This window comes from Phoenix dactylifera, chromosome 4 (assembly GCF_009389715.1).
Source record: "Phoenix dactylifera cultivar Barhee BC4 chromosome 4, palm_55x_up_171113_PBpolish2nd_filt_p, whole genome shotgun sequence".
Lineage (NCBI taxonomy): Eukaryota > Viridiplantae > Streptophyta > Magnoliopsida > Arecales > Arecaceae > Phoenix > Phoenix dactylifera.
This window is the reverse complement of record NC_052395.1, coordinates 2041557-2113645: the sequence shown is the minus strand read 5'-3', so window position 1 is coordinate 2113645 and position 72089 is coordinate 2041557. Positions and strand designations below refer to the sequence as shown.

The following is a 72089-nucleotide window of genomic DNA, read 5'->3' as shown; positions in this document are numbered from 1 at the left end:
TACTATTATACATGCATGAGCACCCAATGACCACATCCATTCCCGTCCCTTTTCCTGTGCCTACCACATAGTGCTGCCCTGTCCTAACTGGCCCATCCTTGAAAACCTGGATGCACATAATGTGCGCGGCCAGTCATCAGATCAAACTGATCCTGCTTGTAACAAGAATCAGGATCCAGATGGCATTTGGGACCAAAGGCTTCAGACATTCACCACTTGTTACATGCATCATCCGATGTCTATGATATCCAGCAGTGATCCAGGATCCTCAAGATCACCAAGAAAGTTAGGGTCATATTCGTGCGGAACAAGTTCAAAGCCTTCGGTTTCTCGCGGCAGTGCATCCATGGCAGGGAGCCAAGAATAGTCACTCCCAGAATCCAAAATGAGGTGAGGCAAGCTGTAGCTCTCGAGGGGAGGAGTTTGCCTAGATGATGGCAAGAGGGATTTGCCAATCAAACCTGAATCTTCATGTGGTTCTGTAGTCCTCTGAACTTTCGATTTTGGAGGCTTGGTTGAATCAGATGCAACTTTATGCTTGCCTAAAGACTGAGACTTTGAACCAGATTTGTATCTGATAATATCCGCTGGAGGAAAAGCTGGTAATGCCCATCCCAAACCTTCACCTTCGAAGCAAGCTCCTAAAGCCAGCCTACATTATATATCAAAAACAGAAACAAATGTCAGATTTTTCTCTCCAAAAATGCTTAGCTTCAAGATGTAGAAAGCTTTATCCCTGTATATGTAGAAAATCATGTCAAAAAATGCAAGGCAAAGGGTATCAATCTTGATGTCGGACTCGGTTACAATGCTGCCTTTCTAAACTTCAGTAAGAACCCTCCATTTACCTCAAATTCAGTGCTGTTGTCTAGAGATGGGAGTGTTCGATGAGATCATATCATCACTTATTTTTTCTGACATTTAAAAAGAAAAACAAAATTCTTGCAGCTCCCTCCCTCCTCTTTTACAGTGAAAATAACTAAAATTTGATGCATATGTGTCCCATTAAGGCACAAGGCAAAAAGAAACATCTTAAGCAAGCTCTCTGTGGTACATGTTTACCACTTCCTTCACCGCGAGTGTCAAGTGTTTTTGAGAAGCCTCACTTTCAGTTGTACAACGAAGCAAGACTCACATAAGCCTTTCCAGATAATGCAACAGACTTCATGAAAAAGACTACCCATATCAAGAAATTCTATGCAAAATCAGTTTAAGTGTTAAAAGTGGAAGCTGACCTAGATTTTTCGATAACTAGCAATTAAAATGCACAATACACTCAACAAATTCAAAAGGAGAAATCTATGGTAGCCCTGAGATCTTATTAAATGATTAAATGTTCAGGATAAGGTATTTACATTGTCAATGAAGTTGAGTATTTCATCAAATGTTTTCTGTTTTCGCAGATGTTTGTAATCCCATTACTTTCAAACTCAAGTGATTCAATAAAGAGCAGTACTTGATGGATGGCTCCTACTCTGTCAACTAATTATTAAGAACTATGCTATCAGACTTCTTGAACAATGTAGATTATAACATTCTGTGCAATAAATATGTCCGAATCAGGAACACTTGATGGTTTTTATAACCTATTCGATGAACAAAACATTTAGGACCATATTTTTCCTAACATTTATCACCTTTTGTGTGATAAATATGTTATATGCACCCAATTTGCATCCCTAAAACATTATTTGCAGAGAGCTGCAAGGAAGAGGAATGCTTTTATTCAAAATGTTTCTAGAGGATTCTTAGTTCATGGGAAGCGTCAGCCATTCTTCATATGCAGTAGGGATATACGAGGGCAGAACAACTAAATGTTCAAAAGCTATATAGATGTAACAGTATGTTCCTGCTTACCTGAAGCGGTTCTCAGCAGTTCTGCAAGAAGATTCTGCTAGCAAAAATCGTTCAGGAGGTACATTGTCTTCTTGTCGAGGTTCTGGGCCACGTATTGACACAGTAATTGATGATGGAAAAGCAGTGTCATGATTAACTTGGTCCATGGCGAAATTCAATGTTAGATCCAACTGATCAACTATAGAACAAGCCTCTGGCTGACCGGACAGAACTACCGGTTCTTCTTGATGTTCCCTATAAGAATCAGTAATGGCTGTCATCACTAGCTTGCTGCTCTGTCTCAAATTTGCCAGCTTCATCTTTTCAGTTGGTCTTCTCGAATTCTTCCCAGACGAGTCGATGGCAAGCCTGCTCGAAGATGGCATGTTTTGACAGCGCTCAATACGACATTTTGCTCTCCATACAGAAGAAAGTATTGCAATAAAATGTTTCTGAAGAAGCAATTCATTATCAGGCAGCTCACTTGTCACATTGACCAATGCATGAACTTGATCCTGCCACACAATGAACCCTAGTCACTTTTTCAGGTCGTGTACTTCAGAAGGCTTGAACATGATCACAAGGTCCCCACACGAATATTAACCAAAACATTACTTAAATTGTCAACAGAAATTAAAAGTAAGAGCAGCATGTTTTAAACAAATTTGGGACATTTAATCAGAAGCAACTAACAACATATCTGCCACTTATTCGAATGCACAAATATAGGGAACCTCTAATAAACTATACTAGTCCTAAAATAAGAACTAACATGGAGAATAAGAAATCGACCGCTTACCCTAATTTACAAATGGTGTTAACCATGGCGTGATGCCAAATATGTAACTAAAACCCAAATTTTAAGCTACATAAAAAATAATTAAAATACTTAATTCAGAATGGAATTACAAGAGAGGATATCAAGAATTTCCCTGCTAACTTTTCCTAACCTCTACCATATTTTTCGTACCTAATAAAGCATCCAGTTGCCTTTCAATTGCAAACTAGTATATAACTATCAGAATTTTGCCTCTTAAATCACCTTCTGATAGTAAATTAGTAAGACACATTGTGACAGTCCATCAAAGTGCATATATAGAAATGTTTAACTGAAATGAGATCAAAATTTTGATAAAAGTGTACTAATTCTGCAGGCAAAGGATATATCGTCACAAACTGAATCCCATAGATATGTCTTACCTGAACAAAGAACTTCAAAAGGAAATAAAATAAAATATATACTCAAATTGTGAGAGACAAAGTGCAACTCTAACTGGGCCTAGTTGTGGACGTTGGAAGTTTTCGTTAAAAAATGTAGGAAAGACCTCTTATTTACTATAAATATCATGAACAAGAGTGAAAACACAGGTTTTACAAATTGTATGCTACCATCATAAACTGATGAACAAACAGCATCCTTCACAGGAAAGGGATTCAATCAGTAGACATTAACATTCCTATTACATATACTAAAACTAATTTATTCATCAAGGAGTATAACAAAAAATTGCTTAGTCTTCCACTTTCCCTCTTATAACAATTCCTTAGGTTCACCTATATGTCAGAGAAATCCATTTTTTCCTCATTCAAATGAAAGTGAGCCTCAAAAATAATAGATCTGCAACATTCACATTCTCGACATCAGAAGACTACTAAACATAATTTCCACTGCAGGATAAGACTGATTTAATATCATTTACCAATTACCAATTGCCACCAACGATATCAAAAACATAATGCTTTGTAAACCGATCATATAGCAAATCTTGTTCATGATTACACTAGAAAAGACCTATAACTTGAGAAATCACCAAGGAGAGACTTTCTACTTAGCTTGCTCAACTGGGAGGTAAGTAGGTTAGATTCAAGCCTGACCAGTACTGATCAAATATGGACCTGATCTCTACCCAAAGTCGAGAGATATGGGTTGTATCTGGGTCAAAACTTGTTCTATTAAAGCATACATCTCACAAAAATCAATAGAACTCTGATAACACCAACAAACCCAATCAAACCGAACAAAAATTAATTCATAGATTAGTCTAGCCTTGTGCTCTTAAAACACATCAGGACCTAAAACGAAAAGTCCAACATAATCAGACTCATTAATTCAATGTGTTGGATTTGGGTCCAAATCAAAATTTGAAGTACCAACCTATAAAAGCCTCTATCTATACTACATGCTGGTAGGTTGTTGCGTAGCTACATATCCCCCTAATAACCATAACATCTTATGCTGCATATTGACTTGTATCAATGTGTATCAAAGTGATATTCATTGCTCCATGGTAATAAGCAGCAACTAAGGCTTGTATTTTTTATCTCAAATTTGAAATTTGGCCCAATGAGCAGCCATTGCTTAGAGCAATAGTAAAAGGCCGGGGACTGACAAGTGTAATGGCATAGGTTCGAGACCTAGGGCAGCCATCTTTTTGCGAAAAAATGACAAAGGTTAGTCTATCCCAGTTTGCCACTCCCAGACCTCCGGACTACCTGGACTATAATTGGGTAATGTTGACCATTGCTTTCTTCACAAATTTGATGTCTAGCTCAATTATACTGAAAAGTCTTGCATCTGTTTGGAAGAACAAAGACTCTTTCTAACTGAATTTAACTCAACATTTTCATGTTTGAGGATTTGAAGGCACACATTGCACATAGAATAATTAATTGCCGATCCATATGAAGACAAGGACTAGCATCATGGTAACCTTTAAGATCCTCACCTTACCACCAGTGAATAAGTTTTGATAATACTAGCATTATGCGTACAACACCTGGGAGATGTTAATGCATATAACAAATTACTCGAAGTAATGCAATACAAACATGATCACTCGATTCATCTTTTATTAGAAACTATGTTTATCAGTCTAAAATTATCCTGTTTTCCCAAAGAAATCAAAATTATATAATGTATCTTCACATGCCAATTGCAAATTCTGACATTAGCATATCCTTTTTTTTGTTGGTTTGCCAAGTCTTGGTCTAGATGAAAGCAAACTAAACGAAGGCGCATGTGGCTGCATCAATCAAAAAATTTTATTCCAAGACTTTCAAGAATACCAAATTATAACTCAATGACATCCAAAAGAGGATCATAAGACATAAGATGATCATACACTACAAGTAATCACGATGGAGATAATGCATCTCATAAATTTATCATCCTTCTATAGCATTATAAAAATGTGTAGGTTAAGGACTCCAGTAGGATTCTATTCTTCCATGTTATCAAGCATTTAAAGCATCTCCAAGGTCACTGTCAAGCAAAAGAATTCCATTTCTAGTAGAACCCAACAACTCTAACAGCGCCACTATACTTCACATTCATGTTTGGGGGCCCAAGAAAAGAGCGACTCCAGAGCAACAAATGAGACCTATCAAGGATACTAAAGAATAAAACTTGATATGACATTGAGATAAAAGATGGATCAAGTATTCAACCCAACTGAAAGGAGTAAGCTTTGGAATAAAGATACAGTTCAACATACAAATTATGGGTGTCAACGCATACATGATTTGCATAACTTAATAGCACTGCATATATAATATGAAACAAGGAATGAGATAGAGATGCATGTATGCCATTAAAATATCTGCAGCCCCATAGAGAAAACATCCCAGGATTGAAAAAAAGGAAAGATGGAAAAAGGATACCAAAAATTAATACTAAATCCATAATTCCACGTGGCCTTGAAACAAAAAGCAATGTCCTATTTGTCCCACAATTTACAACAGTTCCAAAAAATAGTTTACAATCTGATAAAATCACAAAACTACCACCTACTAGTTACTCCAAGGGTTTTACAAATATTAACTGATTTTAATGCCGTAAAAATATGAAAATAAGATGCTAATTACCTCGGTCACTTTTAGGAGAGCCTTTCCAGATCCGGAAGGGTTAATCTTTTCAGTGTTAGAAGTGTCCACTGCAGACATAACATATTTAAAGAATAATTCTCGAAACCTCTCACAACAATGGGCAGGATGGCGAAACCTCCCTCTGAAAAACCCACCACCAGGAATACCATAAAGTGTGTCACTCACAAGACTCCAATGCGCACCAAATTCATGTACAGTTGCACATAATATGGCATCCTCCTGGGATGACCAAGAATCTGGAGGGGGAAAGCAATCTTTTGACCAAACATGTCCCCTCTTTCTTAACCTTTCTGGCTTGACCACCATAACACGTTTTACTGGCATGTATGTGATTGAAATCCTGCCTCCTGTCTTAATTCTGTTTGCTGTTTTGAGATCAAGATCGTTAGCTCCCTCTCCAGATTTGATGTCTCTGGTTTCCACAAGTTTCTTAACTGCAGAGTTAGAATCTGCTGCAGAATTTTTCTCAGGAGCTTTCTTCATTTTTTTCAAGCATTTTCTTGAGCTCTTTTCTTCTGATGCAGCTATGGCCTTCTTACGCTTTTTTATAGGAGGTGAATGTGATGGTGACTCAGGACAGATGATCTCTGGAGAAAGAACCTTATAATCAGCAGGCATGGGATCTACTGGTGGTTCATGCACGATTTCTGATTCAGACGCTAGAGGTCCCTTCTTCAGCGACTTGAACTTTGTCTTCTTCAACTTCTTTTTCGACTTAGGCTTACGTTCAACTGCTGCCACATTCCTGTGCACGCTAAAAGGTTTGGTAAATCACAATTTAGATGTGGCACCAATTATCCTACAATGGGGCCACCAGAAAATACAAACAAACATCTAAAGCTCACATGATTATATTAAGCAAAAGAGTTACAAAATGTGTCCTAGTGTAAATTGCCAACTTGTTAAATTAATTACTTTTTGTATGGAGAACCAGCACGGAATTTGAAAATTGCAAATATAAGCTAGTAGCTAATCTGGAGTCATAAGAAGCATGACAATATTACACAGCAACCATATTCTTGCTTGATTTTTCCACAGAAAAAAACAAATAACTCAAGAAAGTGCAATTAAGCAACAATGTAAATTCAAAATCCAAAAACTGGAGTTCATAGAGTTACCTGATGGCATCGCAATTCTCATCATCTGCATCCCTTTTATCCTGAGCTTCACATTCTAGTTCTTCCATCAACTGCAAAATGATGCAAAGTGAAAAAACAGGCTCACTGCCAAAATTTGAGCAGCAACAGCAGTTAATTTGTACTGACAAACCTGGCGCTGAGTTAAAGCTTCAACATGTTGCCGGTATGCTGTAGTTGCAAAATCAGCATCCCATCCTGCGATTAGTGGAGCACTGATAAGTATCCCAATAGAGATAAATGAATCAAAATAAAGCAAGTAATCAGTAAAACTGGGACGGTAAAATATGGCCCCAAAATACTTGTTCCAACAAGAAATAATACGGAGACCTCACTTTGACATCAATAGAATGAAGTGATATATCAAATTGACTATAAATATAAAGTAGGTAATAGAATAGCAAAGGGTAAGTCTTAATACTAGATAGAATGATTAAAAGTAACAAGAGAACAACAGAGAAGAGCACACTGTCAGTTTTCGATAAAAGATTGAGGGCTCGATACCCTTAATTAAGGTTAGTGAAACTGGTACCGAGCAGCGTACCGGTTCTCTGGCGGAACAAGTCTATACGGGTCGTGTCGGGCCTGTATCGACAGAGGAGAGGGCACGGTACCGTGGAAGAGAGGAAGAGAGAGAAGGGAAAAAGAGGAAGGGAGGCCGGCGGAGGCCGGCGGAATTTTTTAAGCCGCAATCGGTTCCCCTATTTCGAGCCGGCGAAATTTTTTAAGTTGCGGCCGGACCCCTGTTTCATTAAAAACAGGGGAATCGGCCGCGGCCTCGCCTCCCGCGGCCTCTGCGGGCGTCCTGCCCTCTCCCTCCCCCACTCGCTCTCTCTTTCCTTCTTCTCCAGCTTCAGCAATGGATTTCATTTCCGTTGCCGGAACCGTACCGGTGAGCCACCGTATGGCTCAGAACGGCTGGAACCGCCTAGTTCGGGACAGTTCTGCCGTCCTTACCCTTAATCATGTAAAAATTACATAATCTTTTGCTCAAGGCAAAAAGAATTACCCAGAAAAAATGCTTCCTGGAACATTAATTTACATATATAAATGCATCCTAGACTGTGCTTACTTTCATATAAGAAGGGCTCCTGATCTTCATCAATCTCAGCTTCTAGATCCTCTTTGAATTTTTCAATACGATCGAGCTCCCATTCTTTCTCTTCAATGTTCACCTGATATTCTATTGCTGACTTGTCAATTATTGGATCCCAAAGATCCAGAAAACGCATAGCATATCTATCAATTGGTCGAAGTTGATTTTCGAAAGATGAACTTGCTTGTCCAGCAGCAGCAGCTGCAGCAGCCAACTGCTTAACATCAGCAAGCATGTCAATATCTTCATCTCCCCCAGCCAAAGTAAGAGCCTTTTCATCATTAACATTACTCGCACACAAAGTATTGTCATCATCCCTGTTTCCAACAGAAGTCCAGCAGCTCAGTTCTTCAGCAATTTTCTCATCATGCTTCATATCATCTTCATTAACAAGATCTTCATCATCTAGCCTTCCAATAACCTCTTCAGTGAATTCTTGATTATCTACAGCCTCTTCCTCCTCCACTTTTTTGAGGGCCATGTAATCTGCTTCATCTTCTGCAAGTTTGATAGCTGCTTCGACATCCGCATTTGACAAATGCACCCCCATTTCATCGGTGGAACATTCAACAGCACTGGAGTTCCCCTTATGCAGATTTTCAATATGAAGTGCTCCATGACCAGAAAATAGTTCCATAGGATCAAGCTTTTTAAAGAACTCTGTATTGTAACTGCCACTCTGAATGACTAAATCATCAAGAGCGCGCTTCTGATTTGCTTTCCTTAAGATGTTCTCCTCAATGGTGCTCTCACTAATAAGTCGATAAATGTGCACTTCTCGTGTTTGTCCAATCCTGTGGCATCTATCTTGAGCTTGTTGATCCATTGCAGGATTCCAATCACTATCATAAAAGATAACAGTGTCTGCACCAACTAGGTTAATCCCTACACCACCACTACGAGTGGATAAAATAAAAAGAAAATATTTTGGATTTGTATTAAACCGCTGCATCAGAGTCTGCCGCTCTTCTGGTTGTGTGGATCCATCTAAACGCATATATGTATAGCCATACAAATTAATGAATGCCTCCAAGATATCAAGCATCTTAGTCATCTGAGTGAATATCAAGGCCCTATGACCTTCTGATTTCAAGCGCCTCAGCAACATAGCAAGCTCTTGTAACTTCCCACAATCAAATTGTATAAGACGCCTATCAGGAAAATACACTTGCCGACGGACAATGGCAGGTCTAATGGGTGTAAGGAGTGGAGAAAAAAGCTGAATGCATTTTTCCTTATGAGTTGGTTCCAAAAAAACAGGGGATCGTCCTCTGCTAAACCAGCAAACAGGAGCAGGGGCTCGTGTTGCAGGGATAGCAAACATAAAAGATTCAACCACATCAAGCATCTTCTGAAAGCGTTCAACAGGTGACAGAACTATATCTGCCAGTCTAGATGAAAAGTTCATGTAGCATGAAGGCTTGTTCTTCTGCTCATGAATACCATGAACGGGATGTTTTATAGTGACAAGCGCCCTTAGATTAGTTCCATAGATAGGTTTCTTACGGCACTGCAAAGAATTCCACCATGCAATAGAGGCTTCCCTTTCTTTTAACTGTTTCGCTCTTTCCTCCCAAAGGGCCATCTGAATCTCTTCAAATATATTAGTTCCATGAACTCTTCTCTTTTTCTCATATCTACTATTACAGAATGACGCTCCATCCAAAGCCTGCAGTCCAGTGCCCTTGGTTAAAGTTGGAGAAGAAGCAATTGCTGCAACTTCATCAACCTCCCATGAGGTCGTATTATATTCATGCTGGGTGAATACAAAATTCAAGTCTCTCAGATCAACCTCAGAAAATGGACCAGAAGAAAGGATTGTGCAAACAGAAGAGCTTAGCTGCATGTCTATACCAGCCATGTCAAATGAACTTATGATTGGACGGCCTTCAAAAAGATCAGGATGATTGCAAACCTTACGGAGTTGCATTATAACACTAATCATGCCAAAAAAATTTGCACTTGCCAATGTCGCTTGCGTTTCCGAGCTGTCAATGAAATCCTCATACAAATTCCGTTGTCTTCTAGAAAGTCGACAATATATGACATGTTCATGCTTCTTTGGGAGTTGCTTTTCAACGTCCCTCTTTAAACGTCGCAGTATGAAAGGACGAAGCACATTGTGCAACCGATCCACAACTTCTTTATTAACCTTTTCTTGACCATCTACCATACCAGAAATTGGATTGCTGAACCAGTCTTTAAATTCCTGATGAGACTGAAAAATGTGAGGCATTAAAAAATGCATTAGAGACCAAAGTTCCATGAGGTCATTCTGTAGAGGTGTTCCAGTCAATAAAATCCGGCGCTTTGAATTAAAATTTAATAGAGTCTGCCACCTCTGAGATTTCCAGTTCTTTATCAAGTGAGCTTCATCCAGAATTAAATATTTCCATTTCTTCCTTTTGAATACCTTTGAATCCTGTATAACAAGCCTGTAGGTGGTGATGCATATATGGAAGGAGTTGGGCTTTAGCCAACCCTGTCTCTTATGCTTCCGTTCTTTTGCACTTCCGAAGTATGTCAGTATTTTGAAAGCAGGGCACCATTTAAGAAATTCAGTTTCCCAATTCAGCATAACACTAGTTGGCACCACTATGAGATGAGGTCCCCATATGCCCTTTTCACATGCTAGATGTGCAAGAAGAGCAATTGTCATGATTGTCTTCCCTAAACCCATTTCATCTGCTAAAATTCCATTGAGCCTCTTCTCATACATTGTGACCAGCCAATCTAGGCCAATATGTTGGTATTCACGAAGAGGGTGCTTAAGAAGGAATGGGAACTTTGTACGCACTTTTGTTGTTGAGAAAGTGTTACCAGTTGGTTGTGCTGATCTTGCAGCAGCAGCTGCATCAGCAATTATATTCTCGCTCTCTCTCCCATCCATTATCCGATCATGATTCACCTCAGCTTCTTTATTAGCAGAGTCTGTTTCCCTGGGTTCAGCAGGATTGTGCTCGTGAAACATACCATCATCCAAGGTGGGGTTTTGACTGCCATGTTGAACATCCTGATGCATTGCACAATCTACCTGATCGTCAGAACTTGAGAAGGCACATTCAGATTCCATGGTGCCATCATCAGTAAAGTCATCCTAAAAAATAGAAAGATGTTAACAATGGTAATACACAGGAAAAGAATATCAGATAAATTGCATAAAGTAGTCCTACCTTTTTGTACCTTGAAAGCAGCTCTTCAATAGGCAATTCACTCTCTTGTTGCAGTAACTTGATCTGTAGAAAACAAACTGAATTAAAGAACTCAAGACTAGAATATGTGAAAATATCATTGAGAAAGACCAAGGAGAATTGTGGAGAGTACATTACATAAATTCCTTTTAATGATGCAGTAGTCAATATGTTGATGAAATTGGACAATTAGAGTGGTTTAACAGTTAATACTCCATTAACAGTGGTTACAGTACTAAGAACACATAGGTACATACAGCATTGTGACTTGCAGACCCACGTGAACGCATGCCTGGATGAGATCATTACTATGATTAGACGAATAAAAGAACAACAAATTAGAAAGCACTGAGTTGTCATCCTAGGCAACTGTCATCCTAGGCAACTAGGTTAGGTTGACAGCCTAGGCTTTACAACATAATGCAGGTGCCTGGTACATTCAGAAACCATCTAGGTGGCCAACTGATCTATTCATGATGGAACAAATTGTCTATGCTCTAAAGCAAGACAAGTTGCTTACTAGGGAAACCTTAGAAAACAGAAACCCACCAACACATATATAATTTTGTATTTGACAGTAATTAAATAAGTACTACTTTGGCAAAAAAATCCATGTGCTGCATGGGCTAGTTAATATACCTTAACTCTGAATTGTCATCTTACTGGCAATAAGAACATAAAACCAGACCACAAAAAAGTAACCACAAGCAACAGGAATTGAAATGCCCTTTTACCTCATTCAGAGGGTCAGTTGCTTCTTTCTTTGCCAACTCCTCCTCTTCTGACAATGTTGTTTCATCATCCTACATAAATATAATCACATTATACTAATTTACATATCATATAATCCCCCCAACCAAAAGGAAAAAAGAAGAAAGAAATCAAAGGGCGAAAACAAAATAAACTACAGGATAGTGAAAAATCAACAATGCAATGCTATTGAACAAGCAACCATTAATCTCACAAAAAAACTATCTTGTCAGTATTAAGAGCACATATGTTATAGCTCAAAATAGTCGAACTATCATATTTTTGTTAACAATATAGAGCAGAACTCATAGAAAAAAAAAATGCATTGAGAAAGGAGTTCCTAGGGCATAACCAAACTGGATCAAAGTGACAGTAGGCGGCCCAAGTCAACAATCAACACAGTCATCATCTCATGCATATATTAGAACACAAGTTCTTCAGCATTCAACTGATTTGGATACTTTCTGAAAAATGGATCAAAGCATATCATATCCCATTGACAAAAGATTAAAGTTGATGTCCTGATCGCCTGAGGCATATGTATAGACCATGGTGAACAGCATTAATAATCAATTTAGATGTTCCACCATGCATTTTGGCAGCTAATTATGAGAGTACATCAATTTTAACCAAACAGAATTCTATAATAAACAACAAGATAACATGATAAATGGAATGAAAAAGAAGAAATCATACAATGAACAAACTTAGACAAAACAATAGACAATACCTTTTCTTCCTCAGCAATGACAATATAATCTCTGTCATCCTGAAATTAAAAGTAGTGGACTGTTTAGCAGCATATCATCAGCATAAATAGATATTAATTGCAATCACAATTTCCCTCTAGAAAGGAAGACCGATTCTAAAATAAGATTATGAAACTTTTGTATGCATAAAAGAAAAACTTTACATAGAATATAAAATGCAATATATTTGTACCAAATGTAGCGTCAAGAATGAGAACAAAAGCAACTTTCATTTTACAAGGATAACAATGAATTATTAAACAATTAGACTGATAGCAAACTAGAAATAAAATAACTAAAGTTAATAACATTTCCTATAGAAGAATATGGTAGAACATGAAAATAGACCGGCGAAGGCAATACTAGAAAAAATGACTCGAAACTCGTGCATAACAACCACATACCAGCTATGTATATGTACTACTATAACACCTAATTTGGCTAAACCACTAGGATCATGCTGGATCAGGATTGAACTGGTCCAGAATTGGTCCAAATTAATCAGTACCATTCAAGGTACGCCATACCGGCCTGAACCGGACAATATGGGGCATATCGTATCGGTTCAATACGATTATCCGGTACGGGTGGTGTACCGACATTCGGTATGCTAAAAAAAAACTATGTATCGTATCATACTAATACTATGCTAGTGTGGCACCGGTATAGGGTCCGGTACCGAGACGGTGAGCCTTGTTACCACTTGATACCGTTCGTGAAGCCTTTTGAAACCCCTTATTTTGTATTTTCCACTATTTGAAGGTGGGAACAACAAGGGAGCAGCAAAATGCTAACAGTCAAGACAAGTAAACTACTAGATACAAATTTATTTACATGAATACCATTTAAGTAAATGTCCTAATTAAAATATTTGTAAATAAGGAAAAACCCCCTATATGAGTTCAACAAAAAATACTCAAAAATTCAAGTCCCTTAAGAATAAAAAGTTGATTTCTCAACTTAGTCCAAATTTCATATTTTTGGGGATGGATTAAAATTTCATCTTTCAAATGCTAAAGTATTTCTGAGATCTTAAAGACAACTTTATTCTACCCAAGCATCGCTGAATATAGCCTGATAAGAAAGTCATATATCTTAATCTTCAAAACATGTTCCCTAGAAAAAGACACTAAACAACACTCAATGCATCAATAGCAATATTAACATTCGAGTCTTACACATGTATAAATATATACTCCTCTATGTGGTGGGTTATAAGACATCTATGAGCCCATCATTGATGGATTACATTTTTATATCAAAAACATGGTCATTATTGTTTTTTTTTCTAGGGTAAACAAACATGGTCATTATTGTCCAATGCAAGGTCTACACAACCTGAACCCAACCAGGTCAAATTGGTCCAAATCAGTCCGAACCCCAATTTCAAGTGGTACCATGATTTGGAGTGAGAAAGAAGTGCTAGGAGCTATCTTGGTGTCGGGTATGTATCTATCGGACCATACCGAACTGGTAACATGCCAGTATGGTCCCCAGTACTAATTCTACATACCTTCGTTCATTCATATGACAAATATATTCTTTATTAGTTCATTTGTCAAATTAATGCTAGTAGTAGTCTATTAATCTTGAAGGATACAATCTTCAGTCTCATTTATTAGTTCATTTATTTTCAATAACCTAATTACATTTTGATTGTTGATGTGCCCAATTTTTCAATAGTTTTAATTGCAATTTTTGTGAGGGTATATTTAGATTACGAATAAACCACAAGACAAAGGCCAAAAGCCAAAGAAAGCACTAAAACAACAAATCACAATTAAAACAAAAAGAATTGGCGGCCAAAATAGATCATACCAATGGCGTGTATTACCTGTACCAAAGCATGCTGGTAAATATCCATTTATTAATATTGTGTGCAATGTGGCATAAACCATGTTGATTGGCCATCAATAGCCCCTCATACCTTGACATGTCAATCCTTGTCTAAGGATGCTTATCACTCAATTGAACTAAGAATATATGTTGCATTGCCACATTACAGACCCCTCCTTTTGCATTTTCCTCATGAATAAATCTCACTCAGTCAATGGTTTTCCTTCTCTCACATACATTGTTGCAAAGGCAAAGTGTTTATCATAAACATTCACACCATCTGAGTCTGCAAATAAGAAGAGGCTTAATATCTTCATAGATTCTTCCTTGCATTTACATATCGAACCATACTAGTCCATAACAGGCTACATCGATATGGAATCGGTATGGTACATAGGCAAGATATGATATCATGCGACACATGGTATGGGACTACAAGTGTTCCAACCTATAATCATTACTATGTGTTGGTACATAGGCGCATCATACCGTCTCGTACCATACCGGCAAGGTACTAAAACAAAACCCTTTACCGGTGTAAGAAGACATAAGGCATCTATAACTTAAATGATGTGTTGCAAATTTTTCTTAGTCTATCATTTTCTTCATCAATTTCCCCTCTGAGGAGAGTTTACACATAGAGGCAAAACTTTATGCATGCAAGATTTTCATAGATATTGCGCACTTTACACATGGATAATCTAAATCCCAAAGATATTTTTAGAGTTTGACTGACATTATAAGCAACCAATGCATTATTGCACTGCATATGTGTTCTACATATTAAAGAAGGTTGTAGCACATCCTAATCTCCCATATAGCACCCAAATCTATATTAATACCAGGTATCATAGGGCACTTTGTTGCATTAAAAGACAGTAAATTTATCTCATAGCATTACAACTTACAATGCCTTAACTTTTGCCTGATACTAATGCATTCAGTTTGACAACATTGATGTTTTCCGCCTACATGGATCCATTGTGCCATCATATACTATGACCAACTAACACTCTTTGATATCTTCATTTTAGATCTAGATGATTGACTTATTCAAAATTCATTATCTCATTGATGGTTTCATATTTTCCAAGAGATTCTATAGTGATTATTTTGTCATATCACATCTATTTATTAGATTAGTGCAGAGATCAGTTATAAATAGTTAATTAATTTAAACTAGTGGATGAAGAGAAGTGCTTTCAGATGCACTTAGTATAGGCTATTGCTATAGTTTATCTAGCATATGAAACACAATCAGAACTGCAAATTTCCAAGAAAATTTTCCCTCTAACTTAACTAAGAATATGCACACTATATCACATCAACACATCTGTATGGAAGTATAATCTACATGACAAACAATTACTGAAATACATTTTGAAGAAGATAATTTTTAAATAAAGCACCTCTTCATGAACATAGCACATCAAGGCAGACAGAAACCAGAGAGATGCAGCAGTAGACATTAAATCCATGAAAATATCTTGGGTGGTATCTTTGGGAGAAAGATAACTAGAAATGTTTACAAAGCATAAGATCCTTGCAAGCAAATAACTACTCACCAGTTCATCACCAGAACCAGTAGGTGAACAATCCATATCTAACTGGTTGAGAGGCTCAGAGTAAAGTTTTGGTTGTGATTTCTTAACGGTTGATTGGCCTTCCAGGCAAGAAGAATCGCCATTGTGATCACCCTGCCAATAAATCGAAAGCACAGTCATAAAACTTTTTGCTAATAATCATGCAAGAAATGCTATCCAACTCACATGATGGTGCTGACTGGAGCCATGGCCTGGGTGGCTGTTTTCAATCATCTTGCTTATAAAATGAGGCCCTTCATTGTCTGCAAGAAGATGAGCAACATCTGATGAAATCCCAACAGCATGATTAGAGCCATTTACTTGGTTCCAAGAATCTGCAAAGTCACTAAAGAATCAGAATTAATCACTTTTGTGATAAGATGTTGGCATCAGTATTTCTTGAAGATTATTCAACTTACTGATATCTCACCCTTAATCTGATATCTCTTCATAAGTGGTTCGGCCAAATTTTCATCACTTTCTGGACTGACTTCCCTGCTAACTGAGAATGCTTATTTTGATCATGACTTAGGGAATGGTGGATAACTGAAATCGTATGCTTTTGTGATATGACAGTAAAAATAAACTACAAGAACTTGTGAGACTTACATTTGTTCATTGTGTACCGCTTGATAAGTTCCTCGAGTGGTATATCAGCTTCAGCTTGCAAGCCAGCCAGTTCTTCCTTCCGTTCTGCCTCTGTAATTTGAGCTTCATCCACATCGATGGTACATTCATCATCTTCCTGCAACATTACCACAACATATGTGGACTCCATCACATTCTTGTAAATTAAAAAAGAAACAAAAGAAAGAGAAACATAATATCAATCATCCAACTTCAGTGATATTAAGATACTGTTAGATGTTGAAACTCAGAGAGATAGAAAAGCCTCATGTGAATATGTAGAATGCTATGTTCACACCAAAATTTTCTTCTCCAAACAACTTGACCTGCCAAATGTTCAACATGGCAAGGATACCGGGAGTAGCTTAACCTGTACTTGATTGACTGAGCACCTGATCACCCCAAGCACATCCAAAATAGCACAGTTGTACATCATCTTAAATAAATGTCCATATCTCTCATACATGCATATGTACGTCCATACAGAGTTACAGACAGACAGGACATTTATACAAACACATCAAAATACATAAATATAGAAATATACATGTATACAGGCATGTCGACATACACATCAATTTTGAAGTATCCTGACTCCTGAGATACTATATTTATAGTAACAGGTCTAGTTTAAACAATCTCCATTGGACAATATGGAGAAATTCATAAAATCATACTAGTATTAGGAAAATAAAAATCAACAAATAGATATAATATAAATCAAGTGCATTGTATTAGCTATTGTTGATCACAATCTGACATATATCGACACTAAGGTCAATTAAAATTGAGCTCTAAGATAACCAGACCAATGCCAAATGATATTTTTTTCCTTTTCCTGTAAAACTTCTTGGAGTATAATGTTACAAACTTACAATGCCTCCTTATGTTCTCACTTGCAAATTCTACACAAATAATAAATTTGGCCCAGAAGTTAGTTTTCACAAAACTTTGATAGTGACCCCAGTTTCAGATCAACTCTGGCTAAAACATAATGATTTCAAATTTTCACAAAGAACCTAAAACCATGGTTTGGAAGCAATCTATTAAAAAATAATAAAAGGGGAACAACTGATGCAGAGACGTTCATTACAAGAGGATGATCCAGAGTTCCTGAAATCTAATAACAGAACACCATAACCAATTGCATCTGTTATAAATTTCCTTTTACCAGCAATTCCAATCGAGGTCTTCAAATTTTAGTCACAACACTTATCCACTTTTTTTAAAACAAACTGGAGACCAGTACTTCTAACTTCTAAGTCCTCTCTCGATCTTCATATGAAAGCACAGATGACTTCTTTATCCATGGATGCAATTCCAAAAAATTCTCCAACATGCCCATCCCTTAATAATGTTTTTGATGACTTCAGTACAGATCCACATAACAATTCCCATTTTGTAATAATATTTATTCACATAACACTTACCTCCTTATTTATCAACATTTTGACTTACATAACCAGAACAAGATAGGCAAACTATCTCCCAATTATCTGATATTCTCAGATTTATCAACTTTTATTTGCCAATCATTCTTGTTGACGTTAGTTTAACTTATCCGGCATTCTAGATATTAATGTTGTTCTTTTAAAAAGTCTACCATTTAGGTAAAACATTCAACAATTACAAGCCATTTTGAGAATACTTTCACTCCATCCATCTACCAATTTTCAATTTGAAATATCCTCCTGTATACACATATGAAAATCGCCATATAATAAATCGAAGACAACAGAGCAGCCATTATAGCATTTCTCTTTAATATTGATAATTAGCTCCTACTCTGTATTCTAAAATCAACATTCTTTTTGCAAGGAATATATCAATGACTGATAAAATAATATGTTTTAATTTAACTAAGTCTGTAAATTCATATCCTTTAGTGCTTTTCTTAGTACTTTCACCATTTGCCTTGCCCCACATTTTCTTCTCAGAACAAAACTTTACATCATCAGCAAACAACATACAACATGAAGGTCTCCAATATACAACTTCTTAATTATTTTACCAATAGTATACAGAAGAGGTGGCTTAAGGTTTCTCAATGAGCCATCACTTCATTCACAACTTTAACACTCCCAACAGGACTTTAGGGAGAACCACTGCACCTTTTGTACTTTATTGCTTCGTCCAATTTAACAATACCTATAAGTTGAATCCATCTTTTGTCTAAGTCCTCGTGTCAATTGCCTATCTAAGTAGGTTAGACAATGAAATGTACAATCATGTCATCTTTAATGGGCTGCAAGTTGGCAATTTTGACTAAGAAATCAACAAGTCTGATTTAGTTTGGTTGACAGCATACCCAAAATCTACAGACTTACAAACCAGATTCCAATCCCAAAATAGACTTCATTACCCACAAGATGGATTCAAATATGGCAAAATTTTAAATGCAACCGACTCAATCCCGTTTGAGATAACTCAAAACATATTAAGCATCAAAATTGGAGGCCATCTGTCTGAGTCTAGGTCTTCATGACATACTTGAAGCATTAAGTCGTTATAGGTAACTGAGTAAATGGGAAAAAGACCCAGATGATTTATCAAGACCATCCTGACAAAGTAAAAAATAAGTTCTTGCAGTTTCTCCCCCAACTGTAGAAAAACTAATGATTTCATAATCAAAAATTCAACATTCATAAACACAAAGAATGCTCGACTAGAGAAAAACAAGGATGAAAGAAAGAAAGATTTCATACCAACTCATCATCGGATTGGATTCCATACTCATCATCAGTTTCCACATTAAATAACTGTGTCTCTGTAAAGAAGTTACATGAGTTTCTAGTAATTGAATGACAATCAGCATATAATTGTAAGAATAGTCCATACCAGGATCAGTTGTAGTTTTTGTAAGGCTACTTTTATCCCCCTCTCTCTTTGAATCACATGGTTGTTCCACTCCAGAATCTACATGCACTGTTTTAGAAGAATATGGCATATCGACAAGGTTTTCTGCTAGCATTGTAGAATATCTGATGAAATGCAAAAAAAAAAAGGCCATGTGTACTGCATTAGTTCTAAAAAGTTACACCCCTAGAGAAGATTTTAAGTGAGAAAGGTTGTCTCAAGATTTATCCAATAAAGAAATCATGCAGCGAACAAAGAAAATTATAGATACCTTTCAGTTTGACCCAAAAGAAAATCAAGCTGTTTATCAAGAGCCTTTTTCTTTCTTTCCTCGAGCTCCAATTGATACTTATAAAGAACCTGCAATTACAAAAGTCCGGAAAGGACCTATATCAAAACTCAGGAGGGCAGCAAAATAAAGTTCTACTGGATCTGAAACATTCCACAAAGATCTAAACTTGCCAGCTTCTCGATTTTCAACCAAAATTTCTTTACATCCTTCGATATATTAAGGGCGACTTTTCTCAAGCGCTGCTCTTCTTCCTATACTCCAGTGACAATAATAAGCATCAGTACAAGTGAATCTTATTCAATTTGTATTTGGTATATTTCTAAAAGAATAAATTTCGAAATATTAAGATGCAGAGCATTGATGGCATGGTAGAACAAATAGCAGACCTTCACTTTTTTCTCCCCCCTAGTGGCATGATCCAGAACACTCTTACTAGCTCTTATCGCCACCTTTTTGGCCTGAGCCAACTTCCACTTTCTCTCTGATTCAAAATCCTGAAAACCAATAATAATAAATCAGGAAGAACAAGAACCCTGAGACCTGGATCAACCATGTACAATTAAAAAGAAGCACCCGCAGGTAAAAAGAACTACTAATTTGATGTAACAATCAAATGTCACCAAATGAAACAATAAGCTAACCTTTGACAGCCAAACCATCTCCTCCAAAACATGATCCCAATGAGTTTTTGGTCGAGGAGGCTCCCTTGGGGCTTCTAGAGCCTGCTATAAAATAAAAGAAACATAACCCCGAGAATCACAGCAAAGGATGCTGCTACTGAGTAATATTACAAGAGGTTAATGAAACAAAGACAACGCATAACATATATGGGTAAAGTGATGATGCAGCTAATACTGCTGTCAATCAAAAATCAACAAATCATCTATTCCTAAGAAAATCCAAGAAGCATGTATAAAAACTCAGCAAAAGCCTTTTCTTAAGGAATTTCCACTTCCAGTGCATGGCATAATAAAAGACAAAAGATAGATGCGAGACTTGCAAAAGGAGTCCAAATCTAGAGGCAAATAAAACAAGATCTAAGATAACAATTCAATGAAGAAAATTCACCAGGTAAGATAAGCGTATCATGTGTTGGCTTGAAGAGGAAGATAAAATGATTGGGTCAGGTTTAATTTTCCATGAAGGGGGAATGTGATATTTCACAATTTAGAGTTACCCTTGGATATAGTCGTGGTCTCTATGTATTGTTTTCAATGACATTTAACAATCAACCATTTTCCCCCTTTCTCTCTCTCTTTCTCTAATCCTATCATTATCCTATCCATTCTTGCCCATCCCAGAAATTAAAAGATGGCATCACTTACAAACTTTGGGGGTTATAATAGTTTGAGTTTAGCACTTAAAGGCAATTACCTATTTCTCTTCTTTTTAACTAATTCATGTGCATAGCCATCTAAGTCAAACTTCTGCAATTTAAGGGATATCATAATATTTTGTAGGTTATGCATTGGATTTTTGGTTATTCATAGGAAGAAATGAAACACTTCAACGTGCCCACATGGTTATCGATTTTTATGACCTCTATCTTTTAAGTTTTGGAGAAATAAGTTTTGTGGAGCAATTCTACTAAAGCATCTTAGATCTAATTTCTATTCATATTATACAATTGTCTTTGTTAGGTTTTTGCCGTATTATTATCTTACTTGTAATATTTTAAGTTTAGAAAATATAAAGGTTAGCCTACATAAAACTGAAAAGTTGTTATTTCCCAGAAGAAAAGCTCTGGCTTAACCCCTAATCTTAGCCTCTTAGGGCTGCTTCATATTCATAATTCAGAGTAGCTCCTTCATCCTTCACAGCTAAACAATCTAATGAGTAAGGAGCATAAAAACAGTTGAACGAAACCAAAGAGAGTTCTGATCAGATACTCCTAGAACAACTTCCTTAGGATAATCAATTGTGAGCCAGAAGCCATAAGAAACTTGTAGTCCAAATCCTCTGATTACTAATATGCATTCATGATCAATAGCCAAATCAACAAACAGAACAGCAAGAGGGAACATAGAGAAGTAACCCTGAGTTTCATCTGCAGCTTGTTTATTCATTGTCTAATATCCAGTCTATCAAGCCCTGATAAATTGAAGCTCCACAAGAATCACCAAAGCATGGGATCATCTTTCCTAATTGCATGTTAAGTTAGTTCATAACATAACTGAAATGCATCTTGGCCTTTTGTAACATCTCTTTTAATCAAATACATGTTTTACAAAAGGCAATCAGCATGAAAAGCTTACAAGAAAGGACTAAATGGTCATATACATTTCAAATCCAATGCTTCAGTAGACCACAGTAATTCTAGTTTCTAGAGAGATAGCAATTTACCTAAAGAGTTTCAATTTCCAAATACAGCAAATTTTGAAGAATATGAAAAGTAATAGCATCCATAAGTAAAAACCAAAGAACTGGAAGCAAAGATTGCAGAGAAAAAGGCTTCAAACACCAACCTTTTGACGCCTAGCTCTTGACTCATGGTCTAGCTTTGATCTAGGACCCTTCGAGGCCATGGTTTTGTTTTCTGCAGATACCTACGTCATGATCTAAAATATGTATAGTGTTAAAAGTGCAGTAACTGAGATGAGACATACAATCACAAATTGGTCCATCAAAAGTAAAATGTCCAATTTCATCATGCAAAATAATTCAAAGTCTAAGTGTAGATAAGATACCTTGATGTCTTCCGCAATCCGCAATAACATCACATGCCAATAACAATTGTATTTTTAGCCTGATCCATGATAGAAAAGCAGAACTTAACAATTTAAACTACAAATATCCATCTGAAAACACATTATAGAATAAACTAGCAGTCAGTTCTCCAAAACATGGTTATCAAGGCAGTAATGAAGCCTTTAGGAGCTCTTATACCCTCCAGTGGCCATAGGCACTCTGCACCATACTTGACCTAGGTTTGTAGATTAAGGAATTTACAGATAAGTTGTTTGAAGAACAATAATGATTGAAAAAATTTCATATTTACAGAGTAATTCTCACTTGAAAAAAAAATAGTAAAAAGTTTGCTCGTAATTGATAATTAATTTACACATTTTCCTTACCAGCATTGGTTACTTGTATCGTGGAAAATACAAAATTAGCATACTATGTGAACAAAAAATTAAAAATTAAAAACCTTAAAATAATTAAATATTATTTTGATGAATAAAATAAAAAAAATATAGAATACGAAGACACATTGTCAGAACAAACATAAAAAAAGTCAACTTGGCCGACCATATCCTACTTATGGAAAGAGATGCATATTAACAGCAAATGTTAGTCTACTATGACAAGTTAAAACAAGTACTCAACGCTACATCTGAAAGCTTTGGCAACAAGCATCTGAAAACACCAGTTGGAAAGATTCCAAGTATACATAATCTGACTTTTTTGTGGAATCACAAAAAATCCCTAATAGCTAGAGATGATAGATTACCAACAAAGATAACATGGTTTGTTGGTCCACTTGGTTCAAGCTCAGGTTCATAATTCATAGTATGAAAAATCCTAATAGATTGGGTTTGTTAGGTTAAGATCGGGAAAATGTTGAGTCAATTTATAGAAAGAATATCGCTAACATTGTTTTGATGGATGGAAGCATATAATTAAAAACAACTGCACGAAATTTTGGCTAGGAGAAAGACGTTAAAACATGACCAGATATAATATATCTGCATATAATTAAAAAAATATTCAACAAAAATTTGAATTTGGTCATCTCTTTATGCTCGACTTATTCCTGCAATGAACCAGTTCGCTTCAAACCAATTTGCAATTTCCTTGTCTTTTAACGGCTATGGTTCAAAATTTTTGGAAAAAGAGGGTCCAAGAATGCAATATGAGCACAGAAAAGAATGCAAATACTAAGATAAAAGTATGATAGATCAAGGAGAATGAAAAGTAACATAAGCACATCAAAAGAATAGATGTGTTGCATTGTTGGTCCCTAGTAAAAAGAAGGGCTAAACTTTCTATTAAAAGATTGAAATGGAGAGGAAGGACAAAGATGGCATGTACTATATTTAAGAGGGAAGTATGCAGGTTTGGATTTTCCATTATTTTGGTTGAGTATCCTTTGTAGCTCGACTTTTTCAGAGTCCCGATCTTAGTTGCCAGAACCGGAGCGAGTGTGAAAGCAAGAGCAGGTACAGGTGCTACAAAGAAAATACTTTCAAAACACTTTTAGTAACAAAGTGCCTAGGAATTGGATGCATGTTCAAGAAGCAAGTGTATTGCCCTAGATAGAAGATTGCGGCTACTAAGGCCCCAATGCCACAACTCTTCATATTTTGAATTTCCAAGGTTAAAAAAATTCCATGGACAGATCATATCTTAGTTATCAGAAATTGGTGTGGGTGCGGCAGCAGATTCAAGTACGGATATGGGGAAGCGGGTCTCCTTAAAAAAATGAACGGGAAATAGTTCTGACGCAGGTGTGCAGACAAGTTTCCAGAGAGAATCCGAAATGGATTTGCCACCCTGTGTGGAAGCTTCTTGCTAGTAAGGATTACAATAGTCCATCAGTCCTATAATTAAGAGTCCAACTAAGAAAGGAAAAGAATATGATTGCTATCATTAAAAATGTCCCAAAATAGTAAAACAAGAAAGATTTCTTTTTTTAAACGGAATGAAATGGAATATGGAAAAGAGAAAGAATTTCTGATTCACAAAAAACCACACTGGCAAAGGTGGGGAGAAAAGAGAATAATACTCATCCTTCTCTCCCGTGCGTACGACATGTAAATGGCACCTCAAAGATTAAGATAACAATTTAGAAATTCTACAACATAATATTTATATTTTGTTACTTTATACATAGTTGCATGCAACTTTTCAGAAATGTAGCCATGGGTGGTCAAGGGGCTGTGTGGTGCATTGCAGTATTTAGCCGCATATGTGGGTGCAAATGCAATTACTATTTTTTAACTATGTATAAAATGCATTGAATATAAAAAATACACTAGTAAGGGTAATAATACTTTTTTGGTAACTTATAACAATATTAATAACAATAACAACGAAAAATTGGTGCTTAGTAGCTAGTATTTAATAGCAAATAACTATATCATTATTAACATATTAACATCATTAATACCTGTACCAGATGCACCTAAAATGACATCAAACCTAACCATCAACTCAAACATGCTTCATCTGCATAGCCTCCCATATGTGGCCACAAAATTCGATACAAGTGATATACGGAGCCGCCTAGTGCAAAGCAGTCCACGCATTCTTTTGACCTATATACAGTATGACTGCATATCATAATTGCATATAAGCAATGTGATGCAGTCAAAGGACCACATCCACGAATGCAGGCACATGTGCAGCCACGCCCACCAAATTTTAGAACAAGAATAGCATAGATATGCCTTAGATGGACAAGCCAAAAACTAATTTAGAAGGTTAGAAGGTTCAAAGCTATAAATGCAATCGTCATTAAGATTTCTGGTTCATTAACTATATAGTATAAACACTATATTCTTTATGTTATTCCAGCTGATGCAAGAGATGGCTTGGATGGTCAAAGCCACAACCTGGCCTAGAAGGTCTGAAACCATTGTTGAACCCAAGGTTTGTTGTACTGGTCAGTATCGGTGTGCACCAACCATAACAATACTGAACTGGTACATGGTGTGGGGGACGTATCGATATTCGACATGCCAAACTGGGTATCGTACTGGGTGCACCGACACTCTAATAGAATGGTAACCTTCCTCTTCTCGGAATATGATAATTCAACATAAGCTTTGTCCTACACATCTAGGTCAACCTTAATCCCATGTGATACCATGTGCCAATGTAAACTAACAAAAACAAAAAAAAAAAAGGCAAAACTCAAATCCTAGGTGCAAAAAATACTGACATACTAAAATGCTGTCAGCTTTATTTTTTCTTTTTGATATTTAGAATGCAATTTAGACATAATTCATATTCAACATTGAAGTGTTTTTGGTAACACCTTAACTTGCATTTTCTTGGTTTCCCTTGTTCAAAGTTATAGAGCTAGATCACCAATAGTTCCTGCGATTTAATTCAAGTGTTGCTAGTTTCCTTTTCTCCTTTTTGATACTTAAAGCATAATGGTTGTCCCACATTGGATTTCTAAAACCTGAAAACATTTTATACTCGAATTAGGAGGTGATTCAGTCATATAATGACTTGCATTTCCTTTGTCCTTCTAAGTTAATAGGACAGAACCACCAGCAGGCTATCATGATTTAATTCAATGAACTCCCACATTACCACTTATATTACTTAGGATTCTAAATGGTCTGCATTCGAATTGGATCATGAATCATCTAAATCCAAACTTGTTAAGACAAAGAGAATCCAAACTATATTATGTGTGTATAGTGCAACGTTATGGTGCTAGGACCAACTGTAGCAGGAGTTCAAGTTCGAATATACTGTCAAGTTTCAGTGGTAACTTCCGAATTGACCTAGAGGTAAATAGAAATCACTATTATAACCCAAAAAAAGGGCCAAGAAAAGAGAAAACTTAGGCACAACTAATGCTAGGACCAACTGCAGCAGGAGTTCAAGTTCGAATCTACTGTCAAGTTTCAGTGGTAACTTCCGAATTGACCTAGAGGTAAATAGAAATCACTATTATAACCCAAAAAAAGGGCCAAGAAAAGAGAAAACTTAGGCACAACTAATGCAGATAAAAGAATTACAGCAAAATGCAACCTACATTCAAAATGACCAAAAGGCAATTGACCTAGCCATTCAACTATAAATGCCGACTTAACTGCAAACGACATCTGTCAGAATGTTCTCTGAGATAGGCACTAACCCCAAGAACATGCACAGAAATAGATAATAAATGACAAGAATAACATTTTTACCGCGAAAATTTCACCAAAACCCAATCCAAGAAGTTTATTAAAGATTCCGAACACAAAACGTCCACATTTCCAGCACTAGCACGGATCCAAGAACCAATGCCAAAACCATAACACCGATAAACCACCCAGAGAAACCCAGACTAGTAAAAAAAAAAAGAAAAAATTACTTCAAGATCAGTGCGAGAAAGGAACGCCCAGAGGAAAGATGGTCTGGTACCGATTCAGCTATCTCCCGCCGTAATGGACAGGAAGGGGTGGCCTGACTCGGCAGCAGGGCGAGCCACTCAACTCACAGCACTCCAACCGCCAGGCACCGACCTTGAGACCGCCGCCGATCACCGGATAAACGGAGAGGAAGGGAGGGAGAGGGAGAGAAGAGACGAAGAGGAAGCCACCGGACCGAAAGAAGGTGGCGATGGCAGCGAGGGGGACAGCGGGAGGGGAGAAGGGTTAGGGTTTCCCAAGAAGAGGGCTTGACGGGGTAGAGGAGCGATGGGGGCGAGAAAGAGAAGATCGAAAAGAGAGCCGATGGGTGAGGTGTGATATAAGGCTTCCAACAACTTTGTATCGTAGCTATCGTGTTCTACCTGATATCGTCCGTCCACGCGTTATCCAACGGCTGGAACTGCGGAAACAGGTCAAGAGTGTCGCTTACGGAATCTATAAAATAATAGAATGTCAGGATAGTGGGGACCCGTTAAGACATGAGCCCAGCAAATGAATCCGATATCCTTATCGGGTAAAGTTGCTACCGACCCGGCCCCACGGCCAGGCCGGACCCGAGACCAGTTCGACCACTGGCCTCCCAAATCCCAACCCCTCCCAATTTCGGAGCCGAGAGAGAGCTCAGAGAAGAGGTAAGACGAGAGAGGATGGAGATAGAGCGAGGAAGAGTGGAAGAGGGGAAGAGGAGGAGAAAGGAGAGGTAGAATGGGGAGAAAAGAGGAGAAGAGGAGAAAAGGGGGGAGGAGAGAAGAGGGAAGAAGGAGAGAGTGGTGAGGGAAGAAGAATTAGAGAGGACAGAGGAGTCGAACCTGTGGAAGGCTGCCAACGAACCTTCGCTGCACTCGCTGCCTTGAGGGGAGAAAGATCTGGGCTCTGGAGAGAGACAGGATGCGAAAAATGGAGTCGGGACTCGGGAAGAGCGAGGGCCTCGATTTTAACCTAGGGCTTGATAAGTACACTCTCCTTGTTATCCGCGTGCGCTGGTTTACGGGGAATTCGTGACTCGCGGCGGGAGTCATTTATCAAAGGCGGGGTCTGGTTATCCTGGTGGGGAAGCTTAGAGACGGGTCCGACCCGTTAAAGATTATATTCGGAGAATTTCTGAACCGACCCACCCATTTGACCATTTGATTTGGATCACTTAACGTGTTACCCGCTCTGAACGAATGATCGACGGATGTCGTTAGTTTCTCCGGTGAACGGGTTTGCGTAAATGTACGGCTTCTTACATAACATTGGGGATTTGAGTTTTGGAAAAATCATCTGATGAAAGGAACCTTTGTAATAAAATAGAACTAATTCTGGGTCATTGGTTTTGAAATTAAACAGCTTAATTTAACTTGACCATAAATTAGTGATCTCAGTTTCATTATTTCTGCTATGATATTTGAATAAAAATAGGTTCGTAGCAAGTAAACTAGAGACATTCAATTGCATTCAATTGAGTTGGACCATACGTTAAAATCGAGCAGCCGGCACCAAGAAAGCCTGAGTATTCCCCTCAACAGCAACTCATCAGTTGACCACGAGCAAGTTTACTAATCAACACTGGATTATTATATCTTGGTTTCCCTTGTTGTTGTGACAACTTTGGTCTAAGAAGAAATTACTTTCAGCCGAGGATAGGACCGTGGGTACTAATAGAGAACTTGTCATATCAATCTTAATGTAATAAATAATTGAGTAATTATAAAAGCCTTTTAAAACTTAAAATCAATTACACTTATATCCCATAGTTTAAAAGCTCCTATGCTTGCCCTTTGGAGATTTATTCTTATCCAATACTTTAATCCATAATTTAGTCAAACCATTAGTCTTAAATGAAACTCAATATCATGTTAGAAAAAAATTTCAAAAATAACCAAAATAATCTCAAGTGATATAACAGTAGGGGTGGCAAATAGGTCGGATCGAACCGAGTCATGAGTGACCCGACCCAATCTGATTTTTTGTTCGGGTTCTAATTTTGGACCCAGATTCAACCCAATGGAAGATTGAACCGGGGTTGGGTTGAGGCCACTGCTACAATTTTTAGCCTATTGGGTCATTCAGGTTTAGTCGGGTTCGTGTATAACCCAGTTTCGACCCAAAAAATTTAGATCCGGCTCGGGTCCGGACCTATTCAACTTTTCTTTTCTGTCTGGTCCCTACTCCCCCTCTGATGTTCGTCCTCATCCTCCCCCCGCCGCCCTCCTCGTCCTCAATCTCGCCACCCCGCCCTGCTTCCAACTACCCCTCTCCCCCCTCCTCTGCTTCCTCTTCGACGACCCCGACGCCAAGTCCCTTTGGCACTTATTGCTCGCCCTAGTTTAAAACCCCACATCATTGCATGTTAGAAGAAGAAAAAATCAAGTCGCAATAAAAGGTAAAATAGGAGATGAATCAATTAGGCCCTGTTTGGGGGAGCTGTTGGCAGTTAGAGCTATTGGAAGTAGAGCTGTTGGAGTAGAGCTGTCTGAAGTAGAGCTGTTATAAAAAAGCTGTTTGCTGTTTTGGTAACTACATTTGTAAAGTGCTGTGGTACTTTGTTTTGTGTTTGGTAAATAAGCTGAGAAAGTACTTTTATATGACAAAATTACCATAAAGGACATTGCATAGTATTATACAACAGAACATAATAAAACATAACATAAATTAATACATAAATATACGATATAGTATAATATTATTGTAATATAAAATAATATTATGTTAATATAGCATAATAGTAATATAATTATTAGAGTAAATTAATATTTGGTAATATAACATAATATTAAATTATTTAACATAACATTTTAATGTATTATGATATAATGTAATATATATTATATTTATAGTATAATACAATAATAAAAGTATAAAATATTATAATTATTATTATAAATTAATTTTTCATAATATAACAATAATATTAAATTATTTAAAATAACATATTAATGTATTATAATGTAATGTAATATAATATAATATTATAGTATAATACAATAATAAAGGTATAAAATATTATAATTATTAGTATAAATTAATTTTTCATAATATAACAAAATATTAAATTATTTAACATAACATATTAATGTATTATGATATAATATGATATGATATTATATTTATAGTATAATACAAAATAAAGGTATAAAATATTATAATTATTAGTATAAATTAATTTCATAATATAACATAATATTAAATTATTTAACATAACATATTAATGTATTATGATATAATATAATATGATATTATATTTATAGTATAATACAAAATAAAGGTATAAAATATTATAATTATTAGTATAAAATAATTTTCCATAATTTTTCATAAAATAAATTTTCCGCGGTCCAGGGGCTCTTCTGTGTGGTCCACGCTCGAGGAGGACCTCAGCGTGGGCCGCGAGGTTGATGATAAAAAAAAAAAAACAATAGATTGATTTTGAAAGGTATGGAAAAGGAATAAAATTTTTTTCTTCTAAAATGTGGTTCAAGAGATGCATACAAAAATTGAAAAGAAAAATACATTTTCTTACGAAAGGGAGTCTGACGGCTTGGGTTCTTGGCTCCAGCAGATTTTTAGGTTTATACAGGGATAAACTATGTAATTATGTTATTTTAATATGGACATTTTTGTCAAAAATACAGCTTTCCGAAAAAGCTGAAACAGCTTCCTCCTAAAAGCTCCAAATTGGAGCTTCCTCCCAAAAGCTGTTTTCAGCTTTCCGCAAAAGCTGAAACAGCTTTTTGAAAAATTTACCAAACACAGTTTTTCATCTAAAAGTACTTTTGGAGGGCCAGAAAGTGCTTTCTGGCCCTCCCAAAAGCTCCCCCAAACAGGGCCTTAATCAATCGATGGATAACTGTTACTCACTTGCTAGCGATGAAGTTGACGAACTTGCAGACACACTCTTGGATCATCTCCTTGGCATCCTTGGTAATCTTGTCGTTGGTGGGGAGCACCTTCTTCATGATCCGACCGATGTTGGCGATCCTGCTCGCGGATGTTGGAACGGGGGCTCTGGCCGCCACCACTCTCGTGGCTATCGCCCCTGTCGGGGGCTTGTCAGCTCCTCCCGCCATCTGCCCTACAGAACCCTAGATCCATTCCAACATCCATCGTAACCCTAGATCGTCGAGCGAGTGAGAGGAGTCGATGGTTAATAATAAGACAAAATAGAATCTGGATGTGAGAAGGGAGAGCTTTATCCATTTCGTATTTCGGGCGCAAGGAGGGAGGGAGAGGGAGGCTAGTATTTTTTTGGAGAGATTTTTTAATTAATTTTCCTCTGTTGGTTTCTCTAGGAGGCGAAGGTTGGAGATCAGACAATGGAAAAGAGAGGAGGGAAGAGACAATAGGGATGAATTTGGGTTTTTCAAATTCGGGTTGAGTCAGGTCAAGTCCATAGGGTAAGAAACTCAAAATTACCTCAAAAATCAAACGGGTCGGATCAGATCGGGTCAAAATTTAATAAACACAAACCGACCCAAAAAATAGAATAGATTCAAATTTAGAATTCGACCTAGCCCCATAGGTCATTTTAAATCCAATCGGATTGGATCTAAGTGGGTCGGGCTAGGTTGGGTCACAAGTCAACCCAACCCATTTGCAGCCTTATATAATATATATCTAAAGATATAAGAAATATATGCATCCTCCTCTCCGCCCAAGGATAATTTTGATTTTTCACACGAGATAAACCGTTTCGCAAATATTGTTAATTTTAACTAGATGCAAGTGTAGATTTTATAAATATTAGATGTAAAATATAATAAGCGTAAACTTTAAAAAAAAAATTGTAATTTAAGGTAAAACAATTTACCAATGCGGCCAACAAAACTGATTGGCACTTACATAATATAGCCCTCAACATGTTGATTCATGGAGTGCCATTCAAAGTACATGCGACTGATGTTAGTGGGTACTTGAAAGATGGATGAAGTTCCAATATGCTGGCTGCATGTTTTTTCCCCAATTTTTTGATGGCTGCATGGTGCAAAGATTGCATCTATAGCATTGGGCTAAATGAGCAACCATGCTTGACGATTGCGGTGTGTAAAGCAAAGTTGTTTCACTTTGTGATATATGATATGCCCTCTAAAATTGCCATTTGATAGATGTCAGACCAACCGAGTAGTAGTTAGGACCAAGCCATTACAATCAAATTAAATTGAATGCGGCTTTAATAAAATTAAGCAACTAGTTCATATACTTTATTACCATCAGCATATCGTGCTGGTTACGTCAACAAGTTGCACTCGCGTTTGGGTGGGTTTAATTTTAAATCATCATCATCAAGCAATATGCGTCGCAATTGCATCACTCTTAACCCAAAAAGCTTCTTCATCATCAATAAGACCGGGGCATCAATCAATTAAAAAGAAAATAGTCATCTGATTGCTTAGTGATCGATTGATATGGTATATGTGTTTTCCTTTTTTTTTTTCCGAGGGGTAGGGATGGGAGGTTAAGAATAAAATAGATGCTCAATGATCTCATCATTCATTACTAGCAACTATGTTATCAATTGATACTTTTAAAACAAGACGTAATATCTCTCATTGTACAATTGGCAAGTGTTAGTATTGGACTCCAAAATCTCCTTGTGATGTTTTACATTTTTATTATAATTAGAATAAATAATTTACGCAGGTCATTATCCCAACTTTCCTTTTTTCGACTAAAGCAGATGCAAGGCATGGGCCAAACACTTGTTTGAAAATAATACCAAATAATGCTACTAATGTCGGTTTAATTAATATTCGAACAAAAGCATGATGGTTTGATGATGCCAAGGTCCCCAAGCAGCAGTACACTGAATGAGGCTTAGTTTTGAAGCTAATTCCAAAAGTGGGAGGGAAGGTTATTTTGGAGATGGACGAACATGAACGATCGCTGAATTCGCTCTGATACCATATTAGGATTGAACCTGTTGCTGGAAATTGGACCCGGGGGCCGCCGCGAAGCCGGGGAAGGAGGGGCTTCCGCCGCAGGGGCGGCGATCGACGGCGTGCCGACTGGTGGCGTCCTCCTGGAGGGGCTGAGCTCCGCCGCCGGGAGGGTGGTCGACGATGCGCCGGCTGGTGGCATCCTCCTGGAGGGGCAGAGCTCCGCCGCCGGGAGGGTGGTCGACGGTGCGCCGGCTGGTGGCGTCCTCCTGGAGGGGCAGAGCTCCGCCACTGGAAGGGTGGTCGACGGTGCGCCGGCTGGTGGCGTCCTCCTGGAGGGGCAGAGCTCCGCCGCTGGAAGGGTGGTCGACGGTGCGCCGACTGGTGGCGTCCTCCACTGTGGGGTGCGAGTCCTGCAGGAAGACCGGTGGCCGGGCTCCCCGGCGCCGGCCCTCCGATGCTTAAGTCAGAGGGGGCCAATATGTGGAGAGAGCAGGGAAGCCCGTACGTGGAGAAGACAGCCAGAATATTTAGATTAGATCAAGAAGATGAAGAAGATGATGTCATCCATTGTATCTGTGCTGTCCAAGAGGGTTCAGTCCCAAGGGTCCTGAGAGTCCTCAGAGTCCAGTCCCAGTCCCAGTCCCCCCTCCCTTTTCCCCCCAGGTTTCCTTTTATAGGAGGATTTTTGTTACCTGGGAGGTGACAGGAGTTTGTCCTATTTTGTAATAATTGGGCACGATTTGGCCCATTAATGGCATGGTGGAAAATAAGGCCGAATCAGACCGGAACCAGGGAGTTGTCACGGTCGATCGACCTGTTGGGGTGGTTGAACCGCCGGCCGTGGTGGGCCTGGGGTCCGTGGATGGTAAGTGCATTTATTACCGAGTGAACCGGCGGTCAGGGAGAGCCATACGCTTTGATGGTTCAGTGATCCGGAGATCGCCTTGAGCCGTGTTCATTAAATGACTGAATGCATCGGAGACTTGAGGGGGTCTCATGCATAATGGCAGGTCGTGCCGAATACCTGCGGAGATCTTATGCCTTGATGGCTTGGAGATAGCGGCAGGTTGTAGTGGAGTTGTCAGGTCCTTAGAGGGTTAGGTGGAAATTGGATATTTGGCTAAGGCATGGGGCTCGGCCTTCTGGTCTCGGCCTTCTGGTCTCGGCTCTCTGGTCTCGGCTCTCTGGTCTCGGCCTTCTGGTCTCGGCCTCTGGGTCTCGGCCTCTCCTGGTCTCGGCTCTCGCTCGGCTCTGGTCTCGGCTCTCTGGTCTCGGCGCTCTGGTCTCGGCCTTCTGGTCTCGGCTCTCTGGTCTCGGCCTCTGGTCTATGAGCTCGAGGCGGAGAGCTCGATCACTAGGATGAGCTCGAGAGCGGAAGAGCCCGATCACTTAGGATGAGCTCGAGAGCGGAAGAGCTCCGATCACTTAGGATGAGCTCGAGAGCGGAAGAGCCCGATCACTTAGGATGAGCTCGAGAGGCGGAAGAGCCCGATCACTTAGGATGAGCTCGAGGGCGGAAGAGCCCGATCACTTAGGATGGAGCTCGAGGGCGGAAGAGCCCGATCACTTAGGATGAGCTCGAGGGCGGAAGAGCCCGATCACTTAGGATGAGCTCGAGGGCGGAAGAGCCCGATCACTTAGGATGAGCTCGAGGGCGGAAGAGCCCGATCACTTAGGATGAGCTCGAGGGCGGAAGAGCCCGATCACTTAGGATGAGCTCGAGAGCGGAAGGCCCGATCATTAGGAGAGCTCGGAGCGGAGGCCCGATCACTTAATGAGCTCGAGCGCTGATGGATTTGGGTGCTATAATTACATTTGTGGGGTGGTCCATTTTTCCACCAACACTACCCCCCGACTTCCGAGTCCGAGCTGCTTTTGGCTCGGGGAAGGAAGTAGTTCAGTCATCGATCGTCCTGGTGCTGTGAGCGTTCTTACACTAAGGCGACTGAAGACGCTTTTCTGCTCGGAGTCCGTTCTTTGGGACGTCGGCAGAGAAGAAATCCGAAAATAGATAGAATAATGTAAAGCATTACATAAATGGGTACCTTGTACCGTGTGGTCCTTGCGCCGAGGCGACTGAAGACGCTTCTCTTGTACCATGTGTCCTTGCGCCGAGGCGACTGAAGACACTTCTCTGCTCGGACTCCGTTCTTTGGGACGTCGGCAGAGAAAAAATCCGAAAATAATGTAAAGACATTAAATAAATGGGTACCTTGTACCGTGTGCGTCCTTGCGCCGAGGCGACTGAAGACGCTTCTCTGCTCGGACTCCGTTCTTTGGGGACGTCGCAGAGAAAAGTCCAAGTAAAGATAAATGAGAATGTAAAGACATTAAATGAATGGGTACCTTGTACCGTGTGCGTCTTGCGCCGAGGCGACTGAAGACGCTTCTCTGCTCGGACTCCGTTCTTTGGGGACGTCGGCAGAGAAAAGTCCAAGAATAAAATAATGTAAAGACATTAAATGAATGGGTACCTTGTACCGTGTGCGTCCTTGCGCCGAGGCGACTGAAGACGCTTCTCTGCTCGGACTCCGTTCTTTGGGGACGTCGGCAGAGAAATCCAAAAATAGAATAGCGGGCTGAGCTCGTTGGCTGATGACGATGGAGCACGAGCCGAGCTCGTCCGGTCAGAGAGGACCGCTACTCATCTCGATGTCTCGAGCATCCCTATAGCCGGGGCATCCCGACGTCTCGGGGCATCCTGACCGTGGTCAGGGTAGGAGCACGAGCCGAGCTCGTCCGGTCAGAGAGGACCGCTAACTCATAGCCGATGGAGCACGAGTCGAGCTCGTCCGGTCAGAGAGGACCGCTAACTCATAGCCGATGGAGCACGAGCCGAGCTCGTCCGGTCAGAGAGGACCGCTAACTCATAGCCGATGGAACGAGCGAGCTCGTGTCAGAAGGACCGCTAACTCATAGCCGATGGAGCACGAGCCGAGCTCGTCCGGTCAGAGAGGACCGCTAACTTATATCCCGACGTCTCGGGCGTCCCTATAGCCGGGGCATCCCGACGTCTCGGGGCATCCCGGCCGAGGCCGGGATAGGAGCACGAGCCGAGCTCGTCCGGTCAGAGAGGACCGCTACTCATAGCCGATGGAGCACGAGCCGAGCTCGTCGGTGGAAGCTGATGGAGAACGAGCCGAGCTCGTCTGGTCAGAGAGGACCGCAACTCATCTCGACGTCTCGAGCTTCCCTATAGCCGGGGCATCCCGACGTCTCGGGGCATCCTGACGGATCGGGGCATCCCGACGTCTCGGGGCATCCCGACGTCTCGGGGCATCCCGACCGTGGTCAGGGTAGGCGAACGAGCCGAGCTCGTCTGGTCAGAGAGGACCGCAACTCATAGTCGGGGAGCACGAGCCGAGCTCGACGGTGGAAGCCGATGGAGAACGAGCCGAGCTCGTCTGGACACTTAAGACCGTACCCCGACGTCTCGGGCCATCCCGACGAATCGGGGCATCCCGTTGTGGCAGGGCATCCCAATATATTGGGGCATCCTGACGTCTCAGGGCATCCCGACGGATCGGGGCATCCCGACGTCTCGGGGCATCCTGACCGTGGTCAGGGTAGGAGAACGAGCCGAGCTCGTCTGGTCAGAGAGGACCGCAACTCATAGTCGGGGAACACGAGCCGAGCTCGACGGTGGAAGCCGATGGAGAACGAGCCGAGCTCGTCTGGTCACTTAAGACCGTACCCCGACGTCTCGGGCCATCCCGACGAATCGGGGCATCCCGTTGTGGCAGGGCATCCCAATATATTGGGGCATCCTGACGTCTCAGGGCATCCCGACGGATCGGGGCATCTTGACCGTGGTCAGGGTAGGAGAACGAGCCGAGCTCGTCTGGTCAGAGAGGACCGCAACTCATAGTCGGGGAGCACGAGCCGAGCTCGACGGTGGAAGCCGATGGAGAACGAGCCGAGCTCGTCTGGTCACTTAAGACCGCACCCCGACGTCTCGGGCCATCTCCGACGAATCGGGGGCATCCCGTTGTGGCAGGGCATCCTGACCGTGGTCAGGATAGGAGAACGAGCCGAGCTCGTTGGCTAACCTGAAAATAGATAAAATATTGAATTTATTTGAAGCCAAAGTGGCGTCCTGTACCTTTTGAAGATATTTTGATAGCTCTCGAGCTTCGAAGTCCCTCAGGACTTGGTTCGGCACCGGCCCTTCTTTTGGCTTGATTTTTTAGGTGTTTTTGCGCTCGGGTTTCTGAGCTCGGTCTGCATGAGCTTGGCGGGGGCTTCAGTGATGGCGACGCTCTGAAGGGGAGCAATGTCGCGGGCGCCGTCCCAAGGACTTACGCCCGTAAGGAGGGAGTACATGCTGGTTTCTTGCTTGCTGCCGGGAAGACAGAAGACTTGGAAGGATAATGGGATTTAATGGGGCCTGTACCCTTTGTCACAGAGGCTTACATCCCATTTTAAAGCTCCATAACTCTCCTTCTCCAGACCTCAGCTTTTATTTCTCTTTTCCCCAACTCGTTGACGTGAGACTTGGACTACTACTTCTCATGGTTGCCCCCACATACGTCGTTGCAGCGGGAGCCATGCCTGATTCGAGATGGCTCGGGAGTCAGGAGAAAGTTTCTTCCTCTGCTTAACATGATTCCGTGGAGGCGGCACAGGAGGGGCCTCCCACTTGTTGCAGGCTTTGGGCTGCAAATAGCTAGCGCTTGGACTTGCTGCACAAGCGCATCGAAGTGCTCGAGTTGGACTTGTGGAACTTGATCTACCGGAGATCTTGATGGTGAATTTTGGACTGAGCGTTTGGGACTTGGAGCATGATACTCGAAGGGGAAATCCGCTTGTAGGGGGATCCGGTTGAACTGGAGCCGGAGGAGGCGGTGCCGTTGGGATGCCCCTGGGTTGCAAGCTTTGGACAGCGGTAGCCAAGGCTTGCACTTGTTGCACCAGGGCATCAAAACTGCTCCGGCCGAACTTGATGAACTGACTCAGCCGGAGGTGGTGAGTTCCAGACGGAATGCTCAAGACTGGGTGGAGGACGTCGAGAGGCATTGGAAGCCCCTTTGCTTCTTAGCTTCATGGCAGCGAACTCGGGCCCTTCCTCTAGCGCCAATTGTTGCTGGAAATTGGACCCGGGGGCCGCCGCGAAGCCGGGGAAGGAGGGGCTTCCGCCGCAGGGGCGGCGATCGACGGCGTGCCGACTGGTGGCGTCCTCCTGGAGGGGCTGAGCTCCGCCGCTGGGAGGGTGGTCGACGGTGCGCCGGCTGGTGGCGTCCTCCTGGAGGGGCAGAGCTCCGCCGCCGGGAGGGTGGTCGACGGTGCGCCGGCTGGTGGCGTCCTCCTGGAGGGGCAGAGCTCCGCCACTGGAAGGGTGGTCGACGGTGCGCCGGCTGGTGGCGTCCTCCTGGAGGGGCAGAGCTCCGCCGCTGGAAGGGTGGTCGACGGTGCGCCGACTGGTGGCGTCCTCCACTGTGGGGTGCGAGTCCTGCAGGAAGACCGGTGGCCGGGCTCCCCGGCGCCGGCCCTCCGATGCTTAAGTTAGAGGGGGCCAATATGTGGAGAGAGCAGGGAAGCCCGTACGTGGAGAAGACAGCCAGAATATTTAGATTAGATCAAGAAGATGAAGAAGATGATGTCATCCATTGTATCTGTGCTGTCCAAGAGGGTTCAGTCCCAAGGGTCCTGAGAGTCCTCAGAGTCCAGTCCCAGTCCCAGTCCCCCCTCCCTTTCCCCCCAGGTTTCCTTTTATAGGAGGATTTTTGTTACCTGGGAGGTGACAGGAGGTTTGTCCTGTTTTGTTAATAATTGGGCACGATTTGGCCCATTAATGGCGTGGTGGAAAATAAGGCCGAATCAGACCTGGAACCAGGGAGTTGTCACGGTCGATTCGGGACCTGTTGGGGTGGTTGAACCGCCGGCCGTGGTGGGCCTGGGGTCCGTGGATGGTAAGGTGCATTTATTACCGAGTGAACCGGCGGTCAGGGAGAGCCCATACGCTTTGATGGTTCAGTGATCCGGAGATCGCCTTGCAGCCGTGGTTCATTAAATGACTGAATGCATCGGAGACTTGAGGGGGTCTCATGCATTAATGGCAGGTCGTGCCGAATACCTGCGGAGATCTTATGCCTTGATGGCTTGGAGATAGCGGCAGGTTGTAGTGGAGTTGTCAGGTCCCTTAGAGGGTTAGGTGGAAATTGGATATTTGGCTAAGGCATGGGCTTGGCCTGCTGTGCTCGGCCTTCTGGTCTCGGCTCTCTGGTCTCGGCCTTCTGGTCTCGGCTCTCTGGTCTCGGCTCTCTGGTCTATGAGCTCGAGAGCGGAAGAGCCCGATCACTTAGGATGAGCTAAAAAATAACATGAACTAAAAAATAATTCAATGAGCGCGAGCTTTGCTCGCTGATGATGGCTTAGATTGGTCTCACCTTGTTCAGGGCCTTTAATTGGATTGGAGAATCCCACTTTTTTTGGGCCTTATTAGGATTGAAGGAGGTTGAGGACTTTAGAAGCGTTACCCCCATGTTAGAAGGTGTATTCGGAAAACTCCCTGCCGGATCCAGCCATGATTGGTTGGGGAAAGGCGCGGAAGCATGGCCTAAACTCTAAAGTAGTTCAAACCCAAGGCTCCATGTCTATTCGTAACTAATTATACCAATTAAGATTAACCATACTATACCATATCAGTTCAGTACCAATGAAAGATGTATTGATACTTGGTACCAACAGTAATAATTTGGCACCTGTACAGAGTTCGGTACTAAGATGACGTATCTTAATACGAATACAAGCATTAAAAAAGCCTCAAATCTATTATTCATATTCGAAAGTTATAAAAAAAGTCTAAAATCTACTATTGATGCGCAAACAGTTTTTTGGGTGGCTTACTGTGAAAAGAGCCAGATGTGCAAACAGTTTTCGCCACCAAAATTATTCTCTTCTCGGCTCCCAATCTCGTGCATTTTCATGGATAGGTGCAGCACAAAAATGGTTGGGTTGGGCCCATTCGCTGGACAAACACAGCAGAGTGGGGGAAGGGGGGAAATAGAGTGTGCACCTGGACAAACATTTTCCTTTTCTGATAGACTTCACCAGGACACCCGGATATACATAGCAGTGTATACCTCAATGAAACACCTGGACATAAATAGCTGTATATATCTACACGTAGTTATGGAGACAGTAACCCATGATCTTTGGTGAGAGATGCAGAGTGCCAAGTCGATGCAAGATTACTTTTTATCTGAGAACATCTCTTTGTACAAAGCATTCGCCAACTCAACTAACTCATGGTTCTTAAACAGCTAAAACATCTGCTCAGAGGCCTAGACGCAAAGATCCATAACATAATAGATCGGTACTCATACTAGGGAAGATGTTACACTGTTGATACAACATGATAGGTGGTGATAGAATTCCTACATGAAATCAATAATAGGCTGAACAAATAGTGAGGAAGAACACATCTTCCTTTCATGGTTGGGACAATAATTCTGAGCTTTTGCTCAGCCCCCTTCTAGTTCTGTATAACACAATACCAAGAACAATTCATTCCTGCATCTCTGAATGTCAGAGGATGAAACTCGCGCTTTACTCCTTTCTCAGTTGCAAAGCATTTAGGCTCCGATTTGACCAAAGATCTGAATGATCTCATCTAAAATGGTGGCAAAATATCTTAACATTATCATCACGACACAGCATTGTCATTGCCACTCAATTCATCATTTTGTTCAGATTTGAATCATTTCCAGTTTCCAGTATAATTAAGCTTCATCCTCAAGGGGAATGCATCAGCTGGAAAGCATGTGCAACGAGTTGCAGAAATGACTGGTAAACCTAGTGAATATCTTTTAGCCCTCTCTTCAACCTCAGAAAACACTTTCTGTTGCGAAAAAAGAATAAGAGAGGGAAACATTAAAGATACATGTAGAAGGCAAAGGGAAAAGAAGTCATGAAGCAATATAACATCAAGTAAAAACAAAATGGGTAAAGATTAAAGGGGCATTACCTCTTTGTTTCAAAGACATAATCCAGGCTCACTCTCAAGATCTGCAATGCTGTTAGTCATCACATCATAAAAAAAAACATTTAGAGGTCTACTTACAGGTTAATATGACCACTATATAATTTGTAAGGAATTACTTTGTGTTTTCGATCTTCATTTGCTACCAGAGTTGGTATACATAATATTTGTTCAGAATGATTACTTTTACTATTATTCCAATAGATTATTTGGGGCAGGGGTTCGATTCTCGATGGCGTTGGCCCTTGAAGGGCAGGGTGGGTATAGGGCATAAGGTGGGGATTAGCTTCCTAATCTCAGAGAGGAGAGGGAGACAGAGAGATTATTTGCGATGTTCATAAAGTGTGAGCAATATACAATATCCCACAATTCTCAAAAAGATATATGCTTCACTGGGATTTCATTTTATGCTCACCTAAGGGAAAATTTTGTCAGGAAGCGTTGACTTCACAAGGAGAACTTTTCACCTTCTCATCAATTTTTTACTACAGACATGGGAATGAATTATGTTTGAGATATGCAGGAACCCACTGCAATAGAAATTTCAAAAAGAATTAGATATTCCATCAACAAGGGCAATTACAATGCATCACTGCTTGCCCAGTTTTCTGAAACAATTAAAAGCATCACATTATTTCTTCTTCATCTGAATTTGAGGAAAAAATGATTCACATTAAAGAATTGATAATTATGGTATCACCTTTGCATTTCAAGGTATCCAATAACAGGTTCTCTTAAGTTGCAACTATCCAATAAAATGTAATCTCTGCTGCTCTTGATCCCTGACATAGAGAAGAAATACTGACACAACTTGAATGGAAATTCAGTCGAGACGATTTTGACAGATCAAAAATATAAATCAAGTTGAATGCAGTATATCTCTGTGTGCGCATGTCATGCATGCTTGCACCACTGAGTCCGACAACCAATAAAGAAGAAGCAATGCAAAAATATTAATCGACAAATTATGCTTATTATCTTCTACGCAGCTGTCTAATATTGGGCTTCAAGTTCTGCTGTTAAATTGTACAAGTCGTGTGTTAGATTGCTTGAAGAGTTCCAGCTGTCTGACTTGATCCGCACCCTCCAAAGATTGAGTGCCCCTCCAGTGAATAAGATCAATATAATTCTATAGAAGTGAATATGATTATTTTATACAAAACCAGAATGATGCTAATCAGCATACAGAAAAAATTTAAGCCAGTAAACAACATATCGTGATTCAGTTTGGCATTTGGTTAATTATTTGGGTCCCAGAGAGAAGCAAAATAATCCTTGCTGTTTTCCTTTTTCATCCAGACATTTTTCCATGCTCAAAGGATCTAGGAGATTGGACCCAAATTGCAAGAGTTTAAACCGTAGAATGTGCTAACTTTCCGGTAGAACTTGCTTCATGATCAATTTTCTTGGCTTATTATAGCCGGCCCCTTCATTTACACAAAATACCTTAGCTAGATATCAAGCAGGAACAAATAGAGGATCCAACTCCAGTTCAAAGTTGGTTATATGAAGTACAGAAAATCAGGATCATAATCAGATCCATTAAAACTTTTCTGTGCAGCTGTAGATGTTGTCTAAGCTTAATGAAGCATTTTATGTGCAGACACATCCATATAAATTCTGATCAAATGTACTTTTCATATTGTTTGTCTGGTTAAAGACGGCCTATAGACATACAAATGATTAGGACATATTTAATCTTTAAACCCTACCCTACGTATTTTATGAATCACTGGCTGCGACACATGTCAAGAGGCATGGGCAGTGCTGGAGGTGATTTAACGCGCTATGGCATGTGATGGAATAGTTGGGAAAAGCCGGTCTCATCAGAATGCTTATCTGAATAACAGGACATATGACCCTGACGTAGGGAAGGAAATGCCCATAATTGCCAAAAGAGGCCTGAGAGGACATGTTGCATTGAACTCTGATGCCAATCAAGTTAGAGAGCACCAAGATACTCACAGGAGCTGATCAATCAAGGGGCAATGTGTCAACCACCAAAATACCAATGCGATGCAGGGAACTATCCAGGTGTACAAAAACAAGGTTTCATTAAAGAAGGCATGGTTAGCTAAGCATGTTTCTCTGGCTCCCGAACCTCAAAGAGAGCACTTAATGATGGTATCGTTAGCATCTTCGATGGCAGAGGAAGCAACAAGCCAACTGCAGGGCCATTTGACATGTCGGCAATTGAGAATGTGCGATGGAAAGGCCTGAGACCATCATTGTGAAGATCTCTGCCATTTAATGTTAGGATATTTTAAGTATTATTTTGGTGTTTACAACTATATTTGGGATCATTTCTTTATGCATTTAAGCACATAGCCTATATAATATTACTTATCAATGATTTTATTTCTTTCTCTTAGGTTAAAAGACAGGTAGATGAATGATATAATCTTGATGGGTTGAGGCATCCAAAATATGACCCCTTTTGACAAACATATTAAAAAGATTAGTTAAAACAACGAGACATGAGACATTTCAAAGATATGACATTCTTATTATAGTAAATAACATTCTTTAACTGCGTGCAAATGATTTAAATGCCACTTAACTTCAAAAACATAAAGAATTCAATGTGTTTTGTGACTTCTACTGGGAAAATAGGAGAAGATTTGAATGTACAAAAAGGTTTTTAAAATTGGTAAACATAATGACCTTTCTACCATCTGAAATTCATGGGAGAAAATACTGCATATTTTATGTACATAATATGTTTCCTAGCAAAACTGGCAATATACTTTCACCTGTTACAATACCTAACGTCAGCCTAACACCGTCGGAAACCATGCAAATAAAGAGCTAGTATAGCACAAAAATACTCAAATATATTGTCTGAAACTTTTTTGACTCATCTTTTGTTCCATTTTTTTTTGAATTTTTAGACTTTTTCTCGATTTTTTGACCGAAACTCCGAAACTTGAAGCAAAACTTCCAAAATCATTGAAACATGCCAAAACCAAAACTCCACAAAGGCCGAAGCGAAAGCCAAAACCAAGGTTTTCGAACCATAACAAAAATAGATGTTAATGAGCATGCAAACCAACAAATCCCCTACTCAGAGATAAGCAAAATGTAGTTATCTTGCAAAATTTTTCCTATAAACACTTGGTAGCTTCCCACTCTGAGAATAAAGGGCCACACAAACTGTCAAGGCAAACATTACCAGAAATCATTGGGCCTTTTCCTTTAAAGAATGAGTGTTACTTAGATTTAGTGCATTACTAAAAAGCTTTAGTCTATGCAGCTAGGGAATAGAAAAGAACATCGTCTGAGTCTTTGGAACTCCATAAGCAAGCATTACATACTATTATCCTATAGCTCTTTTAAACCATAAAGCATGAGCTGCTGATGTGGTTTATTTAAAGTAATTCGTATGCAATGCAAGGTATTGCCCATGTTAATCATCATCATTCAAAAGAAAAAAAAGAAAAAAAAAGCAAGAAAGCTTCTGCAGAATCTATCTAGAATAATATGTGAGAAGCTAATTTATTTATGATAGTAAACTTAGCATCCCAATTCACTTCCAAAGCTACGCAAACAATATATATAAAGGGTATAAATGCAATAGGAAGGTTCCAAACATTTTTACCTTCTGTTAGTCTCACCTATCCTTGCTTGTGCTCAATATGTAAAAAATTAGCGAACGGTACCTTTTAAAAGAGTTTCCTTCTTTAAGCATAACATGTCCTGCCAAAGGAACAAATTAGACAGAATATGCAATGACGAAGGAAAAGGACAAAACTCAAGTTAAAAATTTGCAGCAGAAAATAAAATAAATCTTACAAAATTCATATCTGAAAATACAGGCAAATCCAAAAACAAGCTTTAATGCCAATTCTATCTGTGATTTCCTAATAGTTCTGAAGATGCACGATTAACCAAGAAGCAGCGCCACAGATTGGACAGCCTATACGAACTTCATTTGACAGATGGAATATAGCAAGTATATGCAATAATTATGTAACTCAACAGCAGGCAATGAACTTCATATGGACTAGGTTTGGTTTTGCCAGGAGCCTATGATTGATTGCATGAGGAAATGAAGACAAGCAACACCACCCTTTCCACTGCCACTTGCATAAGGGAAGGTTGAGAGATAACCAAGAAATTATACAAGGTGAAGCAACTAAGGATTGTTGATGTAACATACAAGCATGAGTTCTTGATGATTGGGGCAGATGTTGTTCGGGGAGCAAAATTGAACACAACCCTCTGCCTCTCTTCAGTTCATTTACACTTCCATCATGGATTCATTATGAAGAACCTCTATGCGACTATTTTGAAACAAAGGTGTTATGATTGAATCTTAATCAATAGACAATTTAAACTGGCACAAACCATTATGTTGTCAGACAATATGAAGAGACCACAAATGAATTAATTGGGTGCCACATGGAGATATGAATAAAAGAATCCAACATCAAAATCCAGATATAAAGAGATGGAAGTGTACATCTGTATACAATAACAGACAGATGCCTGGACCCCATACATGCACATGTGCGCCTATATGTATGGATGTATATATGTCAAGTTTTGAAGTTTTGGCTGAGACCAGTCCTAAATTGACTAAAATCTTCGGTTTCAGCTAGTTCCAGCCAATTTCAGAAGTTTGAGCTGAATCTGACCAAAAATGATATTTTTCAATCTTTTTTGGTTTAACAAGCATATATGTTCAATGTATTCTAATGTTTTCTAGAATTTTTTCCATATTTTTGAACATCACATTTATCTAAGCATCTAATTGTCCTATTTTTTTATATTTTTGGCTAAATAATGATTGTTATGATAACGGGCAAGATACAAAATTTGACATGTATCTTACTAATTAGAAAGCGTTACATGTTCCCATGCTTTTCTTTTTAGGGTGCTGCTTCCCAGCACGACTTTATTCCCAACCAAGAGCACCAGTCCCCTGTGGCAGTTGGGGATTGATGCAGTAACACGGGCTCAAGTGGGTGTAGGCAAGCTGCACGCCCCATGTACCATCCTCCCAATCACCATGCAGCAGGGACTTGAGGAGGGAATGGAGTGGTGCAGTGAAGCATTTTCTTCTTATTATCATTGAAATAAGTTTTTATCTCTTCTTTTAGATTAAATGATGTATCAAAATAGAATATGATATCAAAAAAAAATAGTTTTCTAATTAGAAGAATCTTTTCTTGCTAAATGGATTTCTAAAACAATGTAATGGCATATTCTTCGAACGGTTTCTTGCTTAGATGAGTTATTAAAATGAAATATGCTTAGAAAAAAGTTTAATTGAATAAATAGAGCAAATATAAAAATTATAGAAAATGGAGACAAGTGTAAGGAAACTACAAAATTAGAGAAAAGTATAATATATCTAATGCATTAAGCTTCAAAGCAATTCAGTTCCAACTTGAAACTACCCAAAATCACAAATTATAAACCTAAATAACTCAAAATACAAAAAAAATAGTAATAACGCAAATTTTCTTGACTTTTTTTTGACCGAAACTGTGAATCTTGAGTGAAATTATCAAAATCAAAACTCTATGTAAGGGATCAAAATCAAAACTCTATGTAAGGGATTTAAAGCCTTATATAAGTACATACCTCTTCATTACTATAAATGATTAAAGATGCATGATTCATAACCTTTACTTATAAGGATCTTCAGGTTTCCACTTATGTGACCTGCAAAAAGTCTAACTTCATTTATTTACATTTCAAGGCATACATATCCTTATGTGTTGGAAGAATATCTGACTTTTGAGGCAGCAGCTACAAAATTTTGCAATCAACTAAAATGGCAGGTTTAGCTTGTAGAACGTTACAAACATAGAAGGGTGGCCATATATATCTATGCACGAACCCAAGCCTCTTCTCCCTAATTATCAGGTCATTAGTTGCTTCACCAATCTTGCTAATACACATATATATCAGGCAACCGCCCTGCATAAATATGAACCAAAAAATATTCAACGAATATATCTGCCATTCACAAATCAAACTTTACACATCAACAATAATAACAAGTCAATAAGGGAAAAAAGCATAAAAATTAAACATGCAATACCATGCAATAAACGATGCAAGCAAATAGCTAATCTTTGGGGAAAGAAATCATGGTAAAAAGACTTACATTATCTTTCAAACTGGTGAAACTATTAATTCCGTTCATCAACTCAGCTTTAGGAAGCAACGCTCGCAGACCCTGAGTTCCAAATAAGCAAAATATGACACTGCACTAAAGCACTCCCATAATTTTGGATATAATAATAATGATAATAAAATATCGCACCTCCATTCTGATGAGAAGCCATCCATTATTCCACTCAAAAATTTTAGACTCTATCGGCTCACTGAGTTGCTCTATCTGCAAACATGAAGTACAAACTTATCTTTAAGTGGCCAAGATCAGCTACAAAATGTAGATCTCATCCACAATAAAGGCATCATCTTTCATATCGTAAGAACCATAATAGAAGTTGCATATAAAGCATCATATTTTTATTTGGTAAAGAACATACCATCAGTTATACGATAAAGTGAAATCTTCTTCCAAGGGCACCTTTTTTGAACCAAGTCACTACAATTCCAGCTTAATAGCAAGATGCAAGGCCAATTTTTTTGACTAGGGCAACCCAGCTATGATGGGGATGATACATATAACATCATAATGTAATAAAGTCTGCTAGAACTACGGACGGTGCAGGAAAACAACTCTAATGCACATTACACACCTCCCAAGACACCATATGGACCCCATGCCCAACACTCAGATGAACCCACACAACAACGTCATTTGTGTTCTACACAGCAATGATGATTTCCCAGACCACGGAAAGTACTTGAATTAAATGTTCATTCTAATGCTAAATTTTATTATGACCTGGGAAGTAAGTAGCACTACCTTTTTGTTCCTCATCTCCATGTGACGCCAAGATAGTTTTATTTCTCTTGAAGTATAAGTTGCGCTCAACAGATAGTTTTATTTCTCTTGAAGTATAACTTGGGCTCAACAGCCAAAATACCAACCTGTACCTTGATTACAGAACTCAAGAAGCTAGTCAAAAAGCACCAGACTAGTACAATAATGCCCCTGCATACAAAAACTAACCTCAAGTGCAAGGATCCTGGGGGCCAACCTGTTCTAAGTTCCTACTTCCTTCAGAATTAAAAGTAACAGAAAGGAAGCATAAGGGAGCAAACAAAAGAAGCACAATCATAAGAATCGTTAAACACATTCAAAAACAAGCATATCCCCCAGCATAACCCTATTTAATTGCTGCCCAGGAAAATGAAATGAATCTGGAAACTGCTCTGTTTTTAGCCACTTCATTCTCAAGAGCTTCTTCTCAAGCAAAACTTCTTTCTGTGGAAAGCTCCTACATGCTCAAGCATGTCTGTTCCATGGTCGGAATCATCTAAAGCCTTTCCATTACAAGAATCTTTACAGCTATAAATTATGAGGTAACTACTTTATTGGCAGAGTCCTTGTAGAGTAGCTGGTGCTGAGAGTGAAACATAAGAGGGAACTTTTTTTTTCTGGGTGACGGTTGAATTACTAGGACTTTTTTCCCTATGACGATGAGTACCGCCGGAATAGTGATATAGTAAGATCACCAGCAGATCAGATAATTATTCCTAACTCCGTATTCCAAAACTGAACTACGATAGAAGCCCCACTGTGAACCTTAATGCATACTAACAACTTTCAAGGCATACCATATCATCCAAAATTTAGAAATTCGCCAACTAAATAGTCAACAAGAGGATAGATATAAACGGAAACATTTAAGAACACTAGAGTTTAGATTCTGGAGTAAAGGTTCCGGACTTGAACAACATAAACTCATTGACATAATAACAAGACATATAGTGATCAAAAGTGCAACTGGATTTTACTCCCCAACATTGTTCCTAGGTAAATATAGAAGAGTCGTTTGGTACGGAAACAATATCTAATCAAGAAACTATTCAGAAATGAATTTTACCTGCGTTGGTGCGACGCGACCCTCCGGAACATCCTTCATGTTGACAACAGCGGCCGCCCGCTCAATGTCCGACGGAGCATCTCGGCAAAAAGAACCGTTCCCACCTCGACAACCGGGCTTCCCAGCACCCTCCCACCACTCAAGACCTCCTCATCCTTCACAATCCCCGGCTTTGCCGGCAAAGAACCAAGACTCCCGAGCAACCTTCCTCATATCACAATCCCCATCTTTGCCGGCACCACTCAAGGACACCACAGCATCCTTCACAGCAGATTTCCTCATCGTGCCCAACATATCTGCGCCGATATTTTCGTCGAGCTTGTTCTCATTCCCCGACCAGCAAATCACCAGACTTCGGATCATAGTCCTAAACCCGAACGCCGACGACCCTTTCGTTTCTTTCTCCTCCTCGGCGGATCTCTGGTGCCCTCCGGATCGCTCTCTTCTCCGACCTTGGCTTCGGAGTCGGAGCCCCATGGTTTAAAGAACTTCGAGACGGGGCTAAGGCCCCTTCCATTTCCGGGGGTGGAAAGTTTTTTATCGTCGGCGTTGGGATCGGGGACGGCTTGCCGAGGAGCTCGAGCTTGGCTTCCTTGCCGAGACCATCGACAGGCGAAGTGAAGGAACATGTGTTCGCCTCAAGAAGGGGATTTCGGGAGAAGACGAGGGAGAGATGGGGAATGATGGGAATTTAGGCTTTTGGAGCTTGCTTGGGTTGATGGCAATGGGAGGGGGAGGGAGAGGGAGAGCAGAGGTTTAAGGGGCAGAAGAGTGGAGAGAGGAACAGGGTTTGCATCCCTCTTTTCTTGTGTCGCCCTCTTTGTCGCATTACTAATTCTTGTAAAGTCGGCTATTTTTTTATTTTTTATATTATTTAAGTTTTTTTATCCTATATAAATATTTAAAATCTACCTAATAAATAATTAATGCTCGGAAAAAAAACAAGAGTAAAAAAAGAATTGATGAAGTCTCAGAATAAAGTGGAATGTAGTCTAGTTGCATTTTGTCAAGGCATCTGATGGGCTTCTATAGGTTGGATTTAAGGTGTTGGGTGAAGAAGTAAAGAGAAAGAAAAAGAGTAGTCGTGGATTGTTTAAAATGTTTAGAATGTTCAGATTAAGAAGAATTGTGAGGAGATTTATGTATTTCATTTGAATAATGTTAAAATTGATTTTATTACTCTATATTGCTTTAAACTTTGAAACAGCTACTTGACATTCATTTTAAAGGTTGGCATCAAAAATATTAAAAGTTAATTCTATTGTTCAAGTTTCTTTGTGTCGTAGCTGCTATCTGGGTATTTACACCAGAGGCTGGAACGAAAAATACAAAAAACCTAGTTTATATTATTTTAGCTATAGTGGCCCGAATTCTGAAAAATTTAAACATTTTTTGAACTGATGAAGGGCTTATCTTGGATATGAAAGCTTCGTTGTCCTTGCAGAATTAGTGCTGACTTGAATTGTTACTTGTTCTTTCACAAATGTTTTATTCTTTAATTTTAGTAAAATAATTTTCATCTTGTTTTGATGTAATTCAGGTTCCGAGGCTTTTTATTTTTATTATTTTTCTTGCGTGTGTGTTTTTTCGCTATCTCAGTGAACTAGGTGGGAGTTATCCCTTTTCTCTTTAAATAAAAATTAAGAAATGAAATTTTTTTAGTACAACCTTGTCGTTTCTGCTGCAAGAAAAGGAGAGGAACGCGAGACACGATAACCGGGTGGTGTCGTGACCTAAAACCTATCCAAAGAAAGAAGAACATCGTCGCACCGAGAAACCGAGGTTCTCGACACTTCCAAGCTATTCGCAAATGGCGACTCCGCTGGTCCTCGATGCTTGCCTCTCCACCCTCCCCGCCGACGAATCCCTTCCTCCATCTGGATCAATTGGACCACCGCCAACGAGGTTCTGGGTGGCCGGGGAACCGCTTCTCAGTCTCCTCGCCGGAAATCGGCCCTCCGGGCTCGGATCCGGGAGCCAATTCGAGCCCTTATGGGAGAGGAGAAGATTCCAACTGCATCGGTGAGGATCGTCGCGGTGGTGGGGAAGGAAGCGTCAGCCCGCTGAAGAATGCTCCCTGGGAGCAGGTCATGCTTCACACGGTGAGTGAACGCTTCATTCGATTCGATGCTTACACTTATCAAAGATTAAAATTGATCGTAAAGTTTTAAAATTTGTGATTTTATGTTTATTTTTGTTTTTGTTTTTCTGTTGAAGCCATGTGATTTGGAAATTTATTGGGGAGTTCGGAAGCAGGCCCATATGGAACTCAAGGTTGCTTCACCCATTGATGCTACAGTTAGTGGACCATTAGTTGTTATATTAGAGTAGGAACGGTATTGGGAATATCATTTAAAGGCCAGGCAAGGCATCCTTTTTGGGTTTCGGAGGCATGGGTTGTTTAACATTATCAAACTGTCTCCGAATATGAATTTCAGCTAAAGAATTTGTACCTGAATCAAGAAGAAAACAATAATAGTTCACAAAGGTATTGCCTGGAATTTGAGTATAAAATTGTTGGAACGGTAAAGAATTCAGCAATTCTATAGCCACGTGGGGAAGACTTTATACTTAGTTTTAGAACTAAATTCCTAGCTTTTACAACTTCAACCAGATTGAAATTAGTTTTTCCTTTGATTAGGAATTTAGCAAAACCCGATATTATTTGATCTTGGACTAACTAATTTCCCAATGAACCTAAGTCACATGCCTGAAATCTAACAACTGAATACTTTTAAACAACATCGACTGAATCCCATGAAGTGTTGAGAAAAAAAATTAAAGGACCTCATAATGCATGACACCTTGATGTCATAAAAACTATATACTGTAATTTTGGTCCTCTGACCTGTTTTTGGACCTTTGTCATGACAACGGATGCATTGTTAACTCATGGATGTGTTTTACTTTATCTTTTGCCACAAATATGTAATATTCCATAAATCTGTGTGCTTTTGTTGCAATTCATTGTTATGGGGGATGTTTTCATACATTTAACATAGTCTGCTTGTATTCAGTGATGGCGAATATAAAGATATATTTGGTATTCCATGCGTACCTAAAAAGAGTATCTTTCTTTCTGTGATATGGACCTAAAGACAGCAGCTGAAGCAAGGACGGAATTCAATTTGCTGATCACTGCCTCTTTTTATCTTGCATCTTGGTTGCAGGCAAATAGGCTAAATGGTGGGTGGATGAAGGATTTTGAAAATGCTTGTATTTAGCGATAAATCTATTCATTCTAATGATACAAATTGTGAAAATCTCAGAAAAGAATTAGGCCCGTTCAGATATGTTGGTCAATGTTGCAATCAAGGAATCAGGAATCAGATTGAATGGCTGCAGACAAATAGCGCAAGCATTCCAAATGTCATCTGCTTTTGAATCATCTCCATCCATGAGAAACAAACTAGGAGGATCATATGCTAGAACAAAAAGGAGAAAGAAAACATGTTTAGCAAACTAGGCGACATTGTAGAACCAAGAAGCAGAAAAGAATCCTTAGAAGTGTTAGAACTGTATCAGATGCTTGGGAGAGGCATAATTCTGAATGATATAGATTTTGTTACTTGTCATTATTAACACTTACATAAAACCTATTCCAATACTGAAGAACTTAAGGGCCAAGGGACTCTCCACTCTTAATTGCATGATAAAAAATTGTGGCTCGAAGATACTAAACTGTCTGCTTTGATCCCAACTGCAGGAAGGCTCTTCAATGTTTAAATACCTGTTCTCCAACAGATCAGGTATGCAATTATCTCTGTGTTGCCTCTTATGAGAGTCCAATCTAGAGGCCTTTTCTCTGTGTGTGTTGCAAAAGAAACAATTGTCTTGAATTGGATGCTGAGATCCCAAGCAAGCCCTCAGTAGCTCCTTTATCCATGTTCAGGGGAGAGGCTTTGACCCATGAAAATTGCAGAAGACCTCTTTATTGGGTTGGTTGGGTGATCTGGATTGGAGTTGGCGGGTCATAGCGGGCCAAAATCCGGCATGATGACCAATTTCCTTGTCAGTATCAACTCTTCTATAGGGGAAAGGCTAAGGGGTCATTTTGGTATGAGCCAGTTTTTTCAAGTCAGGACCCTTGAAGGGAAACTGGTGTGGAGGAGAAGAAGGTATCGAGTGAGGAGAGCAAATGTTCCAGGCACATTTTACTTCAGCGTGTTGGATAATGGTGTAGTTTCAAAAGAGTTTTGGACCATAATAGATGTCTGCGATGATCTCAGCTGGGGTTTGTTTCATTATCGTGGTGCTGCTCAGGCTGCTGGGCTGTCTTATACTGGAGCAGTGCTTGTTAGCCCAGATGGGATGTATCCACCGGAGATGGGAGGACAGAGGTGGTTGCTGCTTTGGAGAAATGCAGCATAAAGACTGGGAGCTCTATACGGTTGATAACTGCTCATGTAACAACGCACCATTAGGACTTCCTGAGGGTTCCAATCTGCATTGTAAGATTGAAGCCAGGGCTTTGCACAGTTGATAAAATGCATAATTTGCTAGTATATTATAAGATAAGAAGAGCTGGTCGGGAGATGTTTTCAGTTTCTAAGCCAACTTAGTTTATAATGCTGACATCAGAACTGTAAGGACTTGGTAGCCTTTTATCATGGATTTTGACAAGTACTCAGACATACCTGTGTGCCTTTCTTGGAACCCCCGGACATTCTGCTCTCCATTAATACATTTGTCTCATTGCTGACATATAGATGAATTTATCTGATAACATATGAGATTGACGAAGATAAAGATGGGAATTCGATAATCATCTCTGAGGTTTTCAGAGGAGCCATTCTAATATTGGTTTCCTTAAAGGTATCTCTTCAATCTTATCTTGAATCTAGTGCTTTTTTATGTATGGAAGCTGACTGCATTGAAAGTGCACACAGTCTATGCGTCTTATTTAAAGGTGGTGTGATATTGCTAAAGAGATAAACCATAACCATCAGACTAAAGTATAATGATGTGAAAAAAAGGTTGTTTGCTACAAGTGTAATCAGACTTCTCTGGGAGTAGTACCAGACGCTTACGAATTGGTTTGGATCTTTCTAAGCTGGCATTCAAGATGCTTAAACTCTTGGTTATGGAATTGCATGGTTACCGATATTGATTGTGTGTTAAAGCTGCCTTCATGATCTTGTTCTCATTGTCTTTCATTTATTAATTTTGGGTTTGATGGATCTATTCTTTATTAAAAATACAAATGTTGGACTGGTTAGAGCACTTGGGCAGCAATGCAAAGTAGCATATATAGGCTTTGAGGATTTACTTACGAATACTGAGATTCTGATCAGCTGGAACTGGCTCCCTCACTCGCCAGCATATCTACAAGAGCTCTTGGGCATAAGTCTCTTAGGCTTTCTTATGTGCTGGTGAATTCCTGATGTTTTTACCGGTATACTAAGGAGTCTTTGGATTATTGTTTCAAATTTAATTTTCATTCAGGTAGCTTATAACTGAAATTGTTTCATTTGAATCATTTCAGCTAGCTGATGACCATGATGGTTCTGCTAGGGTCAAAATTTTTTCTTGTTTAGGGCAAAACATAAATAACTTCTATAATTTTGTAATGCAGATTATTGAAGATTAAAATAAAAAAAATAAAAAGATAAGATCAAGCAGGAGCTGCCCAATGCATTTGGAGGCCTAAGGCGAACTCACTAAGGGGGGGCTCTTTTTTTTCTGTTATGTCTTTGAGGCTTTTCCTGGGCCGGCCTAAGGCGAACTCACTAAGGGGGGCTTTTTTTTCTTTATGTTTTGTCTTTGAGGCCTTCCCTACGGTGGGCCTTCTTTGGGCCGGGGCCTTAGGCGACCGCCTCAGTCGCCTAAGGGTTGGGCCGGCCTTGAGATCAAGTTAAATCAATAGTATGTATGATATGGCTTCCACAGGTTGATTGGTTTTGACGAGAAGTAAGAAAAAAGAATTGCAAAAACAATGTCATAGATTGAATGTTCCTTGATGACAATTGTATGGTACCTAGCCAAAATGGCTTTAGATTATTTTTGCACCATCCCTCTGATTATAATCTTGATGGTCATAAAGGTGATAAGGCTAACAGTATGCTACATGTCTGTTGCTTTGAAGGAAGGTAAGTAGTAGCTGTTAGTTAATTATGCAAATAATTGTTATTCATCATGCTCATCATTACTAATACCAAGATGCTCTGTGCAATGAGAAATGGACTACAAGACTATATAGTATATTTGTCATTTCATAATTAATCTATGCTTGCATGATATCTGGAAGTTTTAGACTGCCCCCTATTCGTTCTGCTTGCTTGAACATTCAACTATCAACTAAAGAAGTCCCACTACTATGTATAGTATGTGTGTCCCACGTGTGTCTCTATTTCAGGTTTGTTGATTCATGCTTGCTAGAATAACTATAGTCCCCCACCCCACTCCTTTAGATTGATGTTTTTCTCTTAATTTCTTTAAGGTCAGCATTTTTTTTTAAGCAAAGCACCAGTGGATGGGGGGAGTCACTATACATTTCATTAGAGACGAAATAGGCATGAATGAAAAGGAGAAAGTTTGAAGGAGCACAGAGCAGGAAAGAGAGAAAATACAAGAGAGAGAGAGCAAAAAAGAAAGGCAGGCAGGGACCCAACCAACCCAGCACAAACCAAAGGAGACCCAACCCATTGGCCCACACAAGATACATAAAGAAGCCCTCCCGCAACTCGAATCCTCCTGGGCCAATGTGAAAGTGGGCCACTTTATTCAGGTGGTTTTCATAGACACCATAGCCCAATCTTTATGAAAATAGTTTTTAAAGGAGAGAGATGGGAAAGTTGTATTCCCATGGGAATATGATTCCCACATTTCATGGGAAAGTTTTTTCCCATGAGAAACATGGGAAAGTTACTTTCCCATGAGGTGGGAATCACTCCATTTTTATTTTTTTTTAAAAATACCCTTCAGCATTAAAGAAGCATTAAAGAGGCATTAAAGACCTAATTTTTATTAAATGTATAATAGGAATTATACATAATTTTCCCAGGAAAGTGGATGGTCAACCAAACATAAGCACTTTGGAAATTTATCATTTTTCCATGGTCAACCAAACATGCCAAAAGTATTTTCCTAGGCATCTTCTTCCTAGGAATCTACTTCCCAGGAATCATATTCCTAGGAGGAAAAATGCTTCCTGCGAACCAAACGAGCCCATATTGAATTAATCTGCAACATGCTTAAATTTTCTCTTTGTTGGTATCATAGAGTGCATGATTACTTTTATTTTATTTTATTTTGTTGGGGGAGGGGGTTTTCAGGATTATGATTGTTGCCTCTCTTGATCTAATGCTTTAATTATAACAATTTACATCGTCCTTATAAAATGTTGATATTAGTGGAAATGTTCTGAAATTAGTTTGTCTGTACTCTGTTAATGCAGGTAGGGTAACACCAATCAACACCAAAACATGGTACCAGAAATGCATTTCATAATAAAAGAAAATCTGTTCTCTCTGGATTTGAATTTTTAAGGAAGAATTTGATTCGAGCACGCCTGGCAGGTGGGATCAGCTGCATAATACTGACTAAGCATTGAGGCCTTGGTTATCTCCCTCCATTGGAGCTACACAACAGGGATGGCTGTCCCAGAAGTACCCCTAACCCCCAAGTCCTAGTGAAGGCAGGATTTGATCCCAGGTAACTTGGTCCAACTGCCAAGAACTTTACCAGTTGGATAAGTTGGCACCTTGCCCTCCGGGTTTATGTATTAGTCTTCCTGTCATGGTTGGCAGGTTTAATATCTTGAATTGCCCTCCAGGTTTACGTTGCTTAGTTAATTCTTAACAAATTGTAGTGAAGGCATGCTATGCACTGAAAAATTTCAATGTTAAAGAATTTGTCTTTCATCAGCACCATGTCATCTTAAGCTGAAATGCTTCCCTAACCAGTAACCAGGCAAGTGTGCTATGTAAGTGCTGTGTTCTAGGCCAGCACTGGGCCTTAGTAGGGCTGGAAATGGGCCGGGCCACACCCCTATCCAAGCCCGGTCTGAATCTTTTACCGGATTTCAGGCTGGGCTTAGGCTCGAAAATTTTATAAAACTTCAGGCCTGAGCCTGGACTGAGTCCAATTGGCCCAGCCTGATGGAACTCAGCATTATGCTTGAATAACATCTTGTCCATCCTTGTGCTAAGATCTCTCTCTCTCTCTCTCTCTCTCTCTCTCTCTCTATATATATATATATATATATATATATATATATATATATATATATGTTTGTGTGTTCTCTTGATCTCAGATATTTTTGAGATGTAAATTATACTAAAACCACTAAAATTAAATAGTATTAAACTTTCAGTTTGGTATTCACAAAATCATCAATCTAATAAAAACAGAGTTAGATATCAAGCTTTCACAAAAACTAAATAGTATTAAACTTTCTGTTTCAGACGTTCGGTCTGCAAAAGGCATCCAATCTGGGTTCTCTTTTTCCCCTGAAGCTAATAAAAACGGAATCTGCCCTGAAGAGGAAAACAGCGGCATCGATAAACACCCCAAAACAAAAAGAATATAGTTTGCCTAACCAGTAACCTCCCAGACCGAACATATAGATTTAGACATTTGCCTATAATCTATCACTGCCCTATTTAATCGCTAATCAGATCTAAACTAAGGAAGCAAAGATACTATAGCTAATTCTTGCTTTGTCTAGAGAAAATGAAGATTTAGACTGAGGAATGACCAAATGAGTACTTCCCTAATTATGGTGAAAATGAAGATGAAAGTGAGTGGGAAGAGAGATCACGGTATCTCAAGTCCTCTGGTCTTCAATGGAACTGCAGTCGGTCGGCCGTAGGAGGGTCGGGGGCTCCTCTTTGTGACTTTGTCTTGATTGGATGGCCCGACAACCAGTGACTAGCGAACAGAGATAATGGACAAACTTTAAGGAAGATTGACAAAAGACCAACCGGTAGATGACGAAGAGGGACTAGCAGAAATAAGAGGAATTGAGGACGAGGAGAGGTGGAGAACGGTGAAGGAGGAGAACCCTAGCCCTAGAAAGTGATAAGAAATCTGTATTGGGAGTTCGAAGTTGAAGGAATAGACAGAATAAAAGAAGTAGCGAACTAGGTCGGTTTTTTTTCTTTTTCTAGAGTAGGTAAACTCATACATGATGAGTATGAATGCATCCAATAAAATCAAAAAATAAAATGCTCCGAAGTGCTCGAGGTACCTCACCGTCCCCAACCTACAGAGTACCCCCGAAATGACTGGCTGCATAAGCAGCTACCCAATTCGCGGCCCTATTGGCTTCTCGGAAGACATCCTTGGCTTGGAAGGCTCTTCCCTCCCTCGCCATAGCCCAGATGTCACGGAGTAGTGGCTGGGTTGGGTTTGGGCTTGCATTGGGGCTCTAAATCTGGCCTTATTGAAGCTCGGGTTTAGGCCCGGGCTAATGATGTATTCGAGCCCGGCCGAAAAAAATGGGCTATGTAATTAAACTTGAATTTGGCTTGAAATTTTTCGTGCCGGCCTGAGCCATCTAAAGGCTTACTCTTTTCTATTTTTTTTCTTTTTAATTTTAGTTGCCGGTCGAATGGGTCGGGTCGTGGCTCTAATTACATGGGCTGGGCTTGGTTAGCCTGCAAGAATTGAGCGGCCCAGGCGGGATAGTATAGTAGGTAATTTGGGCTGATAGCCTTGACGGCACTGGTCGTCTTCTTCTCGAGAAAGCAATAGATTCTAGACACTTTTGCATATATGCCCTTCAGAGACTTTTTATTTGCTTATCAAAGATTTGTCAAAAACATCCTACTTTGTGTTCACTTTGGCAGATTCAGACAACTTTCATGCCTCTAATGGTATGGTTTTTGGAATTTTCAAACGCTTTTATCCTGTCTCATGGACACCATGCATATTTATCACCTCATAAATATGTTCATTAAATATTTTAAAAAATAAAATATTGTGAAAAAATGTAAATATTGAGCTTCACTTAATTCATCCATTACCTAAAAGGGAGAAGAAATAGATATTAGGAATTTACTTACGAGTATCAAATGGGATTATATCAATCAATTCTTCCTCAATGTGATTATAATCTTCATTCTTTTTCTTGAATCCATTAATCAGGCTCCGCCTGCTGCTAAGCCGATCATGGATTTCCACATCATGACTTGTGAACCGAGCGCTGGCAGGCGATCTTTAGCATTTTCTTCCAAAGAAATTCGCTGCCATTGTGTGCGAAGTGATAGTAATATTAAGTCCCTATTTGGATGCAAGCTCAAGTTATCAACTTGTCCTGCCGACAGGAAGAGAGAATCTAGGTGCACAATATTACTCAGCAAAGCTGCTGGACACCTACTGCTCCAACCGGAATCAGTATGGTGTAAGGTTAACTATTCTGAGCATGGAATGCCGTACCGGCCGGTACGGGCCGGTACGTACCGGTCCGGCCGTGGACCGGTACCGGAACGGATAAAAAACCGGTATTTCCCGGTTTTTTATCCGAACCGGCCGGTACGGGTGCGTACCGGCCGGTTCGGCGCCCGTACCGGCCGGTTCGGCGCCCGTACCGGCCGGTACCGGCCTCGTACCGGTGCGAAACCAGCCGTTCGCACCAGTATGATTTTTTTTTTATTTTTTAGAACCACAGCGCCGCGCCGCTGTGGTTTTTGAAACCACCGAGTACCGGCCGGTACAGGACCGGTACCGTACCGGTCCGGCCGGCCACCGGTACGCCGACCGGTACCGGTACGGCGGACCTTGATTCTGAGCATTGATTCAAATGGTGAATGAAATGCATAGAGAGTTGGTAGACAGTCTTCTGCTATCTGGAAAGCTACAACAGAAAGTGTTTAGGTCATCAACACAATTTTAGATGGATGCTGGTAGATGCGAAATCTATCCATGGCTTTCCACGCTCCACTGAATAATAAGCTTCCCATTGTGATTGATGTTGATAGCTGCAGATCTGGCATGAAAGTTTCTGATTTGTATCCAATGAACCTCGGTGGAACAACTCGGGCTCTGGTTATATTTTCGCATCTGAGATGGTACAGAATAATATATCATAAATGCCAATATCGATAGGTCGTTACAGTGCCAAACTTTGCTGGGGATTCAATTGGCTATCTGAAGACTGAAGTGAAGCCAAAAGAGTTTATAAATGGGTTTCCACGCAATGAACTAACAGCATGGATAATTATTCTCGAGCTTTCAGCTGGATGGGAAATCCAAGGTAGCGACTCGCGCAATGTTCTCTGGTGGATGGATTGGCAATTTGGAATAGATTAACAGAATGCAAGTCCCTTCTTGCTCCAAGAGGATCAGAAATTTTGTTGTGACCTTTGATCGTGAGTTGGATATTACAAACTTGAAAGGACTCTGCACTTACCAACACTTGGTCACTGATGCTGATAAATCTATCATCATGTATATGGGTTGGATGCTGTCTAATGGAAGGGAATTCAAGTGTCTTTCTATCTGAAAATTCACTGTCCTTCCTTCCATAGCGAGATGGCACTCCGGCTAGCGCTCGAAGGCTACCATTTCTTCAATCGATAACCCCGGCACGAAACACTGGTGATCCTCTGGAACCCCTCAACTGCGACTTAGATTTCCTCACCTCTTTGCGTCAGTGCGACCAACTTTTGACGAAAAAAGATGGAAGTGCTGGTACTGGATTCATTATAAGAGATTATAGTGCAAGGGTGCTGTTAGCCGTTCTAGGAAGCTTGGTCCATGGTTCAGCCCCTGAAGCAGACTCAGTATGTGGAAGAGTAACAATGCAGCTACTGGGATCTAAAGGCTACCAATCTTTCGATGCGAGGTGTTTCAAGTCGATGGTGATCACAGTTTTCACGGTCTCTTCTGCTGCATATTAATGAATTGCCAGGCTGTTCACCGATTCCATGTTGGTCATAATCTCCAAAGGAGTAGGCCAACCAGCTGATCCATTGCTTCATCTCATTCTAAGTTGCTTATACCATGGGAGAGAAGGTGGTGCATCTGCATGCCTTGTACTCTCTTTGTTTTTTTTTTTCCCCTCATCAAAACGACTTCCATTCATAGAGCTCTAATGTGAGTACAATCAGCCAAATCTCATGAAAGTAAGCAGTACAGATACTGTGGAATACTGGCTAAGCTTGTCCAAAGAACCTTTCCGGAGTACCAGACGACATAGTCAGCTGCACTATTCGCCTTCCGATACATATGAGCTATTCGGAAGGAGGTCAACTTCCTCACCAATGTGCGGGTGTTCCGTATCAATGGATGGCCATCCCATACCTGTCCGCTCTCCGGATCCAGTCAATCACAATGAATGAATCACCCTCAAGAATAAGCTGTCAGCCCCCAACACTCGTCTTGCATACATAATACCGTCCCATGCTGTCCGGAGTTCCGCCCCCACTACTGTTAGACCAGGTGTGCTCCTCCTTCGGCTGCAATAAATCTGCCCCATGATCCCTGATCACAAAAACCATGCCTCCAGAAGTGTCATCCCCGCCATGCCGCCATTGGAATTCACCTTAGATAACCAGAATGTGGGGTACCCAAGAGAAATAGATGAACCTGGACGCTGAGACAGCGGAGCAGGTACCCCAGATATCCCTGACTCTCCCAATGAGGACAACGTGGCCAACTAGTAACCTCTGCCACATACTGCATGGCTTGGTCTATCACGACCTGTGAAGACGACCTTATGCCCTCAACAATCAGTCGTTGCTGTCAACCAGATATAATAAGCCATAACCACCACGATCCCCACTCTGCAGTACTCGGCCTCCGGGGGAATCTCTCAGATACTAAAGCAGGTCCTCCACCGAATCCACTCCAAATGACTGCACCTGTGAACATCTCCAGATCTGCATGGCTGTAGGGCACCGAAAGAGAGCGTGATTGATAGTCTCCTCAATCTCCGAGCATACCTCACACATCGTGGTCATCCACATCCCTCGTCTAGCAAGCATATTCTTGGTAGGTAGGCAACCCCAAGCCACCTTCCAAAGAAAAACCACCACCGAGATGCACTCTCATCCTCCAAACCAATCCTCCGTCAATCCGCCGTCTAGCTTCCTACTAGTCCATGCAGCAGGTCTCTGGTACGCACTCTTGTCCGTCCCAACGGCATCCAAAATAGTCTGTCAAGCTCTGTCCATGAGGGGATCGGTAAGGCCAAATCCTCTATCAACTATCCCCAAAAGCCTCCCGATCCATCCCTCATTCTATCTTCCCTCACCTAGAACTTCATGCTGCAAGTGTCCTATTTAAGGACATTGAGAGGCTTGCCTCCCTTCCATGAAAGATCAAAAGCTTTTAATCCTGTTTAGCACTGTTATATTTTTTGTATTTTTTATATAAATTAGTCAAATATTATATCAAAATTGATGCTGGAAAAAGTTTTTGCAGAAACTTATGATTGCTCAGTTGCACTTTTCCGAACACAATAAATCTTTGCTTCCAAAGCTTCAAAATTTTACAACTTAATTTAAAAGAAACAGTTGATTACAGGAAATTTCCAAAAAAGTTTGATTATTATATTAAGGATTGGTTACATGCAAGGAACACTGTGATAAGTTATTCTGTTTGGAAAATCTAGTCTCTTTATTTGTTTGTTTCTATAGACAATTAGAAATTTACAGAGCTTATTTCAGATTTTCGAAAACTTCCCTTTTCATGAAAGAATAAAGTTTTGAGGATTTTCTGTATATTTTTCATTTGCTCTGAAAATTTTAGAGAGGATGAACAAATTTCATCCAAACAAAATCAAGCTTTTCCACTAAAATTTTCCCTTTTGATTTTCATTTCTTATCCATGTTGAATAAGAATGTGCATGATAACATGTGATCTCTTATCGCCATCAAGCTCCTAGCGTTTAAAACTAAATATCCTCACGTTTCAAAATCATCTGAACGTCAACCCCCCACCCCAAATAAAAGCCCAAAAAAAAGGCAAATGCGGAGCATCCGAACACCGATCAAGGACATCAGATGCCTAACACCATGCATGCAAAGAGAGGAAGAATGGCGAGGAAATGGTCACAATAACTTGAAAAGACAGGATAATAGAGATTTAATCGACCCCATGATAATTTCAATGTTTTTGGGATGTAAAAGAGATTTATCTGACACCTGATCACCACTATATTAAGACCACCAAATTGTTAATTTCACAAAAAAAAAAAATCAGACTATTTTACATTTCATGGTGACCCCACTTGGAAGCAACTTTCGCAAATTGATATCTAATTTACTGTAATAAGTATATGATTTTGATTTGTCTTTCTGATCACTCCAGACTTTGCACCGTGGGATATTACGGAGCTGAAGAATGGAACGTTTGAATCTCCTGGACAGATGCAACTGCAGGGCACCAAAGTGTCCAATCCATATGCTTCATGAGCAGGTACACAGTAAGTATAATGCAAGAAAGGTACACATCAAGTAAATTATCTGTTGCATATTAAAAGGAGTTCCTACTTGATGGTAAGAACTGAAACATGAACATTTTGTAACTAGTGACAAATCCAACTTGCCTTCTTCCACTTTATTGGCCGACACCTATTTGATTTGTTTGGTGAGGGGGGTAAACCCACAAATCGTAACTAAAAGCTAATATATTCCAGTAAAACATGCAATAGGATCGGCAAAGTGAATACCAGTTTGCAGTTATAAAACATAAGTTAAACGGGTCATATGATACCTAGAGTTGAACAAGAATTTAGAAACTCCAAGTTAGCTGACACGATTGTAGATGAAATATGTTCTGACAGCAAAATTCTGCCAACCTGTAACAAAACTTTGTATAGATCTTTGTTCAAAGGTCAGGCATGCCGATTCCAGCTTTCGCATCATATGTTTTCTCCAATACGAGGTCAATTGGTGTATCCTTGGGACCAGCTGCACATGCATTGGCAAAATAAGATATCTCTATAGTTGACCAAACAAATCAACAGCTTATAATACAACCCATTTACAAATAAGTTTGGTAGATTTCAAGAAGAAGGGGAGGGGGGGGGGGGGGTAAAAATACATATGCAACCTTACAAAGGGGACCCAGAAAAAAATATAGAGAGAGAAAGAGTTAGGGTTTAAGACAGTCTGAAATTATAGTTTTAGATATTCACAGAATGTAAGCCTTTGTTTTAGGATCGGTAAAAGGCCAAAGAATTTCTAAGGTTACTAGAAATATTAAAAGGAATAGGTTTTGTTTTATCAAAAACAGATCGATGTCCTGGCAAGAAACTGAAAGATTAGCTGGAACTCTAACGGGGGCACTCATTGTCTTCACAATCCTTACTAATAATGAGTCTCGATCGTATAGTTCTGATTAGAGGTGATCACGGGCCTTCTGGCCCCCCAGCCCGGCCCGAAATTTTTCGGGCTTGGGCATTGAAAAAGGGCCCATTGGTCGGGCCTGGGCAGGAAAAGCGGCCCGACCAAAAAAATCGGGCCGGGCCTGGACACTTTTAAAAATGGTCCGGTTCGGCCCGGCTATAAAATCCTGTTATAATATATTAAAATTTTTTTTAAGAAACCCTACCCCTTTCCCTTCCCTTCCCTTCCCTCGCTGAGAGCCGCCGCTGCACCCCCCCCCCCCCCCCCCCCCCGTCCTCGCTGAGAGCCACCGCCGCCCCGCCCCCTTTTCCTCGCTGAGAGCCTGATAGCCGCTCCCTGTAGCCGCCGGTTTCCCTGTAGCCGTCGCCTCCTCTCGTTCGTCGCCTCTTCAACGACCAACCGGCGGCTCTTCGCGTCCTTCTCCCAGACGGCAACCTCCGCGGCTCCGGTCACCGACTCACAGTCACCGGTAAGAGTTTTCTCCTCCTCCTCTTCGAGCTCGATCCCGGTAGATTTTGCCCAAGCCCGGAGAAGAGAGAAAGAGAGAGAGAGGTGGGGGGGGGAGCGAGAGAGAGGAACTCGGAAGCAAATTCCGGATTCCGGAGCTTCGAGCAGGATGGGGGGAGAGAGAGAGAGAGAGGTGGGGGGGGGAGAGGGAGGTGGCTACGAGTCTTCCCCTTGATGGAAGGGAGCTTGGAGAGAAATTTGGGAAGTTGGGGACAGTGGTTTTGTTTTGGGTGGAGCGGGAGACAGAGAAAGGGAGGAGGGATTTGGTTGGCTTGAGCATGTGATCTTTCATCCCTTCTCTTTTTTGGTTTTGGTCTTGGTTTCCTTCCCTCACATTGCTCCAGTTCCAGCTGGGCCAGCAGGAAGAAAGATCGGGGATTGAGATGGACTTTGAGGGGGAGATTCTTTGAATTTCTCCTTCAGTTTCTTCCCTGTAATATGGTTCGGTCATTTAGATATTCTACTAATAACTCTAACAATTGCTAATGTTTCTTTTGTGTTTGTAGGTTTTGAGAGTTTAAATAAGGATGTTCTTCTACAGTTTTCTATTATGAGTGGCTTCAAAAATTATGAACTTGAATGCACAAGATGCATGTTTTTATATTTAATGGGACAATGTAATTTGTATTTTGTTAAATATGTAATTGTCTAAGTTTGCAGTTTTTTTGTTGGGTTGTAATTTCAGCTGGACACAGTTTATACATTTATTTCTTTCTATTCTGGCTGCAAATTTTTTTTTTTTAATATTTGTAGATATCAAATTCCAAAGTTTGAAACCACCACCAACACTATCTATTTAATTTGGAATCTTAACAACTAATTAACCAATTTAGAGAGCCCATAAGCTGTTGGCCATTTGCCCTTTCTAGATTCCAAACAAAAAAAAAAAAATCGGGCCTGTCGGTGGGCCTGTCGGGTCGGGCCTGTCTGGGGCCTGGACCGTTATAAGGTTGTGTGGCCTGGACAAAAATTTAGCCGACAGTCGGCGGCCGGGCTGGCATAGGCATCGCCTATTTCTGCTGTAGAGCCCGGCCGACCGGCCCGACCGGGTTTGATCAGCTCTAGTTCTGATGGCCTACTGTTCCCAGTTCCAGGTTGAATCCAAGCTCAGGAAGAAGTTTCCAAACTTCTCTAATCATTTACTTCGAGTCTAGCAACTAGGAAGCAACTAGTACACTATAAACTAAACACAATCTTCTTTATGAATAGGAATATTAGAAATGGAAGCAGGAGCTTTACAAAGGTCAAGAAGTTCATATTACAATTTGCTAGCTCTTAGAACAACAGTTTCTAACTGTCAATAACACGTCCCTAGGTAAAAGCCTTAAATAATGTGTTTAATAGTGAACAAAGAACCTGGTATCTCAGAAGTGTTAAGGTGTTAAGAACCTGTTTGTTAAAAGTCCTGGAACATGCATCTTATTCTTGGTAAAAGTTAATGCTAGCAAGCCTAAAAAGCAAATTATTTGTAAACTATCTCATCAAGATACATCATGCATAAGTATTAGTTTTAATGAAGAACGATCAAATTAACTACTGCTACAAAGCTTTTTGGTCTTATTATCGTCAATACATGTCTTCCTCGCAACAATAGTCATAACAATCATGGATACCTTTACTTTGGAATGTTTTTAATAGGCAACTTTTCTAGTTAGAGTCTCAGCATATTGGTGGACGATCTCTAGATATACCAAACCTATGTTCATTTATTAGATTATCAAGTATGCATTATGTCATTTTGTGGTTCTCAAAAAGCTTAAGGTTTTAAGAAACATGTTAGAGAATAATAATAAATGATAGAAAATAATAATAAATGCATAGATGCTATAAAAGTTCAGATTAATCCTTCTTGGATTGTTTAGGTACTGATACCGCAATATCTGTATCCAAAAATATTTATATATTTTCCAACAAATATATGCATAATTTAGGCTGAAAAGAAGAACCTTGACTCTCTCTCTCTCTCTCTCTCTCTCTCTCTCTGTGCGTGCATCTTCTTGATTGTTTAGGTACTGATACGGCAATATCTGTATCCAAAATGATATTTATATATTTTCCAACAAATATATGGCATAATTTAGGCTGAAAAGAAGAACCTTGACTCTCTCTCTCTCTCTCTCTCTGTGTGCGTGCATGTGTGTGTCTCACGGTAGTTGCTTATTTTGCTCTAACCATTTGGAGATTGAGCACATAAGACAATTTGGATGAATTGTCACCCTTCAATTGAACCAATTTCACTATACGAAAGATTTTGATAGGATTTGTACCAAATGGATCCATTCCAACTAAATTTGAGGAGGACTATATAGCACCTGATGAATATAAACTATCCACTGCCAATGATACAACTTACATTAGGTATATCAATGCATCCAATGATTTAATTTCTTTAACTATTACTTGTAGTTCCTCATTTCCTATGTTTTTTGACTCTTTGACAACCCATGCAAGGCAATTCAAACTTTTATTCTGATAACTTTCTATGTCACATCAATCCTATTTGTAACTGTCCATGGTAAAGTCTGAAACATAATTTCCAACCTTCCTATTACAGATCTTTTATTTAATTAAAAAACATTTGTTTAAATTTTTCCTTCATTTCCTTATGATTTTGTCCTTCCAATTTTCCTCCTCCATGATTTTTTTTGGTAGAATCCTCCTATATAATTTAAATTTTTATTTCTAATCCTTTTTCTGAATTATTTCTATATTTATTCAAATTTAAGGCTCTAACGTAGTATTCGAGATGAAACAAAATGTTCTGGTGTTGAAATATATTTATGTATGGTTAGTGTTGCAACCGAAGCAGATACCAAAGCTGTCATTTGCATCTAGATTAAACATATGTTAAAAAGCTTTATAGTAATTAAAACATCAAATAAAACTATTACACCTGGGCATTCTTCTCATCATCAAAAGGAGTTGTGTTTGAGATAAGATTAGAGGATTTCACTTCATTGCACGAATACAGACCATGTTAAATAAATAAGTGCAACAACCATTTTCATCCTACCATTGTGAGAGATGACTACCAAGTGATTTCATAAGCCATGTCAAGAAATAACTAGTCCAATTGAAATTGAAGAAGCCCTACTTGTTATCATCAACCCTATCAAGTATTAATGCCACAACTTGTTATCATCATGCAAGAGCCTATTGACTTTGGCCGTCTGGGGGTGAATCTTAAACAATTTCCAAATATACCACCGGATTCGGATCAAATGCAACATTTATAGTGAGATAATCTATATCTCCCATTTTTATTTACTGTTTTCTTCATTGCCTTCATACATAGTCTTGCAAAGTTTTAGTGACTTTGTGAGATAGAAACTGGAAGCGAGGTCCGCCGTACCGGTACCGGTCGGCGTACCGGTGGTGGCCCGAACCGGTCGCGTACCGGTCCGCACCGGATCCCGTATAATAAACTATGGTACCGGATTCCATGTTGATCCGGTACCGGTCCCAGACCGGACCGGTACATACAGGTCTGTATCGGTACGGGCCGGTACGGCAGACCATGCTTGGAAGAGTTGATAAATAAATAATTCTTCAATGTTGGTGAATGGAAGAATGACCCTCCTTTCTCAAGACCTACGTCCTAGAGATAATTCACATAGCCTAATCAGCAATCCTTTCATGTTCTAACCATAAAAATGCAAGTCCAAAGGCGTAGCCTACAAGTACCTTTGGTTTCCGAACTGCCACCTCCATTTCCATCTATGCTGCATACTACCTCTTGCATTATGAGTTTTTTCTTCCTGATTCTGTCCAAACATTTCAACCTGCTCTTCCTAAGTATCATCTGATTAACCCTCCAAGAAATACAAAACTTGGAAAATGATTGCAAACAAATGGTTGGTGGATGACACTATCATAGGCATAACTAAGCGGCAAGCCTTCTCTACACAATAAAACTACTCTTCAAAGATAAATAGGGCCAAGAGGTAGTTCATCCATGAAGTAGAAAAAGTTATTCAATTAAAATGCAAATCTAGATCATAGGTTTACTACTTTATCACATTGTATCATTTGATTAGAATGGCTAAGAACTAGCAATATTCCAATCAAGAGATACGCAGTGTCAACTATGTGACATAAAACAGATTGTGCATGCACAAATATGCTCTCTATTGAACTTTTTAAGACAGCAAAACCAGCTACGTAGCAAGAAAAACTACAATTCAGACATCTAAGAGAACAAGTGATGAGTACAGAATGGACTAGTTCAGAAGAACTGCAAGAAAAACCGATGCTAGTGCTTCAACAAACAGATAGACATAAAGTTGCAGGAAAAGAAAAACATACGTTCAGTAGGTCTTGGTTTTCTCCTTTGTTTTAAGATCTCTGGACGAGGAATTATGCTCCAGATGCTTGTTGCCCTCTCGAGACTCTTACCTTCATTCCATCTTCCAGATACTTGTATCCAATCTTACAAGGTCTCCTGCATGAGCATATTACAGTAAACAATTTACTTCTGCTTCAATTAAATGAAAGACAAAAGGGGGAAATTGCCTTTATTAGGTATTTTCCTGTGACTAAAAGCAATCAACAAAATCCATCTGCATCATACCCAGTACTGGGTCAAGAACTTGAACATTTGAGACATGAAGAGGGAGCTTCAATTGAAAAAGATCCACCCTCATGTCCTTGTCCTTGCTTGATGTGTTTTCTTCACCTGCAAAACACGGATCCTTGTTATCACACTTATTACGCCTAAAATCACATAATTTACAATGTTGAAGACTGAGATAACAGACTAAGTCTATAAATTACGGAATTCATGGGTAGTTTAATCTCAACACCAACCACTAACTAAACTATGATTTTAAAAAACAGTGAACAGACCAATAAAAAAGATAACAAATTCAGAAAAAAAGTGCAGAATGCAAGACACTGCAGATATGACAATGAGAACTAATCCAAGGGATATTAGAAACATCTTGATAGCAAGGCAGGATTTAACAAGTAACAGAAAAGTTTGATATAATTCTTAAAATTTGCTAAGAGCTTCTAATCTATTCATGGAGTAATTAATTTCAGAAAAAATGTAATCAACAAAACCTCCAATAAAATAGAGAAGTAAACTGACAACTTGGTAACATTTCTATTATTCAATAAATTTCCCACAGGATCTGTATCATATCAACAGAATCCAAAAAATGGCCATTTAAGTCCATGATATTTCATAGGGAAGAATGAGGGTTATCTCCATTAATGGAGTCTTGGACCAAAAGAATGTCCTGATCCAATGCCAAGAATTAACCATAATAAGGATAAAAATCAGAAAAGGGCGGCAATGTCCCATTATTCTGACTCAATCACATTATGGAGCAAAGTCCAGAATTCGCATAAGTAACATTACCACTGATACAAAGCATTTAGCAATTCCTTCTCAATATTGTAAATTCAAGAATGCTGATGGGGTCTCATTAACAAAATGAGATCAACAAAACTCTATAAAAAACTTGATCTCCACTAAAAAATAAGGGAAAGAAACAAAAAAATTGACAAACATCTGGGAACTAGTAAATGGGACAAACCAGATTATTTCCCTCAATGATGACTCGATTCTGGGATCGGATAACGCGTTTGATGGCACCTGTCTCACCCTTATCTTTCCCTCTTATGATCATTACCTACAAAAAAGAAACCATCATTTCAAGGGGAAAAAAAAACATATTGAAAGGGAGGGGAGGGGGTGGAGGGAGAGGGAGAAAGAGAGATCAATAGGTTATACATTATCTCCTCTGAGGATCTTCCAGCGTTGGATTATCTTCTCAGCTGCCTTCCACCCCAATCTCTCTCTTTCCCTCTTAGTTCTTTGCACACTTCTTCCTCTCCGGAGGTCTGGATTCAAGTTATGTTCCTTTTTCATTATTTGAGAGTTCGGCATATTATAACACATAAGAAAATAAATAACATTAAATGAACCATTTGCAATTTTAACCTTTTTCATTAGAATTTTTTCTGTCATCTCTAGTGAAAATAATTGTTCCAAATCCTACTTCCAGTACATGTTATTTCTGCTACAACCTCTACATAAGCATCATATGCTATTTTAAAATTATCTTATCATAATAGTAACCCAAAACATAAAAGCACTCTTTTTTTCTGTTTTTGGCAATAGTATCTTTTTCCCACGCATCTGTACTAGTGTAACAATGGACTTATTATGAGAATTGCAAATGGGATAACTTTTTCCAATCAGTTTGTGCATTTGATGTCTAACTTAATGGGAGAGATCTAAAAAATTAGAGAAGGAGAATCGAGGACGAGGAGAGCTGGGAGAACGGTGAAGGAGGAGAAACCCTAGCCCTAGGAAGCGATCGGGAACCGTACGTGGGAGTTCGGAATCGGGGGAATAGACCGAATAAGAGAGGTAGCGAATAGCGATGCCGATTAGCGAACCCAACCGTCGCCTCTCAATTAGCACAGATCCAAGAACCAATTGCCAAAACCCTAACACCGATAAACCACCAGAGAAACCCAGAGTAGTAAAAATAGAAAAAAGAAAAAAATACTTCAAGATCAGTGCGAGAAAGGAACACCCAGAGGAAAGATGGTCTGGTACCAATCAGCTATCTCCAGCCGTAGTGGACGGGAAGGGGCGGCCTGACTCGGCACAGCAGGGCGAGCCACTCAACTCACAGCACTCCAACCGCCAGGCACCGAACTTGAGACCGCCACAGATCACCGGAGAAACGGAGAGGAAAGGGAAGGAGAGGGAGAGAAGAGAGGAAGAGGAAGCCGCCGGACCGAAAGAAGGCGGCGATGGCAGCGACGGGGACGGTGGGAGGAAACCATAAAATAATAGAATGGTCAGGATATTGGGGACCCGTTAAGAGATGAGCCCAGCAAATGAATCCGATATCCTTATCGGGTAAAGTTGTTACCGACCAGGCCCCACGGCCAGGCCGGACCCGATACCAGTACGGCGACTGGCCTCCCAAATCCCAACCCCTCCCAATTTCGGAGCCGAGAGAGAACTCAGAGATGAGGTAAGACGAGAGAGGACGGAGATAGAGCGAGGAAGGGTGGAAGAGGAGGCGAAAGGAGAGGGAGAATGGGGAGAAGAGGAGAGAAGAGAAGGGGGGGTGGGGGTGGGGGGTGGGGTTGGAATCATGGGTTGGGGCCCATTCGCTGGACAAACACAGCAGAGCGGGGGGGAATAGAGTGATGCACCTGGACAAACATTTTTCTTTTTCTAATAGACTTCACCTGGACACTAGGATATATATAAGAGTTATACCTCAATGATACACCTGGACATAATTAGCTGTTTCTATCTACACGAAGTTATGGAGACGTAGCCCACGATCTTTGGTGAGAGATGCAAAGTGCCAAGTCCATGCAAGAATTACTTTTATCTGAGAACATCTCTATGTACAAAGCATGCGTTAACTCAACTATACTCATGGTTCTTAACAGTTAAAACATCTGCTCAGAGGCCTAGATGCAAAGATCCATAACATAATAGATCGGTACTCATACTTGGGAAGATGTTACACTGCTCATACAACAAGAGTGGTGATAGAATTCCTAC

General features: G+C 40.0%; 2 protein-coding genes, 2 long non-coding RNA genes and 1 other non-coding gene across 21 annotated transcripts in view; 1 reads left to right on the top strand and 4 right to left on the bottom strand.

Moving 5' to 3' along the window:
* The window catches only part of LOC103720578 (protein PHOTOPERIOD-INDEPENDENT EARLY FLOWERING 1), a 28063-nt gene extending 219 nt beyond the window's left edge, over nt 1-27844 (bottom strand). Inside the window, exons 1-23 of one of the 11 annotated variants that reach the window (XM_039125276.1) lie at nt 27741-27843; nt 26924-27331; nt 22525-22583; nt 22303-22395; nt 20479-20562; nt 20224-20331; nt 20008-20088; nt 19817-19905; nt 19528-19670; nt 19395-19456; nt 16672-16807; nt 16493-16564; nt 16249-16397; nt 16045-16176; nt 12625-12663; nt 11879-11947; nt 11127-11189; nt 7930-11050; nt 6991-7055; nt 6840-6910; nt 5701-6475; nt 1858-2351; nt 1-652 (exon numbers count right to left, since the gene is read on the bottom strand). The exon at nt 1-652 is cut by the window's left edge and continues 219 nt beyond it. In XM_039125276.1, coding sequence (XP_038981204.1) covers nt 229-652; nt 1858-2351; nt 5701-6475; nt 6840-6910; nt 6991-7055; nt 7930-11050; nt 11127-11189; nt 11879-11947; nt 12625-12663; nt 16045-16176; nt 16249-16397; nt 16493-16564; nt 16672-16807; nt 19395-19456; nt 19528-19670; nt 19817-19905; nt 20008-20088; nt 20224-20331; nt 20479-20562; nt 22303-22362 — 6237 coding nt within the window. In that variant the 5' untranslated portion in view covers nt 22363-22395; nt 22525-22583; nt 26924-27331; nt 27741-27843 and the 3' untranslated portion in view covers nt 1-228. Of the gene's footprint in view, nt 653-1857; nt 2352-5700; nt 6476-6839; nt 6911-6990; nt 7056-7929; nt 11051-11126; nt 11190-11878; nt 11948-12624; nt 12664-16044; nt 16177-16248; nt 16409-16481; nt 16565-16671; nt 16808-19394; nt 19457-19527; nt 19671-19816; nt 19906-20007; nt 20089-20223; nt 20332-20478; nt 20563-22302; nt 22396-22524; nt 22584-26873; nt 26892-26923; nt 27538-27740 lie in introns of those variants that run through there. The other 10 variants (XM_039125275.1, XM_039125277.1, XM_039125281.1 and 7 more) reach the window with 10 other exon arrangements.
* A 12117-nt stretch (nt 27845-39961) lies between these two features.
* LOC103720581 lies at nt 39962-49532 on the bottom strand. Of its 7 annotated transcripts, XR_005511343.1 has the most exons (10): nt 48744-49532; nt 47048-47122; nt 46889-46960; nt 46619-46698; nt 46360-46440; nt 44369-44466; nt 41471-41552; nt 41186-41300; nt 40756-40804; nt 39962-40629 (listed from the first exon to the last, which is right to left on the bottom strand). It is a non-coding gene; the product is annotated as an uncharacterized LOC103720581 (transcript). The 7 variants fall into 7 exon arrangements; XR_005511340.1 differs by having other exon boundaries at nt 46360-46698; XR_005511339.1 differs by having other exon boundaries at nt 41471-44466; nt 46581-46698.
* Nucleotides 49533-50429: 897 nt separating this feature from the next.
* LOC103720580 lies at nt 50430-56611 on the top strand. The gene is given in 15 exon segments (XM_039125274.1): nt 50430-50781; nt 50784-50845; nt 51922-51948; nt 51951-52121; nt 52123-52173; nt 52176-52251; nt 52254-52307; nt 52310-52431; nt 52433-52657; nt 52659-52679; nt 52681-52737; nt 52739-52813; nt 52815-53110; nt 53112-53558; nt 56140-56611. Coding segments are annotated over 14 exon segments (1398 nt in total). The 5' UTR covers nt 50430-50735; the 3' UTR covers nt 53227-53558; nt 56140-56611.
* A 6530-nt stretch (nt 56612-63141) lies between these two features.
* On the bottom strand, nt 63142-69015 carry LOC103720585. The gene is made up of 2 exons (XR_005511336.1): nt 68852-69015; nt 63142-63601 (listed from the first exon to the last, which is right to left on the bottom strand). It is a non-coding gene; the product is annotated as an uncharacterized LOC103720585 (long non-coding RNA).
* A 1068-nt stretch (nt 69016-70083) lies between these two features.
* LOC120110418 lies at nt 70084-71582 on the bottom strand. Its single transcript, XR_005511337.1, has 3 exons — nt 71118-71582; nt 70284-70393; nt 70084-70182 (listed from the first exon to the last, which is right to left on the bottom strand). It is a non-coding gene; the product is annotated as an uncharacterized LOC120110418 (long non-coding RNA).
* Nucleotides 71583-72089: the final 507 nt, after the last annotated feature.